This window comes from Pseudoliparis swirei, chromosome 6 (assembly GCF_029220125.1).
Source record: "Pseudoliparis swirei isolate HS2019 ecotype Mariana Trench chromosome 6, NWPU_hadal_v1, whole genome shotgun sequence".
NCBI lineage: Eukaryota > Metazoa > Chordata > Actinopteri > Perciformes > Liparidae > Pseudoliparis > Pseudoliparis swirei.
Window position 1 is genome coordinate 8,847,838 of NC_079393.1, and position 72,089 is coordinate 8,919,926.

At 43.9% G+C, this 72,089-nt stretch overlaps 1 protein-coding gene across 1 annotated transcript; it reads right to left on the reverse strand.

Annotated features, from left to right (window-relative positions):
* Positions 1 to 3,150: 3,150 nt before the first annotated feature.
* Positions 3,151 to 51,975, reverse strand: LOC130195337 (PDZ domain-containing RING finger protein 4-like). Its single transcript, XM_056416815.1, has 8 exons — positions 51,907 to 51,975; positions 22,894 to 23,147; positions 19,787 to 19,889; positions 13,445 to 13,543; positions 11,278 to 11,340; positions 9,474 to 9,575; positions 8,525 to 8,653; positions 3,151 to 6,502 (listed from the first exon to the last, which is right to left on the reverse strand). Exons 1-8 carry the CDS (start codon positions 51,973 to 51,975, stop codon positions 5,024 to 5,026), a joined length of 2,298 nt encoding a protein of 765 aa, XP_056272790.1. The 3' UTR covers positions 3,151 to 5,023.
* Positions 51,976 to 72,089: the final 20,114 nt, after the last annotated feature.

The window sequence follows — 72,089 nt, forward strand, 5'->3', positions numbered from 1 at the left end:
CTCATGAATAAGGAAAATAGAAACTTTATGAGAATGTTAATAGAATTCATAGACAATGAATGTGAAAAGGGCCAAGTGTTACATTTGTATCCAACATTTCTGCACGGTGGACTACACCTGTCAATCATTTCTACCTGGGAGGTTAGTAAAAACACCAGGGTGAGAGTTGGGTTACCAATTTAGATCGGAGAGGCGTAATTACCGAAGAATCTTTACAACATTTTGCTAGATTTTAACTAAATAATACTATCGGAGAACTGTTTCGGTGATACGTGTTTATTGAGTGGGAAGGGATGTTGTCTCAGACCTGAGGACTTGGACGAATCCCAAGTTAAAGCCTCGCAGTATTTAAATGACTGAATATGAGATAGGGAAGTAGGAGTAGTTTGAAGCCGTAAGGTTTAGTTGTTTGAATATATTGCAGTACATCTGTTGTATTACTTGTATAGTCTGAGCTGAAGGATAGGCAGCTCTTAAAACTGCTAAATCTAAAATATAATACTAACCTATCTCTGTTAATGGCTAACAGTAATACAATATGATTTTGGAAATATCATATATATTCTAACTGTGATCCAAATGCTTGAAACACATTTTGTAAATAATGTATTGTAATTAGACCTCGAATTATGCTGTGAAAATATTCACAGCTTGTTGCTGAATAGGTCCCCGAATGCATTTGGTTGAGGTGAAAATGAAACAACAAATGACACATAAAGCAGGGTGTGAACAAAAGAAAAAAGGTCCAAATGGTTCACGGACGCTCTGCCAATAATGACACACAAACATATCCAGCAGAGAGTTTGTACACAGAGTTTTGATGAAGCAAATAGTGAGACAACAGAAGATTAGACTTTCAAACTATCGCCTTGTATAACTTTTGTATTATATTCACAGTCGGCTGCAAACTTGGCTATGAACCAGGTTTTTCTGCCAAGTTTTTTAAGCACTGCAATATGAGGAGTCTGAAGTGATCAACACACGCCATCGCTTGCCACTTCTCTGGAGCCTAGAATCTCCAAAGTTCACAATACATGTAAAGAAAGAATATCTGAGCAAAAATGTCACCACTGTGCATTTGTAATGTGTCTAACATTTAAATCCAAAGGTCTCTCTGTGTACTTCTTTCGTCAGCCATGGAAGTAGCATTGGCTGTGTGAAGTGTCGTCGTTCTGTTGGTGAGCTGGTTGGTCTATAACTTTTGTCCACACTGAAATATCTCACCTAGATGGATAGCCGTGGAATTCTGTACGTTGACATCCTTCCATTCCCTGAAGGATAGTGACTTTGGGAGGAGGTGTTAAGTGACTCCATGCCCCATAATTCTCTATCAACGGACTCGTTATTGTCGTCTGCTTGATTAAGGCATATATATTCCAAACAGCTGGCTCAGTCGTAGCAGTCTGTCCATATCACCCGCGTACACACCTGCCGCGATCGGGCCAATTATCACAACCCAGCAGTTACGATATCAAAGATCAAGAAGGCCATCGATTTGATCGAGAGACTCATGATCCGAGGCAATTACCAGTTTGTTACAAGCCTCTGAGATTAGGAGGCAGAGGAGGCACCATGGAGTAGATTGCGCCGCCAAGTGGATCCGTGTGTCAACAAATATGGGCCTCGATGGGTGAATAATGGGAGAGAATTTGTATTCGTTGCTGTTCAGGGTGATCCTAAAGGTTATCAGCAGGAATGTATAACCGAGGCAACGGCTGTTGCTTGTGTTTGTGCGGAGCGCTGAAGAGGAGATGAGCCACTGCTATGTTTGACATTTCTGGTATTTGAACTGCTGGGTAGCTCTGACAAATGCCATGGCTGTCACAGGCTTGGTTTTAATTACACCTGACTGGGTCTTTCAGGGGCTCAGGGATGAACTTAATTAGGGAGAGAGTACTCTGGCTAGTTCTGGCGCGAGTTGGTAGCACTCACGCTCTTTCTTCTGAGGCGCTTCATTGGCATTTAAATGGTCTCGGTCTGTACAGACGGAGAGAATAAATAAACGAGGGGACAGCGAACGGGCTCGGGGACGGCAGGTGTCTACTTTTCAATACTTGCATGTTAATGTTTGGTTGCGGCATAATTGGAGATGCTTTCAAGTGCCACAGACTTGAATGGAAGTGGAAGGCATTGACCTCAGAATCACACGAGATGTGATTCCTCGGCATTATAAAACGGTATTGTATGTAAATGAAGAAGAGTGTGTTGGTAGAAAGTGCTTTTATAGTTACACACAGTCTGAACAATGGCCTTTTAAAAAAACATATTTGTGAGGAGTTTGATGGAGTCTCTCAAAGGCCAGTTTTAAAATACGAAAATATTACACACAGAACAGTGAAAATAAATGCTTGGCGACGAAAACTCTGAACCTAATGCTTATGGGTATATCCAGGAGCAATTTATTCTCAAAAGAAAATGTGTAGAAGGAAGACTTGTTCCATTTTAAGAAGCTGGTCAAATATAAAGGAACCACGTTGTCAGTGAAATGGAAACAGAAGTACAGAAGAGTCTTCAGGCAGTGGCGTATCCGTGGCACGACAATTTCAGCTTGAGCACACTGACAATTTCCGATAATACTGAAGCTCTCCCCCGCATATGACAAGGCCATAGCAAGGATTTAGTGGTTGGTACATTTTAATGAACACAAAGCCATCCAAGTGGAAGGCGATTTTAATTGAAATCTCCTTTTGTTTAATCACTTAAAGTGTCAAAAGGGAGAAAGAAAGTCACTCTTCAGGAGATATCTGTGGTGAACATGTGTTCAGTCCTTTTGTTCTATATTTCACCAGATTGGTCTTCGGCCCGGTGACGTGATGTAGTTTTTTTACTGGTATGTGCACGGTTAACTTTCTCCCAACAACCTCCACCTCTCTTCATTTTCCATTGTCTCTGAGAAGAACAGCAGATTGTTGCCGTTGCTCACTTTCACACCGTTCACACCGGCCACTTCACAGGTCAAATGATAAACTCATTTGAAAGATAACCAAGAAAAATAACTGAATTTCATTACAAATTGCACCTTGCCGTGTTCAGTATCATGAGGTTCATGGTCACGGGTCATCATTCACCGGTTGAATGCATTAGTACACATTTCAGCAGATTCTGGTTCTCCCTAAATGTCTGACGACAAAAAAAAGCATGATCCCGAGCGATGTTTTACCAAAAAACAATAATTTATTATCATTTCTTTTGCAAAGATCACCATTATCACACATTTCACCCGGCTACAAATGTGCCAACTACGCATTACTCGAAATTAGACCATTGACAAAACAAAACAAATACAGGGATCGGTTTAAAATTTAAAATGTACAATATTTCAGTTAAAAATGGGTCGTTTAGAATGAGTATACTGTACATGTAACGGGACTATAAAGTCTGTTAAGAAATGCAACCCATTCATTTCACCAGTTTAGTTTTTCGATGATCTTATATGTGTTTCTGAGTCCTGCTCAGTGGCAATCATCCTAACACATGTTTAATGTAACTGCAAACATAATTCAGTAATGACGACATGATATTTATGATATTTTCCAGATGCTTAAAAAACTCACTTAAATAACGTATGAATAAGGCTGAATAATAGCAGTCTGTTGCACAGAGATATCCAGAGACAGTTTGTTTGTGTATGAAATCAGTTTGCTACACAAACGTTTTTACTGTTACGGCTATGCTGAGTAAAGGTGTATGTTGATGATGTAAACATACTGGTATGTAAAAGCGATGAGCAGGTCCATTTGTTGTTGAATATGTAGAAAAAAAGTCAAGATATTAGGACAAAATAAAATATGTTTTACCCAAAGCTGCAAAACCTGCACACAAAGCGGCAGCACTCATGAGTCAGAATATTTTGGAGCGCTTATGTTCCTTTACACGAAAGAATCTTGTGTGTATATATTTATATATATATAAATATATATATATATAAATATACATAACTCCTGTGGCCACAGTTATTTTTCCATTGACCTGTCAGTGTAGCACCTTCTAAAGTATTGTTTCATTGTTTGTAACTTTGTAAGAGAAGTGGGCTCAAGCTCACAAATTACAGAAACATCGTAGAAAAGTGTAACATGAAGTATTGAACTTTTAACAGATGCTTTTATAAATTGCCAATAAAAACTTTTTATCATAACATCAACAATGTTCAGTAATCTAAAACCTCAAGTATTTCTTTCCCCCAAAGGAGACATGGCAGGTCGATGAGGCACCGGGTTTTTTACTCTTTCAGGTGATTAGATACATTTAAAACTCCTTAAATGTTCAGGATTAAACACATTCTTGCTGTATTTATGCTCAATCTTTTATCAGAAACAAGTTGTACAGTACTATGATTCGGAATGTACGATATTTGTAATTTTCTAAAGCTGGAATGTACCTTATTTTACCTTACTTATTAATTTAATTGCATTTAAGCAAAATGTAATCTATAAGAATTTTCTGTTATCTGTATGGTTATAGAATGCAATGTTACACTTTGTGAATAGTTGACTTTTAGTCCACGTCTAAGCACCAGTAGTCTGAAACATTATATCAACTGCCTCTCGACAACATTGAGAGAGTTATGGATTTCAGCTGGAAAAAGAGAAGCAATCTGCAAATGTAAGGAGCATTAAAAAGTGAGTGAAAGGCAGGAGAACTCACTGATTCATTTCGTGTTGCAATTGGCAAGTGTACATAATACATAAAAGAAAATACTTTTCTTAATATGCTCATACAACCATTTGAGTATATGGTTACAACATAAATATGAAAATAGAATTGAAAAGATAAAAATGTTTCGAGCCAAGTAATAAAATAATTATATAGTCATAATTTCATAGAAAAATGCTGTGTTTTCCGGCAGAGTGATGTGAAAAACCATACTGAAAAACATGAAGAAAATGCAATGACACCACTGATAAATTCTTTACAAAATGCTTTTTGGGTAACAAAGTGTGAAAAATATTCCTATTGTCCTCATAAAAACGCCACATTGAACGAGGCAAGTATATTATACCGCATGGGGTAGAATGTGTGTTTTTTATACAGTAGTGACTGATAGGAAGGCGTTGTGCACCTTGGCCCCCTCAGGGGCCTTAGTGCCATGAGTCATCAGCTCCTGGATGGTCATCCAGTTGTCCAGTATCTTCTTGTTGCGTTTCTTCAGCATCTTCTTCTGACTGAGCTCTATAATGCTGACTTCCTTGCGTCCCTCGTTGCTGCTCTGAGGGTTCTCCTTCAAGCTTTCCAGCCGACTCTGCTGCATGAACTCTCGCCTTCTCTTCTGTTCTTTCGCTTTGACCAGATGCTGCTTTCTTTCCTCTTTACTCCAGTACTTCCCCATCTTCATTTCACTCATTGCATCATCGTCCGTGGTCATTCCCCCACTGCGCTCCTCCTTAATCTTTAGCGCTCGCTCCCTCAGGATCTTGTCTCTCACAGGCCTCTTGGTGATGTAACGTGTGCCGTCGCTGCGGATCTTGACCTTCCACTCCATCTTGGACTCATTAATGGGCCTCTGAGGCTCTTTGCAGACACTGAGCAAGCTGAGCTGGCTCTGAGCGTACTCCACAGCCGAGCGCTGCTGGATCAGCTGCATGTAGCTCTGGTAATGGCGGGCATGTGCTGGGATGTTGACCTGCCTCTGCTGGGAACTGTGGGATGGAGAGAAGTAAGGAATATTGGAGACGAGTGGCTTTAACTCTCCCCTGCTTTCCTCCTCAGCCTGAGTTGTCTGGTTCGACTCAAACGGATTGCTGTGGTCCGGGCTGCTTCTTAACCCGAGGACTGGAGCACGGCATGCTGGGATGGGAGTGGGACTTGGGCTAAGAGAAGGGCCACTGGCAAGGCCACTGCACAGGTTCCTCTGGTTGGTAAGGCTGACCATTCTCTGGAGTGAGTGCTCCGGGGAGCGGTCCATTGCCAGAGGGGTGCTTCGTGAACTTTCCGCCGTGTTATAGGCACTGGAACTGTCCTTGTCGGATTTCTCCAGCCTCCCATTAATGTCAACCAGCTTACCCCGCGTGGGGTCACTTCGGTGGAGGCTTTGGTTTTTGGTTGAGGGTGCAGTGTCGCCCGTGGAGGGAGACTGCTGGCATTTACGGAGGTTATGGGCCTGCATGATGTTCTGACATTCTAGTTCGATGCTGCGCAGCTCGTCGTTGAGCATACGTAGCTCATGCTGGACTCCGCCCTGCTCCCCAATGCTGCACTCAATGGTGCTGCTGCGGCTGTAGAACAGGTCGTACTCGCCGCTGTTGCGTATCTGACACTTTAGCTCCAAGAGCTGCTGGAAACGATCACCCTCCGTCTTGTCGTCGTCGTCGTCCTCTTTGTCCTCCAGCCGCGTGGAGCCGGTGATACAGTGCGTGTCCCGATTGTCTCTCAGGCACTGGGACAAACGTCTCTGGATGTGTGCCAGGACATTATGCTCGGAGCTCTCCATTCCGTCTTTTATACTCAGTATGCTATCCTTATGATGGGGCAGAGTGGAGCAGGTGGGCTTGTCATCTTCTGCTCTCTGAAAATTAATCAACAAGACATTGCTTTTTTTATTGACATATGGCTTTCAACACATGCAGACTTTTTATGATTATGATTTCTATCTTTTAATGATCCACATAAGATTATTTTTTTAGCTTTTTGCCTTTTATTAGGGAGACAGGACAGATGGACTCCACTTTGTTAAAAGGGGCACCTGCGCTACCATGTAAGCTACCTGGTGAGCTACCATGTAAGCTACAATGTGAGCTACCAGGTGAGCTACCATGTCAGCTAAAATATGAGCTACCAGGTGAGCTACCATGTAAGCTACCTGGTGAGCTACCAGGTGAGCTACCATGTAAGCTACCTGGTGATATACCTGGTGGGCTACCATGTGAACTACCATGTAAGCTACAATGTCAGCTACCAGGTGAGCTACCATGTCAGCTACAATGTGAGCTACCAGGTGAGCTACCATGTCAGCTAAAATATGAGCTACCAGGTGAGCTACCATGTAAGCTACCTGGTGAGCTACCATGTCAGCTAAAATATGAGCTACCATGTCAGCTAAAATATGAGCTACCAGGTGAGCTACCATGTCAGCTAAAATATGAGCTACCAGGTGAGCTACCATGTCAGCTACAATGTGAGCTACCAGGTGAGCTACCATGTCAGCTAAAATATGAGCTACCAGGTGAGCTACCATGTCAGCTACAATGTGAGCTACCAGGTGAGCTACCATGTCAGCTAAAATATGAGCTACCAGGTGAGCTACCATGTAAGCTACCTGGTGAGCTACCCGTTGAGCTACCATGTAAGCTACCTGGTGATATACCTGGTGGGCTACCATGTGAACTACCATGTAAGCTACAATGTCAGCTACCAGGTGAGCTACCATGTAAGCTACAATGTGAGCTACCAGGTGAGCTACCATGTCAGCTAAAATATGAGCTACCAGGTGAGCTACCATTTAAGCTACCTGGTGAGCTACCCGTTGGGCTACCATGTGAGCTACCATGTATACCTGGTGATATACCTGGTGGGCTACCATGTGAACTACCATGTAAGCTACCTGGTGAGCTAACTGGTGGGCTACCACGTGGGCTACCTAGTGCGCTACCTGGTGAACTACCATGTGAGCTACCTAGGTGCCTCAAGGATACTTTTCTCATCATATTGACCTTTGGCACATACTTGAAACTTGTTATCTGTACGCAAGCCTGTTTTGATTATTTCAACTCATTAGCAACTATGCTTGCAAATCTGTTTGATGGGATTAAAACACATAGGCCCTAGGCCTACTAATAAAATACTAGTGTTGTATTAATTACCCTAAATGATACTCTGGTGTGTTTTCTCACACATTTTTCTGTTTTGGCATCCTTTTTATGGAATGAGGACAGAACACAACAAAAGGTCCCCAGAACGACACCATTTAAGAATCCAGGAAGTGCAACTCTATTCTGCATTCTCCTGAAGGATTATTTAATGCTGATGTGCATAACTCTGTTTTACAGCGCTTTTACTTTGGGGATGGTTTCTTCTGCTCCAAGTCTTTGAAGTTCCATGCATATGAATTTTTGGAGCATGACATTCTAAAAAACACAATTTAAAGTTTTGAATGCAAATGTTTGGAATGGTTCAAAAGTCCCACTTCGATAAATATTCATAATCATTATTTTTAGGGCTGTCCCGAATACAATTGTTGGGGCCCTGGAGCTTCTGTAGTAATCAATTCAAAAGGGCGAAGCTTGTTTTCACTTACAAGAAAGTAAATGAAGAATTTTACTCCATCAATGCCACCAGCTAGATATGTATTCTCGTTATGGTTAATATTGACTGTGAATAATACAGTCAAAGCGAATGTTGGTCAGTCTCATGGCATGGTACTCATAACATCTATTGCTTTCTGACTCATTCATTTATCGGGGCTCTATTCTTATTTTCAGAAAAAATCCAAACTAAAAAGGCTCTTCTTAGTTTCTTGAAGCCAGATAACAAATCTTTGCTATTGACGCACTAATCCAGTTACGCAAAACATGTGTTGCTGCTGACTGACCTGCTCATTCTCCTCCTTCTCCTGTAGGGCAGCCAATTCCATCTCCTCTCTCTGTTGTTCCTCTAACATTTCCATCTTCAGCTGCTCCAGGAACTCGCTGTGCTCATCATCCAGCCAGGCTTCCTCCAGCTAATGGTTGAATGAAGAAGGGAAGCATATCGAGAGAGAGAGAGAGAGAGAGAGAGAGAGAGAGAGAGGTGTTATTTGTCAAATCCTAAAGCTTGTGGCTTTGCGACGTCTCAAAAGAAATACTTCAATTTGGTTTTCCAAATAAAATAAAACAAATAACAGAAGGCAAGGTATTAAAAATAAGGCACATTAAACATCAATGTGATGTGATGGTGTTTGACTAATATGCTGCTCCCTATTTCTTAACCAACAAAGCGCCACCGCTCATCTTTAAAACATACATTCTGGTCTTAAAATGAAGCCAATAGAATTTAATGGACATAAGACTGCCACCTTTGACCCATTTGCTCCAAACCATCCATCATCTGTTTGTCTGCTCGATGTGAGCCAAATGGGATCCATATCTGAAGACATCAGATTTACTAGCGAGGGAGACATTTAATTACAAAGAGTCTACTCCTGCTCCGAGCGCATCTGCACTGCGGCAGAGTCCCTTCACTTATTCGCCATCGGCCTTGGGCCTGAACTCACTCCACATTAGCATGCCATTAGCTTTTATGGCTTACCGTTGGAAGTCAATTACAGTGGCGCTACATAAAAATAAAACATGATGAGGTGCCTCAGTGGTGGCTTCCACTTGGAGTGGTTGTGGTGAAGGCGAGGGTTGACTCCCCCATATTGCTATGGTTTACTTTCAGTAAATATAATGTAAATGACAAACCTTCAGGGCTGTATTCTGTGAATGCCGTTCTTTCTTACTAGGTGAACAACGTTAGTCAGTGGCTGAAAGATAAAGTACGTCAGCGTAGTCATTTCTAACCTGCATCTCAGGTCTGGCAACCAGCAGTACGATGTTCCTGCTATTGTCATTGGAGAGGGCAGCCATTGCCTCCTCTCTGTCTTGTACATCTTGGCCATTAATCTGAGGATGACATACAAACACAATTAGCACACTCACGATTAAGTCGGACACAAGCAAGCAAACATGTATTATACCCAAATTAAAATAATTGAATACAGGCACATACATATCCGCACACACACTGAGGCAGAATTAATTACAAGAAAAATAAAAAAATTATAAGAAAAATAAAGTACAACAATAAAAGCAGCACTGCACAATAATGCCTTTCTTTCCCGGGGAAATTGCAGTAAACACTCTGTGATGCTCTCTAATACGAAGCAGGATCCAGCAGTGATTATGAATGGGCCGGTGGCCGAGGGCCGACGGAGCTGTTGTTTTCACCAAAGTATCCGGCAGCGCACATGCATCTCGCCGTACAATTAACTGCCCACGGACAGAGGGCGTCCATCTTTTTGCAGGCAGATTAATGGCCCTGTCACTGGTGGATAATAGTACCAGTGCACTGGTCTGCCTCACAAACACACACACACACACACACACCCTCCTCTGCCTCAAATCAGTCACACAACACATAGTAGACACCTGTAGACATTAAGAATGAAACAGTGCGTATGCATCTGCCCCACGCATCAAATAAAATAGTCATTGCACATCCAGTTTCCCCTTTTCCAATGTTCTAATGCATTGATTAAACAACATTCTCTCTGGAGCACGCTACTGTGTTTCCCAATGTACAGATCTTCGCTTATTGCCTATTTGTGTTTATAAAATGATCCATCCCAGAGCACCACTTTCAATTGCTAATCTGCAGCTAAAGCAACAATAATCGACAGTCTTCATCTTAGCGATAGATCAAATAATGTGTCATCAGAAGGATGTTGTCTCCACACACAGTCATCCACCAACTCTGCTGTCCCCCTCAGCGCTGCTGAGCCTCTTTCAGCTAATTTTGTGGTTTTCTGGACCTGCACACTCCACTCTCTCTCATCACTCATTTCCAGCAGCAGCAGCAGGCCACTGTGTTTGGTCAGAATGCTCTGATGAACCTGGGGAGGTAGGCAAGAGTGCTGTGCTAGGTCTCAAACACAGTTTGCATATAGGGAGCTGAATAGCCTTATATTTCCCTCAAGAGATGACCAAAACATAGCTTAAAATACATCATATTAGACTTATATTCTTCAGGTGGCTAAACCCACTGCTCCAAGTAAATGCCAATGTTGCTCTGTCTGCAGAATGGTAAAATGGGCAATTGTTTGTCATAACAATGTAATAAGGGTATAATTGCCATTAAAATTAGAGGCCATTACTTATCTAAACAAAAACAATAATTACCAACCTTACACAGAGAGGCAACACTATACGGCCGTTAGCCCTGACAAACCACTGCTCCGCGTTGGTAGCAGAATTCCTCTGAATCTCATGCCTGTAGATGAAGCTGGGGGCTAATAACAGTCATATAGCCTCTCAGCGATCCCACAGGAGGCAGCGAGCTGCAGCGCCATCCTGACCCACAACTCTTAAAAACAAACCCCCGTCGGTGCTGAGTCTGTAACTAAAACCGCCAGGGGGGCAGTTCTGCCCCTCTAACAGTCACAGCGGGGGAGAGTTCCCCCTTTAATGCGCTGCCATTAAAAATGAATGGGCACTCGTGCTGGGAGACAGTGTTTGAGTGTGACAAAATAAAAGCACCTTTTTTTATATTGAATTTAATGAGAGCTGGACGTGGAGGGGGCCAGTGAGGGAAAGTGCCGGGCTGTACCTGTAAAATGCGATCCCCCTCTCGGATGCGTCCATCTCTGGCAGCGATGCTGTTTGGACAGATCTGTCATGGGAGAGGGAACAAAATATGCCTCTGAAACACTTTCAACCTTCACAAAAGAGACTCAAGAGGTGCCTGAAAAGACAACGTTTCAACTCATTATGTAGACATCACCCAGCTAGACATGTCTAGACTCTTAATAATAATGTGAGCAGCAAACAATGAGTATGCCAACATGGGAAGATCTTAGATGTCAAATGGCTTTCCTGCAGCTGCCTGGTCCGCTGTCAAAGCCATTAACTGAGCATCACCGTTACTTAAAACATCAATTGTACCCGCCCGAGTTGTAATATTCTGTAAGATTTATATCGCACAAGCCTCCGCATACAGCGTTCACAGCCTGTAACTCCGCCTTGATACATGATGCACATGCTTCTCCTGTGACTAATGCCTGTGGACAAGAGGGCAGGACACTCTTTCATTGGCCAATCAATTGGTGTCTGGGGCCATTCGTTTCACTCAATCCTAGCGGGCGGGATTTCTGGAGATGGTTGAGGTGCTGTGGTACTCCATCTTCAAGATCGTCCACCACAGAGGGACACTCATTAAAGTGGGAGGAAAGTCAGATGAAATGAAATGTAATATTTCTGCAGTCATGGGGAGAGAGCCACGACAAACTGGGAACTGGAACGCAGATCCATTAAGGAGTCGATCTATTGTTGAAGATATCATTGCGAGTGAGGAAACGGCTGTGGTTACAGTTTTAAAAAGATGGTCTTGGGTTTGACTCTCAGCGTTGGTCCGTTCTGTTTAGTTATGGAAGAAAACATAAAAGAGGGTGCGGATTAACCGAAAACTGCAAATGTTCCTGTCAGTGGGAATGATTTGTGTGTCTGTTGGCCCCGCAGTAACTGGTGACTTGTCCAGGATAGACTCTGCCTTTTTGCCTTTTTGCTGGGATAGACTGCAGCCCCCTGTGGCCCCGAATAGAATTAAACCGGTATGGAAAATGGATGAACCTAAAGGAAATGTACCTTTCAGCTCTTGCTCTTCTGAATTATTTAACCACCGTGCTGTGAGGCTCATGGGAAGCAAAGGGAGATAAACTTTACGAAGAACAGAAAGTGAAAGACAATGTGGCCATTTATCAAGCTCTACAAAGATGGGAAATTAAGCTGGTTATAAAAATGACCTTGCATTGTTTTTTAACTCCATGTTGATCTGTTGTCCTTAAGCAAGATCGGAGTCGTACCTTCCCCAACACATCGTGTGCACATTGACATTCAGCCACCTCATCTAAATGCAGCAGACACCCCACTAACGGCTTTACTTTTTTGCCGAACGAACGCTTAAGGATGCTGCCAGCAGCCACGGAGCACAGGGATTTATATTCTGCTCAGCTCTCGAAGCGAACACCTCGCAGTGTCCGACTCAACTTCAAACGAATCGGGGAAAAAGTTGAGCAGGAAGGAATACGATATTTGTTATGCTCTCAACAAGTGGATGCAAGAGTGCATTTTACGATAACAACAACAACAACAAGACCTGCAAGTTGTTCTTCACAGCCGTCATTTCATACGGTGTCGTCCTGCAGTCAGAACGTTGCCAAACTGGCCAATAATGTAATTTGTGCTTGATGAAAGGATCCCATTTTAATTGCGATACCCAATTAAAAGAGAAATCTGCCTTTTGCTCGCATGAGAACTTCACTAAATCATACATGAATGATGGATGAATATTAAATGTCACAGATGATTTCGTCTTGGAAATGCATCTTTCTCATTTGTTTAGGCTCTAATCTCGCCGTGATAACTGTCGGTGTATGATATGTAAATGTGAGACTTCAAAAAAACGGAAATCTGAAGAAGTGTGTAGAATATGCATAGCGCTTCCGCCCCTAGAGTATTCTTATTTCATTCCATGCAGCTGGCAGTCCTAACTGTGGTGGTTGGCAAAAACAATAGCTTGCACGAGATGGATACATTTGTGTTTTTTCCATGTTGTTTCCAGCAGCAGAGCGTAGCAGGGAAAGATAAAACAGAGAGGATGCCGTGTTGAGAGAGTTCTCAAATGGAAAGCCTGAGTATGAAAAGTACATTTATCCTCATGCCAAACCAAGGTGGAAACACAAGTAACTCCAGTCTCGAAGGGGACGCCATCGACTCACCTCACTGACGTAAATAGCTACATCCTCCTCTTCATCGGTTCTGTAGCACAGAGTTAGCCCTAACTTCTCCTGGCTGTTGAGGCGACACAATTCCACTTCCTGTGTAGATGAGAGGGGAAAACACAGAACATGTAAGAACAAGAATAAGAGCATGCGCGCCAGGCATTAAACTAAATGATATTGTCTGATGCACAATTATGGTGATGCGAACATGCTGATGTTCTTGTTTTACCACGCCAGTATGCTGACATTTACGAGTTGGCAGTGGCACTAAACAAAGTATAGCTGAAGCTGAAGGGGACTTCATTGGTTGAAGTGCCAAATTTCATGGCAATCCATCCAATAGTTGTGGAGACATTTCAGTCTGAACAAGAGGAGCACCGACTGACCCTGAAGGCAACTCCAAGGTCCATTTAGCAGCTGTTCGGGAGTGTTGGATCACATCACGCCATCTTTCTACGCAGATGGAGTTTGTCCAGTTGTTATAAAATTGTTGATGAGCAAATTTTCATTTTTGTGAATATTTCAAGCCAATGCGGAAGAGCAAGCCTTGACGTGCTCACAGGATAAATATAATACAATTCCGTGACTACTGTTTAATATCCATCTGCCGGGGAAGAGTGAGTGACATGACTGAACAGCCACTGAACCAACATTGTGGGGACACGCATGACCTCTGTGACCTCTAGTGAAGGAACAGAAACTGATCTGAATGTATTCTATAGTCCTGATTGCGCAACAATGGCGACAAAAAGGCCACATTTCGGAAGAAAATAACAAAACTCTTCAAGTTTCAACATAAAATCTGACTTGTGTTTGAGACACTTATTGACTCTGGATTGCCAACTCCTGTCTTGATGTTTTTGAGTCTGAAAGTGTTTGATCATGAAAGACATTCTCAGCTCACAGAGTTTGATCGGTGGGGGCTTTGATAAATGCAAGAGGACCTCAAGTGTTTTTTTCTTACAAGCCTTTGCCAAGTTATCAACATATTAGACTATAAATAAACTATAATTATGCTAATCCTACGGAATATACATGTTTGCTGCAGCACTAAAGTATTCCTCATCTTCCCCCGGGTGGAAATCAACAAACTATTGACTTACAAATCAGTGGTCGTAAAATTTCCCACGAGCCTCTTGAACCGCAGCAAAGCACCCTGGCGTCGCCACGAATTCTTCATTTAAGTTCATCACAGAAAGTGAGATTGCTGGAACTTGAGTGAGTTGCACAGCTCCCACTCATCTAATATCACCACAATACACACTATGTTGTGAAGATGAAACCAAACACAACTTCTAATTCCCCACCCAAGCTTGCGAGACAGTTTAATGTACACAAACCACTTTTGTTTCCCACAACAGAGGTGCAGCCAAACACCAAACAGCAGAAGCTTCGGCCCCATTTCTAAATGCGGGTACATATCAAGGCTGTTGGAGGGAATCAAGTGTGAAATGGCCTCGCCTCCCAAAGTCTTCATTAGAGCAGAAACACACTAACGCTCGGCAGCGGGAGCGTGGTGGTGGAGCGGAGAGGAGGAGGAGGAGGAGGATGGAGGCGGCGGCGAGGGTTCTGCTGGTGCTCCGAGGGGCCTCGCACAGAAACAGAGAGATTAATTTCCTCTTCGACAAGTGTGGGTTGGCTGGTTACAAGTGTCAGATGTGGCAGGGCTTTGGGAATGGTCCAACAGGAGTGAGGGGAGGGAGGGGGGGGGGGAGTCTGACCACGGGGATAGATGAGGGGGTAGATGGAGAAAAGGCCAATACCGCTGCCAGAGAGTCGCCACCTGCTGCCTCTGGCTACCCCTCCAAAGCTGCTTATAACCCCCCACTTCCTCTTTCTCTCAGACACACACACACAAACATCTTTAGGCTCAATTCCCAGTTCCTCCTTCTCCCCTGTCACTACTTTTCATTCTCCACTTCTCTGCCTCGGCTTTTCTCACACATTGACGGATCATTGATGTGTGTTCGTACCAGGAAGCTGCTGGGCTACACACACGCTTCCATACACACTCCTACACAACACAGTAATGTCTCCATCCCTGTGCAATCCCTCTGCTTACACACACATTGTTCAGCAGAGCACATATTCACACCGACACAGTGAGAAGGAGCTGAAGTAAAAACGACGTCATCTGAGCTTCGTCGCTTTATCTTCCCCGACAGCCTCCGCCTGACGGGGAGCTCAGATCTTTAATTGACTGTCTCAAAAGCGACGACTTCAAATCCCGGGCTGATATCCAAGGCCACAACGGGAAAATGGTGAGACTACCTTGGTGCCGACTACCTGAACAGAGTGAGCTGCCGAAAAAATATCACTCATTAGCTCCCTAAAAAAATATTACTAATGAGCTCCCACCATTTTTTTGTTGGTGGAGATATTATTAAAGCGGCACATCTGATGCAACGAAGCAGTCATGGAGGTAATTGGAGCTACGGAGACGGTGCACACCTCACATGCTAATATAATGTGAGAACTTGTGGGATAACCGTGAGAGGCATTGAAATCCCTAGCAATGTCTTGGAGACATCTGTCCAAAAATAAACCCCACAAATTAATTGTTGAGACTGAGGCACAGCAGAGGTGTGTGCAGGTAGTACATCATCTCTATGTGGCTCTGTGGAACGAGCTGAAAGCTACTTCTGACTAATTAATGACTGGATATAGTGCAGTGGACCTGTGGCTAAATTATCAGAGAAGATAGATTGCTACAATTACTGCATGTTGGATGAAACACCAACCCGGCGTGCTTGTTTAACTATGTGCAGCACACATATTTGACCCTTTTTCTTTCCCAGATGTTCCTTCGCTTTCTCGTTTTAAAGACAACGTTGTGTCGAGAAAACACCCACTCACACCGGAAAGCCCCGCTAGAAGGGGGTTGTCTCCGGATCCATCCAAAAGTGCATTCACCGATCTCCATCTCTCCTCTTGCCTCTTGATTCTCTTCCCCCTCCATTTTCCAGGCGAGCTCTCCGCCTCTCAGGCAGGAGATTGCAGCGTGGCACGGGAACGGCGGCTGGCAGTAAATTAAGGACCGCGATGGCGTGATTAGGAGAAGATTGCCGCCCACCATCAAAGCACATTGGATGCTGTCATAATAATACCGCCTTTGATTTCCAGTAATTGAAAAAGCAGTCACAAATGCATGGATGGCTACCACCGGCAGGAGGAGAGGTGGAGACTGTCTCTGAGCTTGGAGTACTTTGCTTCTTCAGAACTCACCGAAACTCATCAAAGCAATGGTTATTAACGCGGTGTTGTGGTCGCATACACATCAAGGGCTCGTAGGAAATGTATGATGTTGCTGTGTGAAATTCTAGCTATCAGGTATGGTCCGTGTTTTTTAAATTTTGTATTCATCCAAATAAGCCAGCCATCAGAAAGGACAGAGTTTATGTTTTCTTCAGTTTTTGGGGCGGCAGAGAAATCCTCCATCGCCTTTTCCCACAGAGTGAAAAATTTAATTAATGCGATATATAATACGCTTTAAATCCCCACTCAAATCCTCATTGCATGGCTTGTTAAGTGAAGTAGGACGAATTTCATTTTTTTTAGATAGAGACACACAGTGAAGGAGGGAGATGCTGGAATCGGACAGTCAGTCCCTATTGAATATACACAGTACAGAATTGAAGGCTGCTGGGGGGGAGAAGAAAACAATCAGCATATGGAAGGAAATTGGAGAATGATTTACATGAACAGAGGTGACTCGTCAATGTAAAACCAGTCACTGATGAGATTTCTCGACCCACTACCCCTGAACATATTTTAAATCAATGCAGCCTTATTGTCCTTATAAGTGTCTTCAGCCTGAGGCTTAAACCGAACATCTCTGACTTTCAGAGGTAGTCAAATGTTCAACTGTGGACATTTATCTTTACAGATGTGTCTGTTGTCGTTTCAGTTAAACTGACTTCGACAAGATTCGGATGGATTTAATTACTTTGGATTTAAATGCGGAGCCTCCTTTCATCCAGCACCACAGGAAGGACACGCCGCGCTGCCTGTCTGCAGTCTGTCATGAACATGTGCGCTGGTTAAAAACCCAGTTAACTCATTTATGTTACGGTGTGAGGACACCAGTCTCGCAGCGGTAACCGGGTTTCCTTAATCTTGTGTTCCATTTACATGTTAATCACTTGCCGTAGAACAACATCAGTAACTCGGCTCCACGAACCTCATTTTGTGAAGCAGGGACAGCACATGTCTAATAAATCCTCCTCTGATCACCAGCTAGTCGCTGCCTTTATCTGACTCGTCTCGGTGCTCTGCAGGTTGCGTGCGGAGGGTCTATCAAAGCTGTTTATCTGAAAACAGCTGCCTGCAGTCTGATGCCTGAATAAAGTCACAGGATTGGATCAAAACTAGCAGAATGTGGTGTATCCTGTGGCGGCTAATCAACCAAGTGCAGGAAAATTAAAAATAAGATTTATCCCGAAAAAACCCCCCAGTATATGAATGTGTATCTGGCATATTTCCACCTCCTCAACTCACCGTACTCCACGACTCTCACGTGTTGATTAACAGAAACAGAAACATCGGTGTCCTGGTGTTTTTTTTTCTAAAAAAGGTGAACTAGATTGAGGCGGTTTCTCTGTGATGTCAAACTGTTCTCACCCCGCTGTGCGTTTTCATCTCAACAAAAGGTAATTTAAAGACACGTCTTTCCTTTATTCTCTCTCGTCTCCGTCGGCGGGGGAGTGAGGGATCAGGTCGACTCTGAAAGTGGCTTTTCAGCTTCCGCCTACAGCCCCCTCGCAGCGTTTACGGTTGACATACAGTAAGTCAGGTCCCGCGTTAGCTTGAGATCGAAACTCGCGGAGCATGAAATAAAAAGAACGGTGCGGGCCACAACGCATATGCACAATAATAGGATTTGTTAATAGCAATGAGGCATAAAGAGAGGCTTTAATATATTATATTTGTTCCGATTTGACACTGGGGTGCACAAATCTCTTTCGGATGTGAAGGAACAGCTTAAGATCAGTGGGTGGAAGCATTCAGAACTTAAATTTAAATGAAGCAAATAGGACGAGGGAGGGGTGAGCGATCATCATCAATCCATCAGACCAGTTGGAGCCAGATATGCTCGCACCTCAGTGACTCGGAAATAAAGCATATCGGACCAAAGTGGAGAGCGGAGGCAAAGCCTGTTTATCTCTTCCCGTCACACTGGGATCTGAACATCAGTGTGTATCCACGTGTGTGTGTCAGAGATCAACAGCCTGAGAAACATCACCTACCCAACAGCTCCTGTTACTTCCACTGCGGTAAAGATACAGAAGCAAAGGGATGTGTTTCTCTCTTTTATATTTCCTTTCTTACTCGCACCTACAATACACACACACACACATTTCACTTTAATTGGATGTGATCAAGCTCTCAGTCACAGCTCCTAGTTTCTTCTCCCAGAGTTGTGAAAACAATTAGTGAGTCTCAGGTAACGGCGTCTGTTTGAAGGTTTTCAATGTTCTCTTTTTTGCCTCGTCGACAGAAAGTATATAACACGGAGGCGTCTCATCATTTCCAATGTGAGCGAAAGGCTTTTTCAAGCTGCCTGCGATGGGGCTCATCATCTGCCACGACTGTCCCCCTGGGATCTGCCTGTGGAGTCAATTAGTGTTTGGGACCTTCCACCAATTGCCAAGCATCATTAAATGTGGATTGTTAAGGGAGTGTGTGTCTGTGTGGTCAGATGTGTGTTTGCCTTTGTACACATGGGGGCAACAAATTTCAACAATGTATCAGTGAACTTGTTTGTTAGCAGTTAAGCTCTCCTGATACTGGACTTTTGAGTCCAATATCCATAACAATAACAATATACATGGGCAGCTACTCAATTTGTCACCTTAAATCAGATTCCTTAACCCTCCTGTTACCTTCGGGTCAATTTGACCCCATTCAATGTTTAACCCTCCTGTTACCTTTATATTTACTGACATATTTTAACCTTGGGCTCAATTTGACCCCAGCAATTAAAACCTCCAGAAAATTATTAGAATTAATATTGTTTCCCAAGTTTAAGTGTGAGGTACTTTATGTTTGTTTGTTGACTACCTAAATAGCCCTTTAAATATATAAAAAAGTTGATATTTCTTATATGTTTGACACAGTGAAAAACAGCCTGGGGTCAAATTGACCCTAAAGGTAACAGGAGGGTTAAGACACCAGGAGGTGTTTTCATCTATGATGTATTCGTGATTCCTGGTGGACAAACACTATTTCTATTTCTATCTTATCTGCCAACGTATAGATAGCAGTGGCACGCGTAAATGAACTGACGCAATGAGCGCCGCCGTTGAATCTGTAATTAATGATGTCAAGTGTGATTCCTACCTCGTACTCAAACTCCTCCGTCCTCTCGCCGTCAGCCGGAGCCGGGGAAAGGTAGCCCGTCCCTTTGTAGTAATCCTGGTCCATTGTATGAAGAGAGTGACAGCTGTCGTGGGGTGGGGGGGTCAGACAGGCAGAGGAAGGAGGAGAGAAAAAAAAGAGGGAAAGACAGACAGGGAGTGAGGCGGAAAAGAGGAGGTGAGTCGGGCGTTACTTTCAAAAGCATTCAATAGCTCTAAGTGACAGGATTCCCTCGCCTTTGTCTTTGCGGCAATCGGAAGAATAAAGGATTCGTCGAGGGCTTTCAGTGCCGCTGGAGTGTGTGCGATAAAAATACAGCCCCCTTGTTAATAACAGCATATGCACATCATTTGCTTCCTGCTCTCGGCAGACAACACCCCCCACATTGTACGGCGTAATTCCATTATGCTTCCCTGAGTCACTGAACAAAACGGCATTGTGAGGGCCTAACATGATGAGCAGCTTCGGCGCCACACAGGATAACACAGTGGAGGAAAACTTCAGAGAGACACTCTGTTGAACATGTTGAGTGATGTGTTCAGGGGCTGTCTGTCTCTCAGATTACCCAGGCACCGTAAAACCGTCTCAAACAATCTTCCGGTCGCAAAACCAGACCGGTAAATGTCAGATTGCTTTATCCTCGGATGCTTTCGATATTACACGTAGAGGCAACGTTTGGCAGAAGGCGCACAGAACGCACTGACACGTTTACAATCTCGCCTGAATAAAAGGAGCGACAAACATTTGTTACATCGATAAAATCTGCCGTATATTGGATTGTGCACCTGATCTCAGATGAGGAGAAGAAAATGTGAGTTTTATAGGACACATTGATTACATTTGGGCTGGCCCCGGGGCCGGCGGTGGCCTGCCAGCACACGATGCACGTGTTGCCGCGCTTTTTATTAGCCAATTTGCTTTAATCACCGTGTAAACCCTCAATGAGTCCAAAATGGAGATGGCAAGCAGCTCCAATTACGGCAAGAAGGCCCCGTGGGGGATATTGTCTGAGATGTATCGGTGTGGCGATGATTTTGATCAGGTCATGTGTACAGCACTTCAAATCTAGCGCGTAATACTGATAATAACACATTCTTTTATGATGTTTTTGATTGTCTAGGCAAACAATAATCAAAGCAAGTCCACGATAACAAATGGCAACGGATACTTGAAGAATTCAATATATTTACGATTGCCGAGATCATCTCGACTTCCCTGTTCTGTGCCGTGAAGCTCCCGATTGCCATGTTTTCATTCCCTAGAGGCGGAACACAGATATTTCTTTATGCTAAACTTTTCTTCTTCTCAGTTTACTCCTCCTTTGAGATGAACAGAAAATAAACTAAAATGCCAGAAGAGGAAATAATGAATCCTGTTCTTTTTGTTGTTCTCCAGGAAAACCTCCAGTCGGTACTTACAACTCTCAAGATCATTTTTGTGCATATTTGTATGCCTTACTCCCCCATAAACAATTAAAAAAACATGTCTTTGAGGTATCGTACTTCCCAGCATCCAGATGAGATGTGATTAGACTTCTTGTGATTCCACACGATGTTGTTTTGAGTCACTTTGTACACAAAGTAACCAAAGTATGTCCTTTCATCTCTTCTATATTTATCGACATATACGCTCAACACACATAATTAATAGTCCAGCGGAGTTATCTTTCTGTGCACGGTCATCCTCTTAAACAATAGCACAGTATCATAAGGAGGGTGAACGTTGTAGGACAGTTAAACGGTTAAATGTGCGGAAACCAGATGTTAAAAGTCAAACTAAATATTAAAGTCACTTCATGCATAAATGACGCCATCTCTAGTGGACTTGCTTATGATATTATGAACATCATCACACTTAGTGATACATTTAAAATGCATGCTAAACTAAACACTGAAACGCCGAGGACACCGCACACACACATTCACAGTAATAATGGTAAATTGGGAACAATGTGCCCCCTCCTTTAATTCTCTTCTCCTAAATGTAGTGTTACCCGTTGGCGAGAAGACGTGAAGGACATCGAGACGCTCGTTCATCAAACAAATCTATATTTGTCAGACTATATACAGATGGTTAGACAATTCATTTATATTTTACAAACGTCTCGCATTCTTGTAATGATAATCCTGCAAACACGGATATGTCTGCTCCATGAGATCAACCCCACCTCCTCCTCCCCCCCCCCCACCATCTTAATTACCTCGAGTCCCAGCCAAAGTCACACCAAGGACACAACAACAAACTCTTGAGGCACTGAACTGAAATCATTTTTAATTATATTGGATTAAATAATAATACGTTCAAACTTTATCAAATCACTGGTCTCTCCTTCAAACTATAAATCCTGTTTTGAATCACAATCATGAGTCACGTGTATTTCACCACCAATGGGTGTTTTTGTATCTAAATGTGTGTCATGTATTTTTCTTTATTTTATATTCATTTTCAGATTTATTTGATTATAATAATTTAGGATAGGAATATATAAGCATTTTTTGCTTCTACTTATACCTTTTCAGTCTTTCTGTTTTGTATATTATATAGATTAATATTGTATTGTATTGCAATGATTGACTGAATAAAATACACAACAACAATAACACACATAGATTAAATGTGTTAAAGTGCACTTCATAATTTCAATGACAAGTTACATTTGGATATTATATACATATATAACAGTAAATTGTTTCCACTGTTGGCTCGCTAGCGTTCACTTGGGTGCAATGGATCAGTTTTAAAGAAGTGACACCAGAGAAAACACTGCGGCTGTAAAAGCTCCAAAGCCCTTAGTGAGGAAATATGACCCTGAATATATTAACTATGGATTCTTAATGGAAGGCAGTGATGGGTGAGGGTAATTTATGTTGGTCATTACAGCTGACAGTGGCATGACAGAAATTAACAGTCCAGTTTATTTTGTCTTCTTCTTTTTTTTGTGGTCATGGCTTTGTTTGTTTCCCCCTTATTTACTCGGGAAGGTGGATCTCAGAACCTTTGGGATACCTTCAGTTACAAAAGTTGAAATGCCATGGTTGACACAGACGTCGAATGAAATGACAACAAAATGCCTGAACTATTGTACGCACCTGTCAGAGAGCAGGAAGGGACAGACGTCCGGCACGGGAGGGGTCGAAGGCCGCAGCTTTGCCAGCGCCATGATGTGTTCAAAGGTGATGTCGGTCTGAGTGCACACGTCCACCACATGGATTTCCTGAGGGGAGCCATGGGGGCGACCACCGGGGGTCCGCCTGATGACCTGCACCACGACGGGGTCCTTGGCAACGTGAAAGGCCTCCACAGACTCCTCATGGCTGGACTTGGACAACTCCTTCCCATTCACCTTTAGGAGAACAAGGAAATATGATATTATATATACACACATATAAATATATTGTGTTTATGTGTGATATAAAAACGCTGTGTGCTTTATTTCTGTTGTCTGTTGCAATAGAAACATTTTATTGAAGCACTGGCGTTGTTGTGATGGACTTTATCTTCCTGGGTTCAACTAATCTCAGTGTGCAGTGTGCTGGCTGAGGGACATTCATTAAAGATCCAATGAAAAATACAAGGAGGAGGAGGAGTAGACACAGTTATTATTACTTGTATTCAATAAGTTGATGTTCATTTAATGTTGTGCGTCTGAGCCTCTGCAGGGACAGTCCGGCTCAACCTTCAGTGGATCACTTCTGTTCCAGATCCAAAGACAACACCTCCATGGTCTCTGAATGAAGAACCAACCAACTGTATAAAGACAACATTGTGCACTCAAGGTTTGTGTTCAGGGTGGATAGGAATTCATGTTTGGTCCTGAATGTCTTCTCAAAAGATTATCAAAAGGAGTCTGTATGAACAGAACGTTGGAAAACATAGACTTAAAAAGCACAGTTGGATGCAACATCATCTGAAGGTTGCTTTAAAGCCCAAATGGCTCCTGGTTCACTCGCCATCTTCAACCTCATCTTCACAAAATGAACTTGGATTTCCTGGAAGACTGAAACCCATTTGCACTACAGCTGGCACATATAAAGAAAATCATTGCTTCATTTAACACCAGTAATTTCTCTGGAAGGGAAGCCGTGATGGTGAAATACCGGAGAGAGTGTGCTTTGGTATAAACGCTGAAACCAGAGATTAAAATATAGATAACAGCAGAAAAAAAGAAGGAGCTGGGTGGCATAATTACACGCTATTGTATTTAAATACAGTTTTGAAGTGGAGCATTTTGCTCACACTGCAAACTGAAATCACTCGATAAGTAGAAAAGTAAAATAAAGTGTCAGCCGGGCAAAAATACAGCACGGTTGGGAAACTGAGCAGTGGTGCAGAACTTGAATCACAAACTGTCTTTTAAACACCTCGTTCAGACTCTGACCAGATGACCTGAATGCAGGATTATGTATTTGATGCCTTGAACTGAAACGATACAGAAGTCCTGCGGGAACAGAGAGCGTTCATTTCCAACCCCCAGATGTTCCACCGCTTTCACATCTCACTGCATTTGACACAGTTCATTTAAAAGAAATTACTCCACAGGTTTCAAGTGGCATTAAAGTCTTGATAGAAGCTGAACGCATACACGTTGGCATAGGGCCAGGCTCAGCATGGTGTATGTATTTCATCATAAATATGTCCGTTTTTTTGTTTCTCGTGTCTTTTCACAGATTTCCTTTGACTTACAGTCATGACGTGTTATGCGACGCACTACGTCTGTTTCCCAAATGTTTTAGCTTATGACTAGAGCTGCATCTTATGGATTTCGAAGTATTTTTAGACTTGATTTCTGATCAATCAATCATTTGGTCTTTGTCGATTCCTAATAACAGACTCCAAAGACTAAATATATTCAGCTTACTTTACAGTATATGACAAAGAGAAACAACCAATAATCCAATTTTAGAAGCTGGAACCTGAAAATAAGAAGTCTTCTTTCACTATTTTATGCTTGAAAAATTACTTAATTTTCTGTTGGTCAATTTCAAACAGCTTTTTACTTCAGCGTCTAAACCAATTTGGTATCCCTCGTCATCGGATGCATATCTCCGTCTGCATTTATAACACCAAGAACACTAATTCTAGCCAACATTGATCATCTCCCTCCGATTGATCATGCCCAACCCCCCAGGTGAGGAACCGCTCAGTTATGCGAACAAAAGGAAAAGCAACGACAATATATCCCAAAAATATGTCTCTATTGTGTGAACGACATGCAGATTCGATACATGGTCGACTCTGAATCACCTGTGGGTGTGAATGTGAGTGTGAGGTATTGTCTGTCTCAGTGTGTCAGCCCTAGATAAGGCTGGTGGTAAGGCACACACACACTCTCACACTCACACTCACACTCACACACACACGCACACACGTCAACTGGATCTTAGCGTTTTACAGCTGGTGTCCTAACTTAAAGTTGTACTGTAGCAATTTGACATTCTACCTCTGTGAAGTTGAAGAAAAAGAAAGAATGTTAAAAATGGACCGATCTGGACTTTTTGTCTTCGAGCGTTCGAAAGCTTCCTACAGAAAATCCACAGAAGACATTATACAACTCGAAAGTACACTGATCCTCGAGTGTACAATCAGTGGAGAGAAAGGAATAATTAGTTTTTATTGAACAGACTTCCACATAACTAACATCATTACCTGCTAACTGAGAGCGAGAGAAGAGAGAGATAGAGTGTGTGTGTGTTTTATTGTATTTTTGTACTTTCCCTTCTCAATGTGTGTCTTCAGAGACAGAGTTATGTCCTACAAAATAACAAACAACTTGTTCTTCTCAGTAGCCAAAAACAAATCCCTCGGCCTGTGTTGTGCTCTGACCCCCCCCCCCCCCCCATGCATCCTGATGTGACCTTTGCTTGTAGCGATATTGCATTAATCACCTGAGTGGGAGATAAAGTCGGTCAACACCACTCCGATGGAACTGCGGGGCAATTTAGTGTAAAAGTGCTGCAGTTGTGCAGCCCTCCTCATCCCTTGTTCCCTCATATAGTCCAAACCTGCTTTCATTCAGGTTTTTTTGCCCAGTCGGCAAGTATTATCAAGCACAGCAGCATGTACATTAGAGTTAAGTATAGAGTATTAAAGAAACATGGAGCACTATAGGAATACATTAGAATGTAATAATGAGCTTATATAGTTCTTTTCGCCGTGCCTCTCTCTCTCTCTCCGTCTTATTCTCCTGCTCTGGTCTCGCACCGCGGGCTAATCCTGCAACAAGGAGCCTGGTGGAAACAAAGGAGTCGCAGCAGACAAATGAGGCGGCCGATGGCGTATGACAGCCCCGAAGAAAAATGATCACATTTCCCAGCTCTCCCTCTGGTACACCCTGACCGGTCCAGGCCCCTCCTACCAAAACTCCGCGCTTGCTATCCGTACTCCACGACCGTAATGAAACAAGAGGAAACAAGTCAGGGAGAAGAAGAGGGAGTGTTATTTTTCATATTCTCTTGAATGGTTTTCACGAGTGCCAGATGGAACAATTAATCCCCAATCAACAGAAGAATATAAAGTAGCCTTAACTCCAAGCATGAGGGACTTTTCCATCCTTCTGGTGTCCCCTCGGCTGATGTCTTTCCAGCTAAACACGCCGCCTCCGTTTGCTGTGGAGGATCTGCAGAGCAATCTGACAGATGGGGAAGGGTTTCTAGAGGCCTGGCTGCGGCTTTTCCGAGATACTCTCAGATATTATCACGGGGAAGATCTGTCTTCATCGCGGTATTTCGGAGATGTCTTGCGACAGCTCTGCAAAGTGCATCATCAGTTAGCGCGCCCCAAAGATACCAAAAGGTGACGACGCAGCAGAATCCCAATGAGAATCATCTTTGCAAAAACGGCTTATTTCACACGTAGCCTTCAGCTTGTCAAGTTTAAACACCATCTCTTCCCACATTCACCCCCCAACAGTCGTTACAAGCTGTAGCATCTTAAAAGTTTCATCACACATATTTTGATGTGGTCACACGAGCATAAACCGTCCTCTTCAAGTGTGCAAAGTATGCAAATGCGTCCACATTCATAAACACTTGCCGGGAAACAAAATCTGTTTGCGAGAAATTATTTAGCAGCTGTCATCAAGTCCAACGCAGCTCCGCGAGTGCTCGGAGGCCAACGCCGCTCCATATGCACAGTCGACATGAATCATCGTGTCCGTATTCACATTTGCTGCACAAGTGGGCCAGGTGATGATCGGGGGAAGGAGTTGGATAGAACCGTTGGGATGGAGCGGCCGGACCGAGACGCATCTGCTGTCGGTTTGCACATGGATACGCAAGCAGCTGGAGCCAGAAGAGAAATGTGCTTCCACTCCGCGCCCCCCGAGACAACCAGCAGCCTTCCCCCAACAAATGCGGTAAACCAGCTTAGAGGAGTGTAACGCAAGCATGGAACCTCTCCTCTCTTCTCTCAGAGTCCCGTGTTGACAAAGACATTATGCACTTGTGACGCAGCCGAGAGCACTAAGTCTGCGCTTCAGCAAATATCGCACACGTCGACTCGCTCTGCTCTTCTGAGCGCAACAAACACTCGGGGAAAGTTCACCGGAAAGTCACCGTCGGTACAACGATGAGCGTGTGGTCTCGCCTGCAGCGGAGCACCATCCCGAAGGTTCCCTCGTCTGCGTCCCATCTTATCGAGCATCCTCCAGGTTACGAGGAGGACAAGCGAGAAAGAAGTAACGCGGAGCAGCTTAGCCGGACTCCTCGGGCGTCTCCTTTGTCTCGTCGACTGCTGCCTCCCATCGATATCTCCGAAGACCCGAGGGCAGAATGTCGTGACAGTGGGAGCAAAGTGGGGCCAGTTTATCTGTTAAGATGTCAACTTCAGCCACATCTGATGTTGCTTCTGCCGAGGGACCATTTTCTATGGCAGGGAGGCAAAGCCACCGCCGGCAGCTTGCAGGGGATTACTGATAGAAGTGATTGATGTACTTCCTCTCGCAGGAGAAAAGGCAGCCCCAGGCAGTAGACTCTAATAGTCCATTAGCTTTTTTTTTTATGCCTTCAAATTAACTGCATACGTTGCTTTATGGCTTGCATGTAGCACTTTGAATCTTAATGAAATGTTTTTGTTTTTAATTTGCTAGAGTTTAGGAGAACGTGTCCGTCTTCGCTCGCAGGCCGAAGTGGAAATGCGCTGACTGGGGATGAAGGTCACCCCTTTTCCACTTCGGCTACGCAGACAAGTAAACAAGGCTTTCAGAAAGTGCATCCGAGGCCATTTAACCAGCGTGTGTAACCTTGGCTGTTGTGCTTAACATCTGTACACGCAGCGAGCCTCCGTTACACGCAGCCTATATCTCCGGTGTGCCGTCACCTGCTGGTTTGAGTGGCAGCCTGTGGGGTGTTAAGTGCATGCAGGCAGATGGAGGAAAGCGTAACATGTAGGTCATCCAGCCCCGGGAGTGTCGCGCTTACAGCCGGCGATTACACGGCCGTTCTCTCTCCTCGTCTTCGGGTGGGAAGAGCAACCTGTCGGCATCGGAGAGCTCGGCCACTGGGCTCTGGAGATAGAAGAGGCGCGACTGAAGGCCGACGGAATTATGGCAGGACTAGTAAAACGTGTATAGGTCAACCCACTCTGGGTGACACATGGCAGCACATATTGTGGATGCGCCTGAGTTGGGAAGTTGGAGGGGGAAGTTTGTGACTCCGGGAATGAGCCATTTCAAAGTTTCACCCTCAATTACATCATTAACTAGAATGGGCACTCGGTAGAGCGCATACCTTCGCATATCACAAGATTGGGCATTGAATTATGAACATTTTGTCATTAGTTGCCAATTGGATAGAAATTGACCGTGCTATGGTAAAAAGAAGATTTTGACCTTTCCATGACCTTGACCTTTGACCCGATTGATCCCAAAATCTAATCAAATGGCACCCGGATAATAATCAATCATCCCACCAAATTGCATGCGATTCAAGAAGATGGTGACCTTTTCATGACCTTGACCTTGACCTTTGACCTGATCGATCCCAAAATATAATCAAATGGTCCCCGGATAATAACCAATCATCCCACCAAATTTCATGTGATTCGGTTTAAAACAATTTTGTTACGCGAATAACACGCATACAAATAAATAAATAAATAAATGAATAAATAAATAAATACACGGCGATCAAAACATAACCTTCCGCATTTTCAATGCGAAGGTAATAACTCTCAACAGAGAACCACACAAGTGAAAACCCCAAACATTTGCAGATTCTGTTACTTTTGGACAGGCTATCTGCTTCTATCCGGTTCCAGTCTGTTTAACAAGCTAATTGGCTGTTGGCTATATCTTTATAATTAGCGTAGAGACTTCAGAGTGTTATCCATATCATCCAAACAAAAGAGCATCTTTCCCTAAAAAAGTAGCTGGAGTTAACATTTTGCATCCCTTTTAAAACTCCTCATTTGAAGTCGTATTTGTTGGGGAGCATTTTATGCCTCAATTCGTGACACGGGGACGAGAGACATGGGGAACTCTGCTTTCTCCCCGGAGTCCTTTTGACTTCACGTCTCATGGGGTCATCGGACCCCCTGAGAGGCGACATATCTCTATCTGCTGGATCATCGAGGTCTGGGTCTGGGTGGGAATTCCTGCTCCACACACTGCCACTGTGTGTTGGACTCTACTGCTGAGACTCTCTCCACCCTCTCTCCCACCCCAATCTGCCTCTGCCTGATGGATCGTGGAGGTCTCCATCCATATGCTATGCCTGAACTATTCATACATTCTGTTGTCATCATTTTTTGTATTTGTTTAACTCTTCTGTCCTCTTTCTGTGATTACATCTAGCCCATCTCATCTCCCTGTCCCTCTCCTCCTCCTCAGGTCCCTTCCTTTTCCCTTTTTCTTTTTTTTTTCCCTTTTTTTGTTTTTTTCCTTTTCCGTGGGGGCAGGGATGGTTGGGGCAAGATGTGTACATTGTACAAATGTAAAGAACAATTTTTGAATTTTGTATTTGTATTGATAAATAAATAAAATTTTGAACACTGTGCAACAAAGGTCTCCGGCCGGACTTGAAGTGGAAATTTCGCAAGTCACGCTTCATGCCCTAAACCCCTCGGCCACCAGAGAGCGTCTTTGAAGGCATAGCTGACTTCTCTCCTGAAGTGTTTATGTAAACAAGCCTGCCGCTTTGACTTTTCATCAAAGAACCGTAGATTTCCGTATGCAGAGGCTCATCTTTTGTACCGATAGTTTATGTCCACACAAGCCTCATAAATCCTTTTACTGCCGCTAATGTAACATTGTCTATGCAGAAAACTAACTTTTTTAAGTTCCGAGACTCTGAGTGGCAAAATAAATAAATCCCTCCTCTAACTTTGCGACTCTATTGTTTGTTTATTTTCTCAACTGAGTCCCGACAACACCAGAGCCGAGACGCGCCTGCGGCTCTACGCACCTGAGCAGCAGCCGCCACGCTGCAGCTCGACAACCCCGCGTTGCAATCCCATCTCCGAACCTGTGAAACTCAATTTGCATTTTGGAAAAAGATAAAGAAACTGTACACTGGTGAGAATGTGAGCGTTCAGTAGAGACGTGGAATTAAATACTCCCTGATGTAATTCCAAATGCTGTAAGGCTGAGGTTTCATACGAGCGTGACTGCCTCTCTGTGAGAAAACGGCATGGGTCTCTCTTTACACCCAAACGTCTCATTTCTATAATAAGTGTCAGAATAAAATACGGCCTTGGGTTCACCACAGCACAGCCATTATGAAGGCATAAATCACTCCCAGACAGCCAGCGCTACCACTGTCTGAGCGACTCAAGCAACGCTCCAATGACACGAGAGAGTGACAGAGAGAGAGAGAGAGAGAGAGAGAGAGAGAGAGAGAGAGAGAGAGAGAGAGAGAGAGCACTGGGGAAATCTGACAATCCCCTCAGCATCTTTACATGAACCAATGTACAGGCCTCCTTTAACCCCTCCAGCCACATAAAAAACACTCCACACGGCCCCCTGGGTTATTTTTCACATTAAAGGCTCTACACGCTGCTGCTGCTGCTGCTGCTGCTGAGGTTTTATGCCCACAGAACATTTGATGAATTCTGCCAATCTTCTTCTCGCGTGTGTGTGGAGGACTCCCTTTATTGCGCAACCCGTTCTAAATGCAACGGCCCATTCCATCCGCTCTAAAATTCACGGGCCGTCTTTTTCTTTTACATGCTTTTATTATCCAATCTCGTGCCTTAACTGGACAAAGGGAGACGAGGTCTTAATGGGAACTGTCCCAACGCCCAATGTCAAGAGTGTGGCGTCGCAGTGTTGGTGATGAAAGCTCTCAGCTCAGGAATACAGTGTCGTCATCTACTTCCACTGGCAATTCCTACACTTCCTGCTTTGCACTCGGCCTCGTCTGCAGTGCCGTGAGCAGTAACACATTACCTAATAGTGTAATGTGTCAACATTTTCAAGCAGCTTGCCAAACACGGATTGTAGGTCACTGTTACTGCATTCATTAAAAGCTGCTGTTGAAAGCTGCAACGCACACACACACACACACACACAGGACAAGCAGAAAGGCAAAGACTCACAAGCATCCCGTGGTGCTCCCAATGCTGCACATGAAAAACTGTCGGGTAAACATTTCATCATATTTCATACTGCGCTTGGCCCCTTATATCAGATGCTCAGTGCAATGATTTCCACAATATCCTCCTGTTCTGCTTAGAATAACTTCCCCCTGTAATTCGATCAATACGACGCTCCATCTTCATCATTAACAGATTACAGTTGATGAGATGATTGTTCTGTCTTATTTTGACTGGATTATGGAATTCTGCGAAATATGATTTGGGACTGGTGAGGGAAACTGAGTGCTAAATTAATCTGCTTGTTCAAGGTTAATGGCAAAGGCAGAGTCTATTTGTTGAAGAGATTTAGAGATGTGCAGTTACTCTCTGTGCTTAACTTCTTAAGATCTTGCCTTCTTGGAGTGAGTTCTAATGTAAAATGGAGGGAGAAAATCGAATTAGAGTAAAAGCGGCACTTGGGTGGATGAATAACTAATGGGTGAACAGCCTCCTCCTTGGTGATAACTGGTAATTGGTTTGGGGGGGTTTGGACAGGAGCGGGAGATGGGGGGTGGGTGGGTGGGGGGCGGAGTCTGATGATGCCATGTACTGTGCAGATCAGCAAAATGGTCTTGCTGGCGTGAAAATATGTTGTAAGGAGTAATGGTGCCATCCATATGCTGACTGAAGAAAATCAAGTGGGTTCTGCCACGGAAAAAAACTCTAACCGTGCCGGAGTGAGTCAGAAAGGAGGGAGGATAAATGAAGGGGTATTTTCTGCCCTAAAAAGGCCCAAAGTGCACACAAAGTGCACAGCAATCATACAAAAGTACAGCGACCGCTCTTTCCTCACTTTGTCTCTACTTCTGCCCACTTCTGTTGTCTTCCTCGGAACAATACTTGAAGACCTGCCTACATTCCTGGCAAACTCAACACTTTACTCAGCACTTTACTTTACTCAGCACTTTACTTTGTTTTCCCCTTGTCTATTTAGTTTCCTCTGTATATTTAGTATTTTAGTTTTAGTATTTAGTATTTAGTATTGTTATTGTGTTTTATTTTTATTAATGCTCTAACGTGCTGTGATCCTGAAATTTCCCGACTGTGGGACTAATAAAGGATTATCTTATCTTATCTTATTTTAAAGGAATGTTCCGGTTTACTACAATTTTTTTTAGTTTTACTTTTCATCATCAACGATAACATTGGCACCAAAGTAATTTCTCATATCTAGGGATGCAGCACAGGTTGGGAATAAGCCATTTTGGAAGATAGGATTGTTTGTTATCTGGCTGCGAGTTTGACACCACTCTCATATCTTTCTTTTAAATATGAAGCGACAAGCCAGTCGCTCCCAGTTGCCTGGCAACCTCGTGGTGACAACAAAACTCAAGGAAGTCACTGCAACCGGCCAAGGAATATTTGCATTTTGGATTTTTTACAGATTACACAAACTTATAACGTGTCAATTAGTAGAGCTTTAGAGAAGCTGGGAGGCAGATTTCTCTCATCCTGGGACGGAGCCAGTCGAGCTAAGCTAACAGCTGCTGACGTGAGCTTCATATTTAGCGAGCGTGGTATCAATCATATTGTCTGACCCTCAGTAAGACAGCAAAAAGGTGCATTTCCCATTCTGTCTTCGTCAAAATGTAGCTTGCTTTGATCCTATTATTTCCTTCCGATGTGAAACAGAAGGTGGTATCATGTGACACGTCAGTTATAACCCACAGGGAAATGTTGTGTACAATAGATGTTTACTATGGACACTTAGTAATGTTGCTGTTCTCCTTGGTTGTTCACCGCATTCCCAGATCTCAGCAATCAACTTGATGTACAACGTTCATATTATAGAGACGGATAACGGTAAAAACCATGAAAATAAAAGTTGTAATGAACCAGATTTATCCTTTAATTATCAGCTACAACCCATTAAGCTTTAGAGTGCCGATGAGATGACACAGGTAGCAGATGGCACTGGTAATGCCTACAAATGCCGGGCCGGTCTTATTCACGGTGGCCTGGGGAGACTTTGAAAGCGGTAAATTGTTTCCTTCACGTTTAATATGCTCATCCTAGCAGCAGAGGCAATTAACACCGGATAAGCACTATTTACATATTGCCAGACACACTCGTGATCATAACAAAGGCATCTCGTCTGACTTCCTCGCCTCGGCCCCCCTCCCCTACCGGCTCTTTGTCTGGGAGGCTGTCACACGGTCGCTGGTTTGAGAGCTGAGGTCAGACGGCGGCACGCGGAGCTTTGACAGTGCAAATAATAGGCTGGGAGGGTTTGAAAGGTCATTAAGGACCCCTGGGGCTGGCCACTGATCTGCCTGTTACCCATTAGCTGGGGGCCGGTTCAGGTGGGCTGTCAAAAAAATGAAAAGAAAGAGAGAAGGAAAGGTGAGAGGATGGAGGATGGAAGAAACCAAAAGGACAAGGATTCTCCTAGTTGAGCCTCGCCGCTAAAGAAAACAAGATGCCACTCCCCAAAACAATTCCCTTTTGCACATAATGTGTGTGATTCCGAGTATATCGAGCCCGAGGCTGCTGTTTTTAACACTTTCCCCTGAGGCAAACGGAGTCATTAGTGTCCCATCACAAATGTCAACCACCTCGATAGAGCGGACCAGTAAATTCAAGAGTGCCTCACGGACCGACAGCGAGCAGGTTCGGTCAATGCTGCCAATGTCAAAGAGAACAAAAGGACAGGATTACTGATGATAGCTTAAGGCTGCGAGCGCTGAACTCTCATTCAAGCTTTCTTTGCACCAAACTCATCCTCAAGTCCCGATTCAAACACTGGAAACGTTTCTGTGAAAGCAAAGCTGGAGGGGAAGTCTGGCTGCTGTGTGTTTTGATGAAATGACTGAGTGGTTTATGGATTCGCAGGAATATACTGTAAAGCCTGTGTGGTGCCCAATGAGTAAACACAAGATTATGGACTTCAGAGCACCGAGATCCAGCTCACATACAAGAGTGCAAACTTTTGAATGTTGTAGTTGTAGTCCTTTGAAAGTTGTAAGTCCTTTGGAGTAATTACATTCACTTGATAACTAACAATCTACAGACCACGGTAACAATTCTAAAAAGGTAGTTCTTAGGAAGCAAATTACGTTTGACTTCTGTGTGATGTAGAAGGACAGCGCGTTGACCAGAAGACGGCACATCGTAGGCACACCGAAAGTGATCCCGTTTGGGCTGAAGCACGAACAGCGGTAAATAAGATCAAAACTTCCAATGGAAAGCGGAGCCGTCCAATTAGGACGGCGCTTTACAATGAGACAGTGATGAAGTTGCTGATGACAATCTTATCCTTGTAAAGAGCAGCGGCACAAAGCATGATTAAAAGGAAGGACATTATCTTCGAAGAGTGATCACGAGTGTAATCAATCTACTTCAAGGCTCCCCGCCGTGTTGTTCGCGGCGCGGGGGAAAGTGCCAACGAGAGGTTAGGGAGAAGTCGATGTCTGCGATTTCCTCTCGACCCACTCGAGTCTCACTCCTCGTCAGGTCCCCGAGTCAATACACAAAGGGAAGTGAGAGGAAATTGGATGCAATTCAGTGCTTCCTACTGTGTCCTGATTAGACAGAGGGAGCAGTGGAGAAGAAATGATGCTCAGAAGAGCAACTGTACACGTGATCAATAATCCTGTACCCGTCTACATCAGACCATGAAGGACGTGACATGCGTATCACTCACAGTGGCCTCATTTGATCACGGATGGCTCAACGAATGCCATCATCGGGCCGCAGCCACTTGAACATAAAAGGACATTCACGGCAGCCTCCTAGTGGTAAATACAAGGTCTGCAAGATAAGGATCTTCGTTTTAGGGCCCTCGCTAATATGAATCAATTTAATTATGAATTTGAGATATTCTAAACAACGCACACATCTGACAGTTTCGATGACTTTTCAAGTAATTATTGTTGTTGCTATCTGGAAACACACACGCACACACACACACACACACACACACGGACAGAAAACATTTGACAGTTTGCAATGTGTCAAGATCTGGATGTTGTTGTATCATTTTGCCCCGAGCTGTCTGGCAAAGATTTGTTGAGCGTCTGCTGTTTGTCATCGTGTGTCTCATAGATTTCCCCCCCGCCGGCTGTGTGTGAACGGGTATGAATGGTTAGTCCTGATGGGCAGGTGGCACCTTGCATGGCATTCCCAATGTAACATGATGGTTGATGGTTAATTATTATCTTCGGGGCAGCATTTGTGTACATTTTAAATGTATGGCATTGCATTGGCCCTGGGTCGGACACATTTGGATTCCTTTTAGTAAACTGTATTTTAAAACACTGCAAGAAAGTTTAATTGGAAGTGACAAGTAAAGACATACATGACCAAATAAAGCTTTGTCATGAAGTATGATGATGGATTAAATAGCATTAGAAGCACTGCAGGCCAACTGCGATACTTACGATTTCATGACACGGTCCATTGCCCTCCATCAATGTCTAACAGCCGAGATCAAGTTACCGCTAATAGAAAAATGCAACAAACATTGTCAGCCAGTCAATTCTGAATATAATGTAACACCTGTCAAAACATGTTCATATGACCTGAAGCTTTGCGCAGTAAATGAGCTGTAACATCACCGCGCTCTTGACGGAGAATACATTAATGGAAAAGTAGTCCACCTGGCAATTTTAATGCATTCAACAACATAAAAAACAAGCAAACAAACCAATCTTGATTATCAACACCTGGCGCTGCTGTTGTTTGAAGAGTGCATCCAGGAATGAGTGGAATATGATTTACAGGCAACACACAGCAAACTTCCTGATTAATGATTCTGCCGTCGGTTGAAGTTACTCCAAAAGAAGAAGAAGGGAGAGGAAGAAAAAAAATTTGTTGATGAACATATTGAGCTGGGGGAGGCACTCCAGAGCTGCGCTTATCAGCCGGCACTTTGGAAATATTCTCACACTTTGACAAGGAGTCTGCAGACGGCTGCACTGCGTCCACCGATTGTGGAAAACGGATGAGAGATTGTGTGTGTGTGTGTGTGGGGGGTAACGTGGTAATAGTATGCATGTGCGGTGGTGGTGGGGGTAGTGGGTGTGTTCACACTGCCATGGGAACCATAAGTAGGGCACGTATGTGACGACTGGGCCGCGCGTGCTTGGTGTCCCCAGTTTCATAAGGCTCGGGCTCCTCCGCTTAATGAGCGTAATAAAGGATTGTTCACGGCGGCGTCCGCTCATTTATTCTCATTCCTGAGAGTGAGAGGGGACCGCTACAGCAATCAGCCGCTGCTCACCGGTTAATTCCGAGGCAGATTTATAGCCGGGCTGTGTAATGGATGCCCGGTGTGCACACGCATGTGATTGTTTCTGCGTGCGTGTGCGTATACAGACTCATCCTACCTGTGCGCAAAGTCTAATGTTTTACACCGTGACGCCAAAAGTACATATTAATCAGCTGTTAAGTGCAATCGCAGCCACGGTTTGGTTCCCAATGAAGCGTATACCCGGAGCCCACACCGGGGCCATACACGCTGTCATCTGTCCTGGCTCGGGGACAGGAACAGGTCACTTGTGGCGGAGAGCAGAGACACTCCTGCCACATATAAATGACAGCTGCTCTGCCTCTCCACAACCGGGTGTTCGCTATGAGGGGTAATGAGGCCAGGTGAAAGATGTGAACACTGCCAGGGGACGAAGCAGCATCATAAACTTTTCCCTAACTTAAGGAATGTAACATGGAGCCATCTTCATGGGCTCATATTACCATGGTGCACGCTTTGGCACGACTTTCCTGGAACTAAATTATGGCACTACTTTGGAAGTTAGCACTCGATCTAGACCCCAGTTACAATTCGGCAATGCCAGCGAAGCTTTTCATTATAACTGATCAATCAAAATGTCCAATTAAGGTGAGCATCTGGAACAGCGAGGGTTATTTCATCAGTTGAATATGGACTAATAATGACAATCAAGCGACACCAATCATGTGGGAAGTGACGGGAGCTGCAATCAGATCTGGTTCCTCTCTGCCCCCCCGTCTTACTTCCCTGATTTGTCTTCCACCACTAATCGTTTGCCTGATTGTGGCACGTCCCGGCCAAACGGAAGCAGACTAAAGCTACCAGTCATTAGACGATCGTGCAGCATCCTCTGACACCGTCACACTCTCGGGTCTCGGCTCCTAAACTCAACAGAACGAGCGTCAGAAGTGAGGCACGGCGGCACCACTTTCGCTGAAGGGGAAGTTTCTTCTTTTGTTCTTATCTCCCCGACGGTGTGTGGAGCTGGCGAGCGATTTTGGTTCATTTATACAATGGCAGCCACTTGGCAATGATCCCCCCCAATCCACGTGGAGCCAATGTAACACTAGAAAGAGACCAAATGTCTCTCTCAATTGGAAAGCTGGGGGTGTGTGTTGGTGGAGGGCATCTGCTCCACATTTACCTCGTGTTTTATAATTAGATGAGCGCAACTGCTCGGGAGCAAAGCGTCTGTTCCGCTGTGATTTTTCTGATAACAATTCTACGACTTGGAAACAACAGGCTGTAGGAGGTCTGTAGACCGAGACAATTAGTGAAGCTAATAAAATATGAACCATATTGCAAGTGGAAAGAAAATCTGTGTTCAAAACATACCGACTGGTGCTTGGCTGGAAGTTGGTCATGACAAATGCTAATTGTTCCCAAGCAGCAGTACGGCAACCTGTTAGAAGCCCACTCACATCTGGCACTTTTGCTTCCCCATCTCTCTCTCTCTCTCTCTCTCTCTCCCTCAGTCTCTCTCTCTCTCTCTCTCTCTCTCTCTCTGTCTCTGTCTCTGTCTCTGTTTTGCACATGTAATGCTCTGCCAAACAGCAACATTTAGAACAGGAGGATAACAGCTCAGTGAGTCCATGTGAAGACAGCGTGATGCTCAGCAAAGAGCCTCCCCACCGGTTCACGGAAAGACTTATGTCGCACAAAATGTATATTTAGGATAATCAGACCTTGCCGTCGGCAGCTTATTGCAGTAAAAGCACAGGTGGAGCCGTAACATTAATTAATAATAGCTCCGACCAATTTAGGTGAGGCAGTAAATCATTCTGGAGATTCAGCACACACACCGCCAGGGCCCTGCAACTGGAGCGCCTGAACGGAGTGCGACCATTATTCATGTTTTCAATTACACCTGTGTTCAATGTATCAACATGTCTGTTGTTTATGAGGTCAGCTGCGCTGTGTAGCACAAGCTGTGTCGGTTTTCACTAGAAATGTGCATTTTGGCGACAAAGATGCAAATACGTCTTAAAGCAACGCCGCAACCCACCTGGGTTTTTAGGACCTTGTGGTCATGGTTTGTTTGTGGAAAGATTGCTGTGATGATTAAAATAAATGCCGGCTGTTGGTAGAAGAGGAAAGTCGTAGCCGCATATTGTGTAATTATATCCACCGCACAAGCCTCCCCATCCTGACTTTTTCTGCGGTTTAAGAATTTCACACTCGTCTCCACTTCAGAGGTCAGAGGTCATCTCATAGAGTACGTGTGCATCGAGTATGAAGCTGGAGCCAGCAGACGAGTAGTTTAGCATAAAGCAAAGTTATGAGGAGTTATGTGCTGGAACAATTTATTGGCAAAATGATTTTCAGGAGTCTGCCCTGGTTGCCGGGCAATATCAATAAATAGTACAGCACAACTTTTGGTTTTCCAGTTTTTGTTTGTGAATGGATTAAAACAAAGAGGATTTGATGTGTCGACTAGTGAGGGCAGATTTATTATTTTCACTTTGGGTAAACCGTGCTTCCTGTTTTCCCCGGCTTCAAATCTGCATGCTAAGCTAAGCTAAGCTAAATGTCTATGGCTTTTGCTTTATTGCTTACATGCAGAGTGGTATCATAACTAACTTACTCAACAAAATGCATTGCAGCTGATTTGCTGAACAGGATAATCTACATGTTGTGTGTAGTACAACTAAGAACTATAAAACAGTCGGCTACCTTCTCTTGTATTCTGTCTCTCAGCTAATGTTTTTTGAGCACGAAGGAGAACTGTTTGTGGTTGACTTTTAAATCAATAAATATGCTTCTTTTTGCAATTTTGCCAACACATGCTACAGCCAGGATGTGTCACTTCACAGATGAGAGAGCTCTTCCTCTCTCACCCAACATCAGCATTTAAAGTCACCTTAGAGTTACTTGTTTTAACCATGCAGATGGATGGATTTTTCATTTCACAAATAATTTAACTTCGGATTGCTAAAAGGAAATGCCTGAATTTGTATGCCAGTCCTTCTCGTGGCTTGTATTTACAAGCCAAGCTCCATTCTAAGTGTAAACATCAACTTTATCCTGGAGGCCACTGTGTATTAATGTTACAAACAAATACACGTATGTGTGTTGCTTTGTTATATGACATCTGTATTTATATAATGTTTCATATTGAGAGGGAGGACCTCTGTTGTGAGCTTTCCGCATTGAGTGGCCTTTTCCGGCAAAAGAAGACCTATATATCTTAGATCCACCTGGGGCCCTGTGGGCTGAGGTCGTGGAGACTTGTCAGACAAAGACGGGGAGGAACACGGGATTCATTCATTCCTGAATAAAGAACACGCGCGTGCGATAGCTTTCCCCCAAGCATCAAGGATACCTCCAGATTGTGTGTTTCTTAAAATGCAACTCTGTCCCCAGGGCAGGGAAATTTAGTGAAAAGCTGAAAGAGCATTATGCAATGTTTTTGTGACACACACACACATAATGTCAAGTGGGAGCCAGATATCAGTCGACTCACAAATCTTTTTTCTCTTTTTTATCTAGTGTTCCCTCAGTTCCCTGAGGAATCACAGTCTTCAGGTAGAGGGAGCAGCCCATCCTGATCCCACCTCCTTCTCTCTCCATCTCAAAACATAGTGTGCTATTGATTAATTCAAAAAACAGTCTAAAATGCACTCAGTGTCTAAAAACAGACATTCCTGTATTGATTAACTTTGAGCTATTCCCTCAGGCTGCCTCAGTTCCATACACGGTTTCCAAATCAAATTCCCTTAAACTGCACTTATTCAAAAAAATGATGGTGCTGTCAGACCTATTATGCAGCCATACACAGTGTATGTAACTTGCATAAATCACAGACCTTGTTTACGGGTAAATAAAGCATCATTTGCTGCCGAGTATGTTTGGCTGAAGCCAGCTCCGGAGCATCGCTGTGGTCCTTTGCCACGGATCAGTCACTGTCTGTTGTTTTTTTAGGGCACTTTCAGCGTGTCGGTGAGATGACAGCAGCCACTCCTTCTTCACATTTGACAAGTGATGGAGAGCAACTGACATGGAAGGATGACGCTCAGAGTTGGTGATACGCCAATGACACTAATAGACTACGACTCGGCGCTCCCCTGACATTATCCAGCCTCTGGCTCTCGTCTTTCTTGATCTGTGTCTCTCTCTCGCTCACATCTCACCCCAGAGGACAGTCGGATTGAGGGAAAGGAGGGAGAGTGCATTATCCACTTAGACTGATTCACAAACAGTTTGTCCACAGTTAGTTTGGCTTTTGCCTCTCCTACTCATCCAGGCCGAGGTGGCTAGACGTCCGCCCAGACCTGGAGTTCTTTCTGGGCTAACGTGAAGTGTTCCCAAGCCAGATAGGATAAGTGCAGTAATCGCTCCAGCATGTTCTGGGTCAACCGGCTGTCTCCACCCAGATGGAGGTGCCAGACCAGTGCAAAAAAAATCACAACAGATGTTATACTAAACAACCTCAACCAAAACTTCTTCCCTTGGGAAAGATGGGAATCGTGAATCTAAATTTTATTTTTTCCATGGTGGAGGACCTCTTGGTCCCAGTGGACCAGGATAGAAAAGAGTAGCTTCCCCCAGAAGGAAAGAAAGGCAGGCTATTGATTGGAGCTCCCAGGTTCAGCAGAGACACATTATAAAAACAATGCATACTGGTATAAAGTTTGTTTATACATTATTCTGGCAGGCAATTCTTGGCAGGCAATTACTGAAGAATGGAGACAAAATTGTAACACTTGGATGAAACCAACACATTTTAAGATGTGATGAAATGACAATGCCTTCATAAGGCTTAATTTTGTCAATTTTTCCCAACTGAATCTCTGAACGCAACTTCACGGAGCGAGGAGCCGAATGCGGCAGGTGGCCCCCTCCTCAGTGTGTTAGTCTGCCTGCAAGTGTTGAGGCCGTGAGGAAGGAGGTCTGACTGTGAGAGGATCTGGGTTGTGTGGGAGGTGCTGGGTTGACTGCAGTGCTGCGAGGGAGAAAACACAACCTCACAAAGATCACATCTTCTTTTCGCGGTGAACTTCTGATAGCTGCTGTTTCACAACAACGTGTCGGACAAATAGTTTATTCCCTTTTGCTCATATAAAGACGTATAAAATGAAGCGTGCCTCAATTTGGGACTTTTATTTTTCATCCGTCTGCAACCAACATGGTTTATCATACGGAGATTATCATTTTAGCCAAACTAACCATATGAAACATTTCTTGGAAATCAATTCAGCTCACGGATCTGCTTACTTCAAATTATAATGCAAGTGGACTTTTAAATTGATTTCGTAATCCAATTAAATTACATTTACTCCGAAGACGTCAACGGGACCTCAGCCTACATTGATGCGCCATTGATTCCATTTGAGAGGGGCAGGAGTTAAAAAAAAAGGAAAAGAGCCATTGTGATGCCCTCATTGCAAATGCAGCTCATTAAAAGCGAGGCCTTTGGAACTGTGTCAGTGTGTCAGAGAGACGGCGGCGGCGCCATTAAAGGCATGGCTCAGCACGCCACTGTGGACTTAAACACTTCGCCAAATGGCAAACTGAAAACATAAAAACCCTCAAGCCTTATTTCCACCAGCTTGTTGTCTGGATTTGTATTCTGGTTAAAAAATACCTGATACGGCTCTCCTGGTGTTTTCTTAGGATTTGTCCCCGCAGCAGCTGCGTTCATGGAGCTTCTTATCGCTTTCCCTCCCCAGAGCCGGGCTCCATGAGCCGAGGGAGCACGGAGGTGCGAGTGTGTGTCACCCTTCCCATCAAACCGTCGTCAGGCCGGGCTTATCATGGGAGCCGCAGGGGGTGCCCGCTGACCTGTGGAGTGACACCCAGCATGGCCGCCTCGCCCGGCGGGGCTTTGTGTCACCCTGACACCCCCCAAACACACACACACACACACTCCTGACCTGCTACAGAATCAGTCGCCCTCTCACACACAGACCTGTCACAGACAATCCACACCTTGTGAGCCGGCGAGCAGAGGTTATATAGCAGAGAAATAAGAACAATGTAAAAAAAAGAAAACACACATGGCGGTTGTGTAAAAGACAGACAAAAGAGTGAAAAGGGGCCGTCACCGAGGGTAGCCACCACAAGAACTCAAGGCTTTGTCACCTCTTTTTATCGACTATAGATCACACAGGCGGCCTCGGCCCCGACACCATCCTATTTCTCTAAATGTCAGCGGTGATATTGGAGCTGATATCTTGGCAGCTGGGGGGTCGGAGTGTGTGTGTGTGTGTGTGTATGGGGGGTGGGGGGGCCCGGACGCTGAACACATTGAATCCAACAGATAAGAGCAGGCCTGTGTATTCTGTCAGGTCCTCCTTCATTTCACAGCCAAAAGAGGATCTTGTTTTTGTATCGCCATGCAGAAGCACCGGCAAAAAATGCACATCTCTGACTCACGCGTAAATGAAGACATGGTTTATTTTTTGATGAGGCCTTTTACACCTCAGCAATTACTTATTCTGAAACAATTTAAAATGAAAATGAGCATTTTGCGAAATGATTCGATTGAATGATTCCAAGCTATTTCTTTTGTCTCTGCCAACACGTCAAGTTGCAGTTTACATCTATACATGTCCTGACTGTCATCACTTCATCTTATTGTCCTATTAGACATTTGTGTGACATTGTCATGATTAGCATATGAATTATTGAGTTATGGCCAATAACTTCACGGTGTCTTTGACCTTTACCCATTAAAGTCTAATCGGTTCATCCTTGAAATAAATTGACTAATATCTAATATGAGCCTGTCAGAGAAAGCTGAGGGAGAAAGGATGAATGACTTCCAAGAAAGTAGGCCTGCTGCGTAGTCGTGGGAAACACTTCCAATAGTATCTGTGCTGTGATACAATAAAAACACAACTAATAGGGTTCCAGTTAGTTAATCGCTTAATTCTGAAAATAGTGGACGGAAGTTTTTCTAATGAGACCCTTCTGACATATCCAGTGATGAGTGCACGGAAAAAGCACAAGTGCATCCATCTCTCCTGTGACACTGAGTGTTGTGTTGGACCCCGTCACTCGTGATAAAATAAAATTTAAAAAAAGAAGGTTTGCATGTATGTTTATACATCCAATCACCACTAATTGGAAGAAGTCAAGATGTGTTCTTGTGAATTGTAATAAATTAATGAGGGCCCTTCTGTCTGTTTAAACTCAGATAATCAGCTCAGAGGCCCCCTGGATGCAGACCACCCGTCTGCATCCCATAGCCCTTTGTTTTTACCAATGTTTGTAGTGGAAAAGCACAAGCTGTCAGCTCTGCTCTCACTCTACACACGAGAAACACACACACACACACACACCACACACACACACACACACACACACACCCTCTCTCAAACGCACACAGACAGAAGTTGAGAGCAGAGTCTCCCATAAAAGCGACCACATACACACACACACACAGACACACTTAGCAATCACACTCAGATACAAACCAATTTAGGCAGGGACACAGATAGTTATGAGTGTACACACATATCTATTCAGACATGCATACTCATATGTCCAATTAACAAGCACACACCAGTGATGGGCGTGTGTATTGGGAATAAACTAGCTGCTCTGAAATACATTATGTCACGGCTCAGTCACGGCTAATAACAATGGGAGCAGAAACATGTGGCAACTTCTTCCTTTGTTCAGCGGGAGAGGTACAGTAAGAAACAAAAAGAAAAGGACGGAAAATACAGCCCACCCCTCCCAGTCACAGTAACATGCCGTTTCCCAGACACACACACACACACACACACACAGACACACACTCCTAAGTCCTCTTACACCGGGTTCCATTCATTAAATAGGCGCTCTAGTTCATGGAGATACTCAGGCATGTAGTTTATTTTCTCCGCGGCTCCTCCGGTCTGATTGAAGTCGACGGCCTTTGATCTTGATTAGCTTGTGAAAGCTCAAACATGCACTAAGACAAGGCTCGGTGTTACTCATGGATGACGCCACGCTGATGTCATCCTCATCGGCTAAAGTGAGATGTCCCCACAGCGAGATCCCTTTTATCCCAATGAGGTGATGAGGAACGTGCATGAGTATCTGCGATGACCTCCAGGACTCTGTTTGCTTCTGTAATTGGTTTCTTGTTTCTGTGCGCGTATATTAGATAGATAGATAGATATGTACTTTATTAATCCCCAAGGGGAAATTTGTTGTAACAGTAGCAGCACCAATAAACTAAACACACAAGAATAAAAAATAAAATATAAAAAACAGGGATGAATGATAAAGATGTATACAAAGTAAAATATAAAATAAAATATTTATGTATCTATACAACATATATGCATACACAATACACAATACAATACTAATGACAAATTAAATTAAATATAAAAATATTAAATATAGACAGTGTGCAAAATGCAAAGTGTGTGTATGTGTGTAGTGTAAATGAAAATGAAGTGTGTGAAGTGCAGATCAACATTAGACGATAACCTCGCATCACAAACAAGCCCTTCTCCATCCGACTCCCAGCGGCGACATGTAGAGAAATGTGTTCTCAGCTTTAGTTCCCTCTGGAAAAATGACGTGTCGCGGTTTGTTTGAGCAGCTGTTGTTCGCTGCGAGTGAAACGAAAATCAGCGCGGACAGGAAGCGCAGGAGATAAAATCAAATCCTGAAGAGCGATGTCCGTGTTGGGTTGAAGAGGCAGAAGCAAACACTGGGCGGGGGGTGGGGGGCCGGAGACTTGATTTGAGGCTGAAAAGGTCAGCCGGGTTCTTACTTGAGATAAGACGAGAAGGAAAAAGGTCAATTCATCACCTCCCTCCTAAATCCCTCCTGCTCCTCCACGGTGAGATTTAGTGGACTGACTGATAAAACTCATTGACTCATTGGCCAACGTGGCACCATCGGTATCCGAGAAGTACGGCGCACGCATCCAAGATGTGTGACCTGGATTATTGTACATCCTGTTAATGTTCTCTTGTCTAAGAGGACATTGTGTTTAAAGAAATATATATATATATATATATATTTGCGATTCGTTACACAGAAGCAGCCGAGCGACGGAATGTGTGATTCTCACCGCATTAGAATGTGAATTCTCCAGTCGCACAGCGAGTGTGAGGTTATGCAATGCTCTCTGCAGCGTCTTCAACCTGCTAAGTATTGGAATAGCATTCGACACCGAGACGGGAGCCAGAGAGCGAGGACGTAAATACTAACAGCCTGAGTGGAAAAAGATCATCTCAGCATATTTATATCTCAATTTCAGATGCTGGGAACCCCGAGAGCGACAGCGGTGGAGCAAGCAGGCATCCGCACATGGGTGGCTGTGATTGGAGACTTCAGGGTGGAGTAAAGAAAGGGCACTGGAACTGATGGTGGGTAATGGGGCTGACTCAGAAATATGGTTCTTTATATTAGCAAGGCATGAAATTGATTTCTAGGTGTATGCATCTGTCCATGCTATATGCACCTAGAGAGAGTTTCAGAAATATGGACCTTTGTATTGTATGGGAATTGCAAAAGCATCCCTGAAAGCCCAGATTATATTTGGGGCTAATCTATCTCAGGTGGACACGAGATCAATCAAGCAGCACGTTCTGTCTCTCCTCCCCCTCTTTCTTCACTCCTATCAGTTTTAATGGTTAAGGGACATCCTTCAAAAGAACATAATGGAAAAATAAGATGGATGAGAGCGTTTGTAGCCAACTGTCTGGAGATAGTGCTGAAGACATGGCGGGGGATGAGAGCAAGGTTCGACAGCATTAATGTCCCATCAAAGTCCTGACAGGCACACGTCTCTGCCCAGAGAGGTGAAGCGGGAGGGCTTCTGGTTACAGAAGGATTATCTCCAGTGTAGGCTCCTATGTCAGAATAGGCAACTAACAATTTTTCATTATTAATTGAGCTGACAGATTTTCAGAAAATAGTGAATAAAGCATCCCACACTATTTTCCAGATGCTCAGAAATGTCTCAAATGAGCGACAGACAGTCGTGATTGGCTTGATGATTTGATTGTTTGTTATAAAAAAAAATGCTCCTTGGGAGTTGGAGTTGACTTTCTTATCTTATTATCTTTGAAAAAAAACCTTTTAAATGTGAAGGATAGAAAGTCGAAATTATTTATATTATTATTTTATTATTCGACTTCACTATCTCATAATTTCGACTTTCTATCCCATATATATATATATATATTTTTGTGGCGGAAATGGGCTTCCATACAGCTCAAAGTTTTTCTTAAAACAGGTGTGAAACATGTTTCGCAGAAGGCAAAAAGAGGGAGCACGTTTATAGAAAAGAGGATGGGGTCCAGAATGCTTGCTTGAGGACCACCATAATTACCATTCCATAAAATCCCTTGACTCTCTTGATGCGTTCAACCGGGAGAGTTCCTCGACCGTTCAAGCTTTGCCGAAAGTCAACTTGCATCGTCCGAGCAGAATATATTATTTTCGGAGCCCGAGACGTTCGAGATTACTCCTCTCACCACTTTACAACTCTTTAGACTCAATGCAAAAGTAATGGCCTTGCTTACACAGATAACACACGTATACACTCGGCTGGCTTCGGTGTGTGATGATCCGTGCGGCCCGGTGAAGCTCGACCCCCCTCTTCCTCAGCGCGCCTGGCTCTCGTGATAGCTGCTCAACCTTTCATTTAATGCATATTCATTACGGGCATGGCCGGTGCTGTCGCAGAAGCAGCGGCAAGTCAGATGTGTCCTCCTTAGACCTTCTCCGGTCCACAGGCTTCACATGTGGTGCCCCCACACAGAGAAGAGCACATCCGCCCCCCCCCCACCCCCACCCCACCCCCCGCTGCAGGACCAAACTCCTGGGAATCGTGACTCCACCCGGTGAAAAAAATAAAATAATTCCAGATTTGCTTCGCTTCACGTCCCGTCTGTCTGTCCCGTCCCGTCAACCCGGTGACACCGCTCGACGTGACGCCGCTAAACTCGGAGATTCCATTTCAGTGCCCTAATGGTCGCTGTCACGCTCAAAAATGTATAAACACAGCTTTCTGGTTTTATAGTTAGAATATTCACTCAGTGTTTTTGTTTCCTGTAGAGAGAGGTGTGTTCCTGTGTGTGTGTGTGTGTGTGTGTGTGTGTGTGTGTGCGCGCATATCTCATTCATATGCATCGGCAAGTTATCGGGGACTGTTGTGCCTCATTGAGCTGGAAAGCAGCTTTCCATTTATTTCTCAGATGCAGCGGAGAGCGATTCTGTTTAATACAACTTTAAAAAACTGGTGATGGTGTCTTTAAAACTTAAGAGGAAAAGGAAAAGCCAGGCTCATTAGAAAATGACTTCACAGGATAAGGAGATGGCGAGGGTCTGCGCTCAACATATGAAACAGCAGCGATAAGAGTAGCTGGCTGCTGCTGTTACCTCGTGGCGGCTCATCAGCGCCAACCATTCATCAGCTCGTCCTCATTCCCAGGGCGATGTCCCGCCCCTCGACCCCTTTGAAGGTACCTCAGTTATGGATCTCCTTAATATTAGACGGTCAGAAGAAAATGCTCCTGGATTGTGACACAAATGTTCACATATGTGTTCATTGGGTACGTGCAAGTTGACACGACACTGCTGGAGGCCCAGCTCGTATTGCTGGAGGCGAGTGGGGCCCGCAGAACCTGAACCAGGACTGATTGGGGAAGAGTCTCAGTGAAATTATTTGGTTTTCTAAAGGGTGCTCAGAAGCAGCATGTACGTCTATAATCATGGAAAGGGAGTTAATAAAAACCACCCACTGTGATCTTTAGTTGTTACATTATCAAATATCCTGATTATTATTGATGCAGACATATGTAAGATGCAATGTAATGTTGCAGCAGGCATTATCTTAATCATGTATATACTGTTGGGTGTCTTCATCGACTGTTGCAATGCATTAAAAGTACAATACTTCTCTCTGAAATGAAGTTAAGTAGAAAATAGGATAAAAATTGTACTTGAGTAACATTTTTATTCAACATTCTACTCAACTTATACAAGTTGATTAATACCAAAAAGGATTCATGACCAAATCATGTGTTGGTGCGTCAAATTGAGAAAGGGAAAGTATAGTCCGCTGCCCTGAGAAGACGACACACCAGGGGCGTCTGTCTCTCTGTCTGTCTGACTGTCTGACTGTCTGTCTGTCTCTCTCTCTGTCTGCCTGTCTGTCTCTCTGTCTGTCTGTCTGACTGTCTGTCTCTCTGTCTGCCTGTCTGTCTCTCTGTCTGTCTGACTGTCTGTCTGTCTGTCTGTCTCTCTGTCTGTCTGTCTGACTGTCTGTCTGTCTCTCTGTCTGACTGTCTGTCTGTCTGTCTGTCTCTCTGTCTGTCTGACTGTCCGTCTGACTGTCCGTCTGACTGACTGTCTGACTGTCTGTCTGTCTCTTTTTAACTCCTTTTTGTTGTTGATCGCAGCCCTATTTGCAAAAAAAAGGCTTCTGTCAAAAGACAATGCAGTCAGTCCACTGATGCATAAACACACTGCACAAACCTCATACGACACACACAACTCTGAGCTACGCCGCGCCGCACCGCTCATCAACATCTGCCATTCTGCTAATTAGCCCCCCAAAAAAGCCACACATCACTGGGTTTCAGCGGTGCACAGACAATGCGTGCCACTCACGTTGGGGAGCTCACGGACACAATGGGAATAACAAAGCTGTGCCAGATCACAGAGCGGATCTACTACAGTATGCCATTGTCTTCAAAGAGGGCCCGGGCAGCAGCCGGGTGGAGAATGCGGGCTGCAATGAGGCTGGCCGGGCGAAGCGGGAGAGTCTCTCAATCACGGGTCAAAAGGCTCAACAAGGTTTCATCCTTGTTGAACCAAAAAAATGAGAAAAAAACTTCCCGCTTCTTCTCTTCCGCACGGAGGACAATCATCTGGAAGGTTAAGTGGTGTGGAATCCAGCAGAGAGCCGACTGGAGCCAAGGTTGGAACAAAAGAGAGATCAGATATGTGTGTTTAAAAAAGAAAGAATCAAGCACAAGTCATGACGGGTAGTAGGAATAACAATAAGAAAGTGGTAGTTGGAGTGGGAAAAAAAGATTCCTGTGTCCTCTTGTCCAGGCAAGAGAGCCGACACAATAAATAAGAAATGTCAGCGGCTGAGAGGAAGCTTCTCAGGCCAGCTGAGGAAGGCGAGCACATTTCCATGCAGAACACTCGCAGCCGTGAGAACAGAGAGAGAGCGGGAATGGAGAGAGTGTGAAGGGAGCCGGGCGAGTCATAAATCTCCCACAGCGAAGTGGGGTCAGGCAGACGGAGAGAGAGAGTGTCAGAATTGTTCCTGAGTGTGAAAGGAAGGAGGAAGGTGGCTGACCAACCAGCGGCTCCTCGAATCAACCTGCCGCAAGGCCGGTCAGTCACGCTGTGGCAACGGGAAAACCACTTCTACCTCATCTGCATGCACACATTCAGCAACTCTGCATAATCAAGTGTGTGCGTATCTATGTCTAGGTGTGTGTGTGTGTGAACAGCAAAAGGACAGCAGAGAAGAAAAAAAAAGATTGAGCGAGGATGGTAAAAAAAAAATTTTTAAAAAGAAGAAGAAAAACACATGAAGCTGAGGGTGAGAGCTGAGCGAGCCGGACAGATGAGACAATGTGTAAGAAAGGGGATTAGGATGCCGGCGGTGTGAGCGCGGCTTCCTGCTGTCACGACACACTTCTCCTGACCACGAAAGACATGGCGGCACACTTCTAGAGCTGCAGGGAGAGCTCTGCTCCCCGGAGAAGAGTCGCTCTCCCATCCCTGTTTCTTTCTGCCGGTCGTGTTGCTGTTCTTATGCCTTGGCTGAGTCGCTGCTGCTGAGGCTGCGCTGCCGGGTTTTTGCTGAGCGTGTGCACGGATGCGAGAGCGAGAAGAGACGCTTTTCTGTGATCGACGCGCCGTTACAAAAAGTCCACTTAATTAATTCCCTCCCACCCTCTTTCTTCCTCTTTCGTCTTCGCCCCGCATTAGCGGGATTTCACTCCTCCTCCATTTCCTTAATTTCCCTTTTTTCCCCGAGCACTTTCTCCAACCACTGTATCTTTAACGGCTTACTCTCTATTCCCGTCGCCGGTCTTTATCGTCCATGCTCGACACACTTCCTGCCTTACCTCCCACGGCGGTGATCAGAGAGTATAGGTGCTGATATCGCAGCTCCCGCCTCAGTATATAGCAGAGACTCCTGTCAACAGTGAGTCTGCCCCGGACACTGAGCCCCCCCCCCTTCACCCCCCTTGCTAAACCACGAGGAAAAAGGAGTCTGGGCTATTTCTTAACAACTGGTGCGGAGAGAGCCACAAAAGCCGAGATAAGCACCAAGACAGCACTATTTTTATGGTCCTCCAGAGGAGAGGCAGGCACTTTGGTGGCTACCTATTCATCTTTCACGGTCCCTGGACAATGCTGTCTGTCTGCTCATATTAAACAGGCCATTACTGCTGATCCAGAAGCTCGCGGCGCGGCTTCCTCCGACCACTCGTGAAGCTCCGCGTCTGACGGACATCGTCCGCCGCCAGAGTTTGGCAGAGTCTCAAGTTGCACACGAGGTTGAAAGCTTCGGGCAGTGGTTAAACCGAGCTAGTTCACCCCCCCCCCCCACCTCTCTCTCTCTCCCCAACACACACTTCACCTCATCCCGTCTTTTCACAAGGGTAAAGAGACACATTTCACGTCTAATTAATGCACAGGATGGTTGTATAAAACGGCTAATGAGGCTGTGATCACAGTGGCGTGAAGGCAGACGCTAGTGGAAGGGGTGGGGGGGGGGATGAGCGCCCACCTCACTTCCAGGCGCTTCACAGTTATTAGCCTCTCACAGGATGGGGGGGCTGGAGGAAGAGAGTGTAGGTGCTTGTTTATCTGTGCTGCTTACCCACAACCTGAGAGGTTGCCCCTCTGCCTATTCATCTGGCTCTCAGTAAAAATGCTAAATTATTCAGCAGTTGTATCAGAACAACAAACAAATCATGAATGATTCTGAAGCCGTAAAGAGTTGCACGAACACGTCACGCGTTCAAGACCGCGAAGAACAAGCGTTCTCGGAGAAGTTCAAACAAACCTGCCGCCACAGCACCGACTCACCGGAAGTGCCGAAAGAAAACTTTGGATGGAATGACATTAAAAAATCATCCAGAGGGATCAAATGTGCTGAACACCAACTACTCTCACGAAGCAAGTGCTAATTACTCAAAACAGCATCTCTCTCTTCACTTATATTTTGAGGATTCATCCCTGAAACACGAGGCACCTCTTTCTAAAAACAAGCGAGAACTGCTCTCAGCACAGCTCGCATAACGAATCACATACAACACACACACACACACACACACTCATTGATGCCACAGTCGGCCGTGCCTCTGCTCACCTGTGCAATCTCATACAGCAGCTTGTAGTGTTCCTCTCGCTTCTGTAAAGTGCACAGATTGCAGCCCATTATAGTTGTCGTGGAAACGCCAGGCGTCCAATTCTCCCCGCGTGGTGGTGGTGGTGGTGGTGGTACGGACACAGGGGGGTCACCCTCCACACCGGAGCGCTGGTTCTCATCAGTCACTCCTTAAGCAAGCATCTCTTTCAGGCATCCCATTCACACACAGGCGGACAGAAACAAACACCCGGCTAAAAAAAAAAGAAGGGGGACAGAGAGCTCCAGCTGAGTCTGACAGATGACGGTTCAGAGGAGAGCGGTGTGGCGGCAGCATCGGCGGTGGTGCAAGTAGCGGCATCGGCCGGCGTGTCTCCGCTCTGCCTCTATTTCACAAACGCACACATGCACACACTCGCACGCCTGGAGTTGTGACTCTCGCTTCGTGGAGACACTCCCCCCTCCTCCCACCCCCCCCCCCACCCCTTTTTGCACTCCCCGCTGTGGGCTCGCATGACGACGCTCATACCATCACGAGGGAGGCGGGAGCAAAGGGGGAGGGCACGGGCTGGAGTGGGAGGAGTGAGCGAGAGCGAGGAGCGCCGGTTCATTAAAACTGAGGCAGTTATACAACATGCTCCTTTGTGTGAGTAGCTCCTGTGAGGAGCGTAGACGGGGCTGACACACACACACACACACACACACACATGCATGCATACACACACACACACACTGTGAGATGAGGAGGTTTTCTAGTGCTAATGGGTAATCTGCCTGAATCTGAGGCTATTCAGAGTATATGTATCTGCTTCATGAGTAGAGGATGTGTTGTGTTTATTTCTGAAGGAAATAAGGAATCACATTGTTGAGGGGAAGTGGTAAATACAATCACAGCTCGGGCTGCACGATAAGAGGAGAATATGTGGTCACTGATGAATATCGGGATGTTGTAAAAAGATGTTGAAGTGTAGCCTTTTCTGCCTTTCTGCTTACTGCCAAAATTATGTCTTTTATTGAACATTGATCTGAACACAAAAGGCACCAAAAAAAAAAGTTGTTTCCTCCTCTCACACGTTCAACTCACTCAAAAGAGTGCAAAATCCCACCCTGAATGCACTGCCGTGATAATATACAGTGCAGCCCCGATCACAGCTCACAATGGAAATGATTTTTACTGAAGTTATTTTAGTTAGTCAATTAGTTCATAAAAAATAATAAACAAGAATATTGATACGCAATTAACTGCTTGAGGTATTTGACAAGCAAAGCAGAGTTGGCAGTCGCTGCTTTCCAGCTTCCCAAATTTGAGGATGTTCTGCTTTATATCACTTTGCACTGAATAATAAACAGAGAACGAGTTAATTAATCATTAGTTTGGGACTTTTGTGGGTTACATATAGAAAGAAAAGTAAAATAATCGCTGATTAGTTCCACATAAAATAAAATAATAATAATAAAAAAACATCAACAACTACTTGTTTAATTGTTTAGATATTTTCTTCAGTAAAATTGTGTATTTTTTCATGCATTTTACTACTTTTCATGTGATTACAGGATGATAAACTAATATCTTTATTCTTGAAATGTTGGTTGGATAAGCAATCTAATTACATAATCTTCGGGGTTTTATTCTTTCTACTATTTTTAGATATTTTATAGACCACATGACCCAACCAATCGCCTAATTGTGGAAACAATCTGCAGATTAATTGTATAATCTTACAATGAAGCGATGTGAGCTTCAGCATTATAAACCATCTCAATACGATGCAAAGAACTTCAACGTTGCAGTGCCAAACTATCTTAGAAGACAAATATGAATTGACACAGACCGGCATGTTATAAGAGGAAACACAATCTATTGCATATTTATAATTGAGTAGGCACTACAGGTGTCACTGATAACGCGAGTCATCACGGCAAATTGGCAATCAACAGAGCCAGAGACGAAACGACAACCGCCGTCTCCCCTCCAACTGAGCTAATTGTCGGACGATAGACCTCGACTATTGTCTCCACCACGGAAACCTTCTTCGTTCGCAGGAAGTTTCACTAACGAGCAATAATTATGAACAAATCGCCCTCCGAGCCAACCGTGGGGCTCGCCGTGCAGCTAAGACTAGATGAGCGCTCATCAGCTGGCGACTGGGCATCCCGCCCCAGGGGACTCTGTAATCCGATTTTCTGGGGTTTAATTTTGCTCCACTGCCTGGAGGCAAGCCAAACACACACACACACACATACATCATACGCAGCACCATTACGGTTATTACCATCCACCATCCTCCCTCTTCGTCTGCGCCACCCAAACCGTCCTCGCTACCGTCCGCAGCCTCATCCTGAAGAAGCCCCAACGAGTGAGTTTTCTGCAGTTGCCAGGCAATATCCAATCCATGAAGTGCTGTTCACTAAAGTGTCAATTTGACATCAAAGGGTCTTGTTGGGAGACTAGGGAGCGGGGGGGACAGAATATTGCATTTGATGAACAGGGGTGCTGTGTTTGCTCGCGGTACAATGGACTGTGGAGGAAACGGGTCTTCGGAAATTTTATATCGAGGACCGAAACCTATGAAGTGCTCGCTAATTGTCTCTAGTCAGCGCGGATGGAAAATGTGAAACCATCAGGGGTCGCATGCAATGTCCTCTCTTCTTGAAGGACTAATATTACACCCAGAATGTGCTGACGGTATCCAACATTAGTGAACCATTAGTGAAGAAGTGAACTCAGCGTTCAGGTCTGGATGACCATCACTCTGGGATGTTGCTCTCACTGACCCCTTAAGGTTAAGATGTTCAATCGGTCAGCCAAATTGTCTTTCTCGTCATCCGCGCGGCGAGACCGATACAGCGGCTTCTGCCCGCGGTCAAGCAGCACCTCTTGATGGGACATGCAGAGTGAATGATGCTCTTTGAAGAGCGCATTAAGACTGAGAAAAGCTCTCCCGAGGTGCTTAATGGCCGGGAGTTTTACATCGTGACGGGGGAGGAATTTACCTGAGACTGCATTTACAATGCGACCTCAGGGCGAGATTGGCACATTAAAAGATACATTTAGTGAAACCATTTACTTTCAGACAAGATGAAGCAGTACACCGTGTATAATTTGTCTTTTTTCCTGTCCCTGGTAGACTTTCTACGTGGCGGTTGTGATCGATGTAAGAAACTCGCACACTACATTTCATTTGGGTGAAACATTTATATGGAAAGTGAAAGCTAGCTATCGCGTGTCAAATCTGTATTTCATAAGATGACCACCCATTCTGTCTCCTTCTCGTGTCCTTTCCACTTCCTCGCTGTCCTTTCCTACCGTCCAGCGGTCGTTTATCATCCGGTCTGCCCTTTGCCTGCTCGGGTAGAAACAGGCCCTCCATCGTGTTCATTCTCTCAGTTAATGGGCCTCACATCGCTGGGCATGGAGAAGCTATTTGTCCTCAGCGTGATGGGTGTATTTTGAGGTTTCTTCAATTGCATTTCTGACAAACACATATTTGAGCTCACCTTAAAGCTGGAGGTATAACCTTCAGCCGAGTGTGTAATGCAGGTATATGGGCGAGCTGTAAACCCCCGCGCCCTCAGACATCCCGCATGAAGCTCACACAGCCACAGAGTTCTTTTCTGCGACTCGTCACACATATCCAACAACAACAAAAACTCAGCTGACCATGACGCTGCTAGTGTGGAACATGAGGTCACATTCGGTACCCTAGAACTCTTCTCCTGGGTTAAATACCGCCGTCCGTCCCTCCGCAGAGAACTGAATATGGATCCATTGAATATTGCATTGCATTTGGTTCCACAGCCTGGCCTGCATCCCATCTGAATGCATATTAAAAAAGGTCAAATGCAGCGCGTATCTCTATTTTCCAACTTCCCAAGACGACTGTGGCTGCTAATCACTGCTGTTGTCAGGGAAGCTCTTGGCGGCAGCTTAGGGCGAAGAAGACGCCCGTCATCTGACAAGCTGATATTTCACATATCGCAAATATGAGTGTATTATTAAATCTAACAGACGTAAAGCTTAGGTTCGGGGGGGATCAGTCGAAGCAATGTCTATATTCCAACACTTGTGTAAGCTTATGGTAACCCTGACAACAAAACACGAGAGCATCTCAACACGGCCGGAGATTTAATAAGAGGCTGTTATTTCTGCGATTACTTGACTATGGCAATGTCTGTCCGGAATATTAAGAGTCCCCACAGTGTTTAATACATAAACAGGTTTATGAGGCCAGCGCTGACACACCAGGTGGGAGTAAATCTCTTTAGGTGTGAGCACTAAAGATTGAAGTCCTGTTCACGTGAAAGGAGGGCCGGGGGGATCCGAAAGTGGTTTGTGATGTGACGCGTGGCTCAGATCCGATCGCCCACCGCTGCTGTAAAGCAGCCGCCCCTCCCGGGTATCCATGTGACCTGATTTGGGAGTAATTAAATGGGGCACTTTTGTGAATGAATCATCGTAGCGGCCCGCTCCTCTGATGACGGGAGTTGGTCCATCGTGCACGCGTGAATGCACAGGTGGGTGCTTCAAAGCCAGCGTGGCCCGACCGTGGGAAGCCAACCAAAAACATCTCCCTCAATGACGATAAATTATTGAAAAGGTTAGAATTTTTTATTCATGTGGGAACATGACCATTGATATAAAAAAATACAAAAAAATAGCACACTGTACGCTGCTCTGCATTATAACAAGTGCAATGTTGCTTTTCAGGCAATCAACATAATGGCCGTTTAATTCATGTCCTGAAAAGCAATTTAAACGGATATTTCTGCCCACTCAAAGTGTCTATGGAAATACTTTCAAATCATGCAAATGACGCTGATTAATTATGAATAACTGGGTTATTTGATGCTCTGATTAGCACATTTAGCAAGCAAAGTGACTGACTTTACACTTGTACTTCGCTCATAACCTGCTGACAGATATCAGTATGGCATTGTTTTTGAGGAGCAAAGACCAAAAGCCCTTTCCTCGTTTCCCATAACACGGTAATAGCAAAAGGTAAATTATAGAATAGAATATACACTTTTATTTATCCCCAAGGGGAAATTAGTTCTCTGCATTTAACCCCATTATAGTTATTATTAAGGTGGCGGCTGCGCTGCGAAGCAATCAGTTCAGGGGTTCAGTGCCAGCTCAAGGACACTTGACTTAAAACTAATGGGGAGGGAGATCGGAGACCAACCACCCGGTTGCAGGACGGCCCTCTTACCCCACTGAGCTAAAGCCAGACACTTATGACGACACTTAGCTTGCTTAATATTCTTTTGAAACCCACAGTTGTTCCGCCGCTAATGAGCCGATTCACCGAGACATCACACCACGAAATGTTCCCCACTCAAAGCAGCAGCCGACACACTCGGCACACACCACGCAACGCAGACATCCTCCGTGAGAGCCGGTTAACCCTGATGCCTTCGTCTGCATGAAGATGAAACTAAGTGCACATCAGACAAGAAGCTCCTGCTCGACACTGTCTGACTAGGAAATTGCTGACGAAGGTTTAGTCTAGAGAAGATTTAAAAAATGGAAATGGTGGGATCAACATGAGATACAAGTCAGCGATGAGGGTTACCTACACCGACAGTATCAGGCCTTTGTGTCTGGGTGAAACATGCATGATCCGGATTAGTTATCGACAATTTACCTCGATGCAATGTGAGACGATCGGTGTCAACAGGACACTTTTAAACAACGTTGAACAATATCGTCACAATTATTTTTTATCTCTGGTTGTTTTTGGGACCATTTCAGGAAATGCTGTGAATCATTGAAGAGGGTTGATTAATGTCAACAATGGATTTCAATGCGATTCAATGTAATTCAGTTCATTTTATACAGCCCAATATCACAAATTTGCCTCAGAGGGATTTATAGTCTTTACACATACGACATCCCTGTCCCAGGACCTCACATCGGATCAGGAAAAACTCCCAGAAAAATAGAAAAAAACTTTTCACAGGGAAGAACCCTGCAGGAGAGCAACAGAGGAGGACCCCTCTCCAGGATGGACAGAAGCAATACATGTCATGTGACCAGAATGAATAACGCTACAGAGTTACAACACATTCAATGAATATGACAGAATTTGCAGGATGTTTAGATTAATGTGACAAAGGACGATACAGACATATTGATGTGTTTCTTAAATGTATAACACTTTCCTAAAGTTGGGTGGTTCACAACAAACTGTTTAAAAACTAGAATCAAAGCATTACAGTCCAAGGTATCCTGACATATGGTTCACCTGCATTCTGAATAGATGCTCCAAAAAAAGACAATTTACACATACAATAACATCTTCTTCAAGAAGCTCCATATCGGGACCTGATTTAACCCAGCTGTCAGTCAACGATTACGTACAATATGAAACTAAGATGTCAATTCTATATCATATCACTGTGATGCAATCAAATGTTCAACTCCCAGAGAGATCGTCTGGTTATGTGATGTAACTATTAGTATGATAAATAAAGTCTTAAAGGTTTGGGATAGAAGAGACAAAGAGAGAGCCCATCCCTGACCGGTGGTGCACACACATTTTCTTTTGTTTTTCCCTTTTTCTTGCTAATAATGCAACAATAACCTCTTTTCATTAGACCCTCCCTGCCTGGTAAATGCCCTGTGAGTGTTAACCGCCTCTAATCCAATTCTCCACTAGATGCATCAATATACCAATATAAAATTACATTTAGCATCATAAAAGATGTTATCCACATCGCTCACCCTTGATTGAAATACAATTTGGATCACTTTTATCACATTTGGCTGTGCACTTTTCCCGGCGGCCATAGAAATCCTCCCGGCATGTCAGAAGTGCCCATCACGTGTGAACCGGGCGTGTTCTTGGCCAATGAGCAAGAAACAGTACATCGGTTTAAACATGTTAGAGAAGTGACCTTTTCAGGAAAGGAAACAGTTTGACGCATTAAGCTGCAGGAGAAGAAGGGAATAAGTGGAGCGCTGAGTGAAAGACAAGACGGCTACTTTCTCTGCCGGACGATTTCTGTCTGCTTTCATATTCATGCAACCCTCAGGCTAGAGAGTGTGTAGCGCAACTGCTGCCGTGAAAACACTCACAACCCCGTGACACGGTGACCCCCCCCCCCTAGCAGGACACCCTCAGGACTGCACTACTGCTGCTCCAGCCCCCTGCTGTTCTGGGGAAACAAAGGTGGAAATGTTGACTCCTCTTATATTTAGCCTGGATGGTTCTAAAACTCCCCCCCCTCCGCCACCCTGTGATGAATAATAATCGTTTTAGACGCATAAAGCACTCGAGCGTAGCTGGGAAGCATGCGTAGTATATCTGTTGATCTAACAGAGACACATTAGAGGTCCGTAGGTCTGCCTGCTCTTGTTGCCTGAGGTGTTAAATGATATTTGTGGCCAGTTACAGTCCCTATGGGTGCTGGGCTCCACCCTTTTTAATCATATTATCTGACATACAGTAACAAGACCAGAGAGATCCCCCTGCTGTATAAACCTCCACTGGCCATTTAAAGGGTTAAATAGTCAACACCGGATATGAAAAGAGAGAAAAACTACAATAAATACGTACGGTGATGAATTCAGCGTTGTAGTTTACGATGGCTCCGTGTCGATAGGAAGTCCGATCTTGTGTTTCCATGTTGAAGGAGGACAGGATGGAGCAGACGGCGGTGCAGGTGTTTCACATTCAACGTATGTATTAGCGGTTTTAATACAATTTAAACAACGGACGGATCCAGAAATTAAAACTGTCAATATTCAATGTTTCACGTTCTAGTATTTAAAACATGTATGTGTAATAGTAAGAGTCAATCAATGTGTGTATTGTCATGGAAGCTCAAGGTGGCGATTGTCCCCAACGACAAGACGCAAACACGTACAACAGGCACGTCATTGATTTCGGACGGTGCCCATCGCCGGCTGAGCACTCGTCAATACCGAGTCAATACACCTTTGATTGTGGATATGAGAGCTGTGTGGTCCTGAAGAGAGAAAGCAGATCTATAGAGACAATCAGCTCAGAGGGCAAACGGGTTGGACTCCATGCCAACCGGTTCTGCTCCCTCTATTCAACTCTTATGCTGATTCTAGCATAAACTGAACACCTGCAATCTCGCCATGTGCCCTACGCGAGGCCTTTCGAGGCAATGTCACCGACAGGTCATCTCATCTCACGGACACAATGCCAGTGTCTTCACGCGCTTCCAATGTCACGCAGAGCGCACACAGCAGAGAATGGGTCAAACATGGTCAAGCATGCATTTGAGCAATCATACAGCCGCACTATTAAATATTATTATGTCAACAATGGATCAAATGACATTTGAGGTGTGAAAGAAAACCATTGTCTGGCTCTGCAGCTCTCTGAGGTTCTATTCTTCTTCTACTTTACGTTCTTTTGGTTTCGCAGATTGCAAACTCCCATGAAGCCATTTATCTTTCTCAGGAGTCAGTGGGAATCTGAAGTGAATATTGGACTTACATTTGTCAGGGGTCAACGAACACAACGCCAAATGTATGCGTATGCTACTCAGTGTCTGCTGAATGAGTGAATGCTTGTTAAAAGCTTCGCCGTATGAACATTGTATTGTAATAAATGTCATCACATGTTGATCTTTCACTGCTCCAAAGTTGCCAAGAAACAACGATTAATGCAGCTTTAATATATATACAGTCAAGTCTTTTCAGATATGGTCTACGGCTTGCTTTCAGTCACATTTTGAGGGTGACGAGTAAAGTGGTTTCTCTGGCAGGAAGATTGAATCCTAAATATCACGTGTTGATGGAAAAGATTTTATTACGAAATGTGGCGCTGACATTTTTCCTCTTTACTGTCATTTTATTTTCAATCTGTAGCTTGAAAGTAATTGTGCAATCACTCCGCAGTGCGGATGGGTAATACGACCGTGTGTATTGAGGTTTGCTCAAATCAACTGATGCAATCTTCGCAGTTGCACCGAAGCATCGAGGCAAAAATAATGTGATTTAGAAAAGTTGAAAAAACAAACAAAGCGCATCTCAATCTTGTCAGATTTAGCAGCGGCACAGTAATTTCTGTTTGCTCTACATCAGTGCAGCAGCGGGTGCACAAACACACCTCCATTTCATTTACGCTGTTTTTTGTTGTTGGGGACTTCCATTCCTAGTCGTGCCGGGTGGGAGGAAGTCATCTGTGCGCCTGAGGATCAGCTTAAAACCTTCACCCGGACTGCAACGCTGCAGGATGAGAGCGCCGACGGATCCGGTGGTAATAACAGACCTGCAGATGGGTCGCATGCTTGTTTTTCAGCACACAGATCAGTCTGGAATTATGATGATACCCAGAGGGCAGAAATCTTATTTTCTCTCCTCCTGATAAGAAAACAAGAGCGGAAGAAAAAGCAGAAGGAAAGAGAGGGAGAGGGAGATGTGTGATTTAACATGCTGTGCCACATGCTGGTGTGTTGGCACTCCAATTTACAGGAGGAGACGGGAGCAGATAGAGTCTGACAGGTATGGTTTCAATGTGAGCTAATACAGCTTCATGTCCTGTGGCACACTGGAGTCTGGTGTGTTTGCATCCATTACAGCATGTTTAAATATGTGATGTTGTATCAAAACATACATAAACACATCTGGATAAGTGATTATATTATTAAAATGGCAATGAAAGTGTGATTTTTGTTAGTTCTGTGTCTCATCCTCCACATGATGAGATGTTATAACTGTTGTCTTTTCGATTGTAAGTTAAACATTAAGTTAATACAAAAATAAAAATTGTTTAAAATATATATATAATGTCTAACCTATGTGTAGTAATAAGGGTGGAACAATTTTGGTGTAAATATTTTTTTTTAGCTGCCTGGTGTTGGATCATTGTGTGTTCCAAATAAAGACAGTTTAAAAAAGCATAGGTCAGCATTTCCTCTAAAGAAAGTAACTTGTTAATTGATGGACAGAAAGATAAATAGCCATTTAACGACCAAAAACATTCGGTTTTCAGCTTCCAGTGTGACTTGCTGCATTTTGCATATTGTATATTGAATATTATTTGGGTTTTGGACTGTTGGATTGATGAAACACGCCATTTAAAGATAACACTTGGGCCTCTGGAAAGTACAGTTGTCATTTTTCATTATTTTGTTTGCAATGTTTGAAGAACACACATACAAGCACTTCCATTCTTTTTTCCTTTGAACTCTGTTTGAGGAGGGAGACAATTTGATCAAAAATGATTCTATAAATTATTTTTAAAGGAGGTTGTCCATAAAAGACGAGGCCAAAATAATTGAAATTGATTGTTTCTGTCATCTCCGACAGAACAAATAGTCTATCAGGACTTTTATCTTGATCTAAGAAGGTATTCTTATGTAGAAAATAATCCAAACGGTAATATCATTCACAATCACAATATCAAATACCTACTTCTCACACTCAAAGACCAGCAAAACACTGAATTATATAGTGTCAATTAAAACTTCTGCCGTTTAATTACAGCTGATCATGGATGTTTTCAATTAGAATATAAATGTCTCCGTTGATTTGCACTCATGGATGCAGAAATAAATAAACAGGTTGACTGTCACTCTGTCACTCTCTCTTTTTTCTTATATACCCCAAAGGATAGCCATTGATTTTCCAGTTATAATCAACACCAAAATTATTGAACGTTGGATGACAAAGTGTTGGGGTCCACAGGCACTTCTCCACGATGAGTTTTCTGATCCTGGTCGTATCACCATGGAAACCCCCGCCTGTTTGACAGAGCTTATGACGAATAATTCGCCTGCACAGATTCATCTTAAAAACCTCTCTCTGCTGGAGGCAGAGCCAGGTTCACCCCCCCCTCCCCTCCCCATCCTTTCCTACCACACACACACACACACACACACACACTCACACAAGCCTTCCAGAGAGGATCTCAGTATTTGAGTCTCTGAATGGAAGGATCTCTAATCACTGGGTCCCACTAAGAAGGTTTCATATCAACAGCAGTTGAGATCCTTGGAAAAGATTTCCAATTCCACGTTTGGACCCACCAGCTGATGCATGAAAACATTTCACGCTAAAACAGCATCAATAAGGACGGACAAACCAGGGTCAACAAGCAATAAAAATATGGGCTGTGGGCTCAAGGACTACTACATAATCAAATGAGGCCATATTTCTTTGGAGTGGCCATCTAATGAGATTATACATCTTGGACGTGGTGTTCTATTGATTCGTCCGTTGTTATGCTTGATGGACCTCGATTTGCTGCAGGGCATCCTCACCACTCACGTGGGGCAACACATCTGCTGTGGCCCTGAACTGAAGCGTCACAGGACTTTCCGTCCTCATACAAATGTGTCTTCTGATTCTGTCTTGTGGAGAAATCAACGCAGCGTGTTGTTGGTCAGCTATCGCAGTATTAGGAGTGTCAGGAGTGACCCCATCAGGTCTACAGCGACACACAAGGGGGTAACTGGCTGCGGCGAACCCCTGATAAATATCTGTCGGGGCGGGGGGAACGTGGGAGGGGGGAATCATGAATGAAAAACAAAAAAATTGACCTCAGAACGGCCATCTCGCCGTTTTAAAAGAGTCCGTGTCAAGGTTTCGGGTCAACGCGGCACGTTTACTTTGGTGAAGAGACGGTCGAGGTGCACTCTCTCACCAAAGACACTGTTAATACACAGGGGATAAATTAACAACCCCCTCCGGCGGCCTACAGGGAATCGTTTCCGCCTCACAGCACACGGCAGATTAAACCAAAGGGGAACAATATTCACAAACCAGCCAATGGCTACGAGGAAGGCAGCCACACTATCTGTCAGGGGGCTCTCCGTCCTCTCTAACCCCCTCCTCCATGAGCTCTCTGCACTCTCTCTGATTCTCAGAAAACCACCACCATCTGTATTCTGCCCACTGGATGAGCCCCAATTGTTCTTTCAGGGGACATTATGCATGTGGCCAAGCAGGCGCGAAGGATCCCTAAGCTACCAAATCACACTAATAACATGGAAGTGTTGCTCGGAAAATATATTGCTTCTACACGTGCCCATTAAATTCATGTAATGTGTATATGCAGCATATTGATCACTGCAGCATCATTTGAATTCCAGACCATCGTTTCTTCATATTGGTCCCAAATATATATATGTTTTATTTCTCGTTGACTACATTTCAAAGCATCGGGGTGTATTTTATTTACATATTAACATATTCCAAAGGGCAGATGTGTGTTATATTTTTCAATGAAGTGAGTATAGAGTGTTGTGTTACCGTACGGGTTGCTCAGACATCTTCCACTCCAACTTTTCTTACTCTGCTATAGTTAGTCAGCCCCAATTTAATCTTCAGGATTATTTCCGATGGCTCATAATTTGTCACGTTTCTAAGTGTGAAGGGGTGACGACATCTTTCGGCAGACGGAGACGAGCAGAGAAGAGGACAAAGAGACGGATATTTAGCTGTCAAGCTGCCGAGAAATATGGTGTCACTGAATGCCAAATTAGCCGGTGATGAGATCGAGAAGACAGTTGGAAACAGTCAGAGAAAACCTTTCTGAAAAGCTCCAAGCCTCTAAAGTGACAGAAAAAAATATAAATTTAGTATAAAAAAGTTTTTATTATAAATCAGGCTTAACGACATATGTATACAGAACTGTCTCAGAAAATTAGAATATTGTGATGAAGTTCTTTATTTTCTGTAATGCAATTAAAAAAACAAAAATGTCATGCATTCTGGATTCATTACAAATCAACTGAAATATTGCAAGCCTTTTATTCTGATTTATTGCTGATTATGGCTTACAGCTTAAGAAAACTCAAATATCCTATCTCTAAATATTAGAATATCATGAAAAAGTATACTAGTAGGGTATTAAACAAATCACTTGAATTGTCTAATTAACTCGAAACACCTGCAAGGGTTTCCTGAGCCTTGACAAACACTCAGCTGTTATAAATCTTTTTTTTTACTTGGTCTGAGGAAATATTAAAATTTTATGAGATAGGATTTTAGAGTTTTCTTAAGCTGTAAGCCATAATCAGCAATATTAAAAGAATAAAAGGCTTGCAATATTTCAGTTGATTTGTAATGAATCCAGAATGCATGACATTTTTGTTTTTTTAATTGCATTACAGAAAATAAAGAACTTTATCACAATATTCTAATTTTCTGAGACAGTCCTGTATATGGTACATTTCCCCACATGAAACAACGAGCAGGACAAAGTCGCTCACCGAAATGCTGCCGCATCGAGCAGTCATGGCCGAGCTCCTTACCAGAGTTCACTTTGAGGTCGTGAATAACTAAATAGATTAAGTTGTGTTCCCACTGCAGGTTATTTGGTGTATATGTGGCGAGCTGAAACAATTAGTAGATTAAACGATGCCTCGATTATCAAAAAGTTGAATACATTTTCGGTTAATTGATGAATGGATTACCGTAAATTGTTAAGCAAAAGTGCCAAAATCGCTCAGGTTCCTGCTTCTTAAAATGTGAGAATATCTGCTTTTCTCTATCAAGGATATTACTAAATTTAATATTGTTTGTCTTTGGACTGTTAGTCGGACCAAAGAAGCACTCGAAAGACATTAACCAGGACCCTGGGTACTTACGGCCGGCATTTTTCACTATTTTCTTTGACTTTTAATAAGCCAGACGAAGCCAGTGGTAGAAAAGGAACTCAGGCTACTCAACAAGGCACTCAACCAATGGCGCACTAGAAATAAGTGAACAAGGACATCCATTGGAAATGTTAAAGTGCTCTCTCGCCTGCATGGCAAATTATCCCGTTCACAGGCATTGGCTGTGGCAAGGCCTGTGATTGAGGGCAGTTTGATTCACCTCTGCCCTTAAACATTGAATCGGGTCAAATTGACCCGAAGGCATCAGGAGGGTTAAATTGCAGATCCGTTGGCCATTAAAAATGTTGGCGTCGTAATAAAATGTAACGTTAACCTCAATGTTTATATGGTACATTGATTAACAAGATAATGTAAAAATGCCGGCGCATATAAAAAAAAGGTTGCCGATCCCCGGACTAAATGATTAATAACTGAATCGGCAAAAAATATTAATGTATCACAAAAAAACTATTGTTGGTTGCAGCCTTATATGAGTTCCTACATGTGTTGAGAAACAAAAGCACAAGTACAACAGAATGTGAAAAGCTGAATGATGATGAATCCTATCCAGTTCTGTGTTCATCCTTTGATAATCAACTTCATTATACGGTACGATTCCCGTCCACACAGCCCTCTCGGTACGAGTACGCAGCGAAGCATCCTTGCCCAGTTCTCTCACCCTGCTCTGCTCCTCACATCATAAAACTGCTGTTGGCTAATACTGTGTGTTTAATTCCTCGTTGTGCAGCTCACCTCAGGGTGCTCCTGCCAAACCCTTCCTGCAGGAGATTTACAGTGTGCCATTTTGTGGACTAATTGCCCAGTCCTAGATCAGCGAGGTCAGCCACAGCCAACACGGGGAGCCGGCTCACACACCTGCTACCGACCGAGGGGCAAACTCCTCAAACAACAGGACACGCCCCACCAGGAGTCTCTCGCGTTGCCTGGAATAAGGTCTGTCGGATGCAATCTCTCGCACTGTGCTCCACTGTTTGGAGATAAACAACTGCCAAATCATTCTTTTCCCACCGACTGTATGTTGCCGGATCATAAATCAAAGTCAGATAAGAGGCGGATGTGCGATAGCGGAGATCCGCTGCATGCTCTCCTTGATACGGAGCTAATCTTCTCACTTTGGATCAAATTTGCTATTCATCTTCTCATTCTCCTCCACCCATATCATCATCAGCCCGATGGCCTCGTACATAACCTCCTACCAATCTCCCTTTTGATTGTATGGAATAGTTTGATGCTCCGACCATGGAGACATGCACACGCCTCTCGCTCCTCCTCTCACATTAACATTTCAAGCAGATCACGCAGGTATTATCACATCTAGTTGTTCACCTCATTGACTCCTCTTATTGATGCTAAAGAGTTAACAGATCAGTCCACTCACCATTCACCACACGGACTGGAGTGGTTCTACGGATTAACTGACAGCTAAGCACAGTTTTGCCTTTGTCTGATCATTTTTAATAGCACTTAATGACTATCAATTAAAGGCTACAACCACCGCCATGCTATTCTGAGCACTTTCCCTTTATTAGCATCAGCTGACAGCCCCATCATTCAGTGGTTCCCTTGACTTTATCACTACCGGTGACCCTTCATCTATCTAATTAACCATAATTTACTAATCACATAGGCCACTTTCCCAGAGCCATGCGCCCTCCATCAGTGAGCAGGGACAAAGGCTCGTTAACAGGGCCTCCCCCATCGCCCCTGAGAGGTAGAAAATAGGGATTCCTCAGGTCAATTTAGAATCAAGAGCCATAAGATATGCAGAGGCAGAGCCAATGTGCAAACCAGATACGCATAATGGCACAACACCAAAGACCCCACAACATAAAACAAGACTGTGGGGTGAAAGAAGACCTCCCAAAGAAACGCATTATATAAACTAGAATGGGCACTCGGTAGAGCGCATAACTTCGCATATCACAAGATTGGGCATTGAATTATGAACATTTTGGCATTAGTTGCATGCCAATTGGACAAAAATGTATCGTGCTATGGTAAAAAAAAGATGTTGACCTTTCCATGACCTTGACCTTGACCTTTGACCCGATTGATCCCAAAATCTAATCAAATGGTCCCCGGATAATAAGCAATCATCCCACCAAATTTCATGCGATTCAAGAAGATTTTGACCTGTTCATGACCTTTGACCTTGAACTTTGACCCGATCGATCCCAAAATCTAATCAACTGGTCCCCGGATAATAACCAATCATCCCACCAAATTTCATGCGATTCGGTTCAATACTTTTTGAGTTTTGTGAATAACACGCATACAAACAAATAAATAAATAAATACACGGCGATCAAAACATAACCTTCCGCATTTTCAATGCTAAGGTAATCAGAGGCAGAAAAGTTTGTCGAGAGCTGCAACCTGCAAAGTGAGAGAGGAAAGGGAGAGGGAAAATTTCAAGTTTCATTTTACAAGAGGAGGTGGAGAAAATCGATAGGCTGAATGCTGGCTTATTGCCAACTTGGTGAAGGAAAAATAAGAGGAAAACACACAGCAGCAGCCAGGTTGTTTTCTTTCCCCTTACACCACACTCGCATCCCAGGATATTACATCACAAGCACAACAACAATGTCCAGTTGAGCTGCGCTCCAACACACACACACACACACACACACACACACACACACACACATTTATAGCTAGTGGAGGGGCACATATCAGAGACGCTAGATCCAAGAAATAGCTTCTTCTTGTCTTTTTTTTCATATCGCATGTGTCTTTCCAAATATGGTGCAACATCCACCTTTCTTACGGTTTACAGCGGTCCAATTTCCAAATGCACCACTGAGTTTTTTATACAGCACATTAAAAGTCAAGAAGTTATTAAGACAAAGGAATGATTTTATTGTATGTTTAGGACAATTTATTGTTATCTTTATTCAAAAGGGACCATGTACAGTTAAAACATAAATGTCACCATTCGATGCACTGTACCAGAGTGTAGCTTCAACTAATTTGCATCTATTTTGATCCCTCAAATAATTGATATCATAGTTGTCCTACACAATCAAGTAAATGTCAGTCTTTATATTTGAAACATTTTCTGCCATATAAGAATATATCAATATTCTTTTTTCCCAAATCCTTTTAGGAACATATTCCAAATCAAAGTGTCACACAGAATGTGTCCTCTTTTAATTTTGAATATGTGTTCTCATAGTTCAGTGAGTCTGACAGAGTGCGGCTCGCATTAGTGATTGAGACCACAACCCCGTGCAGCTGCTCATGTTAGTGATGGGCATCAATAACTGGCGCCAGGCCTGTGGTTCGTAATTGTGTTGGAGGGGTCAGTGTGGGGTCAACAGGGCATTCCCTCGGCTTGTCTAATGAAGGAAACACAACTCTCCCTCACACCAATACTCTGCACAGCCATCTCCAATCCCAGGCCCCATTGCCTGTGTCAATCACACCATCAGTAATAAATGGTGGTTCAGCATAACACTGCCAGGAGGCCTACAAGCCATCACAATATACTGGACTCTGAACAGTGAAATCATGCATCAGATAATGCACTGTGTCATGTTTGTTTACTTTGCTATCAGTCTGCAGATGTAAGTCTTGATAGCACAAACTGTGTGGGACGACTATAAGCTGTTATTACCGATTTAGTGAATGTCCAATTTAAATCGACTCTTATCACTTGTAATAATAATCTGAATCTTGTGTAATTAAATTAATTTAAAAAACTACAAGAACCAATTAAATCTAATCAGATGTTAAACCAATCGTTCAGCCCAAAGTTTGGTCTGAATTCAAGCTAATGGCGTCAAAGTGATGGTCAGACAGGCAATGAAAAGATACGCAGAAAGCCACACGTCAACAAACAAATATAGCTCTAGACTAAGGTTGTTAATAATGAACCATTTCACTGTTAACAATAAGAATGTTGACGGAGTAATGCTATCAGATAAACAGTTATAGTATATAAATATAATAAGTGACAAAATAAAAGCTGAGAAAACCACCTCTGGGACCCGCTACACTTTTAGCAGCTTGTAGCATGCAAGACACGAGAGCAAGGCTTGGTTCTTGAGGATTTGTAGCATTTATTTACCAACAAATAAACTGTAGGTATACTTCAATGTCCACAGCTGCTAACTTCATACTTGTTTTGGTTATGCTTTATTGGGTGTGCATGTCTTGTACTTTGTTTTACCGTGATACGTTAATGAGCTAGCTAACTTGTGCGCGAGTGAGTAGAGTAGCTAGGCAGTTAGCTTCGGTCGTGTCGTCTTTACAGATTCTTCCGTTGCCCGTAAGAATCAAGCTACATCAATAAACTTATTGGTATATTGTATTGACAATTTATTGTGATATCAATTTAAGATAACTTTGCTCTGCCCTTTTCTTCATAATAAATATATTGCATAATATTCGTTCACTTACAGAAACAAAGCAATATGAAGTAGCCTCACCTCACAGTTGATGCATCCAGGATGAGCTAATTTTTGTAATACTCGAATTACTTATGGAGGGGCTGATACCCACCACCCACCCAGCTTCAGATCAGTGATGTATTTCAGGTCATCCATCACCATTGGATGGCAAGCGCCAGGGGAGGGCCCGATACACCCATGTGTCAGACACACGCCGGGCCTCGACGTGGTTCTTCTTTGAACTCTTAACAGGGCTCATTTTGCAATGATTAAATTAGTCTTCAAATGCCTTCAGGAATTGCACATGGGAAATTAAGTCAAAAAGCTTATTTTGTTAAAAAGCAAAGCCGTATCAACCTGAGAGATAATGGAAATGACTATGTAAATGTTGTTGTGCTGAGATATTCACAGTAATGGGTTTGTTTGAGGATACAATTGTTGCGAGGCAAGTAAACAAGTAACCTACTTTTTTTTAAACATTATATCCACGTCCGGATTTAATTTTCTTCTGCCTCTAACTGAAACACCAATAGATTGGGGTGCGAGTCTAGCTGGAATTATATTAGTGCAAAGTGTATGGCTTTGGTGACATGAAGAACAAGCTCTGTCCAATCAGTGTCTCTTATCCAAGTAAGACACACAAAAACAAACATCAGCCAATTATGTTTCACGTTAATAGCAGGACACTGGAAAATGCTGCAGAGGGAGAACAAACAGATGAGCGTGAAATGGAAGGAAGATTGAGAGACTAAAGGTGGCAAGAGAGAGAGTAAGGATGTGTGTGAGTGTGTGGCGGCAGCAGGGGGGAGGGGGAGGGGAGTGAAAAAGAATTAGAGGGGTTATTTGAGAGAGATATGGCTACACATGTCAGCAAGCAGCCCAAGACATCAGCATTGTGTAAAAATAACCTGTCCAATTATGAAGAGAGACTGTTCAGCTTTCTATTTGGGATGCTTTACTGTACACCCCCCCCCACACACACACACACACACACACACACACACATACTCATCTGTATATCTCCTGTATACATTTAGATGCAGTCATACATTGCCTCTGATAATGTGATTCCAGAAAATAGATTGGAATTGTTCACCCTCTTTTATAAAGATGGATTGTTCTGTCAATACACGATGGCTGGCTAGCATTAGCTCGCTACACGGCAGATGACTTTCCATTCCCCAGATACAAAAATGAGTGTTTAATGCTTCCTTGAGAATGTATGGCTGCTGCTGTTTCCATTATCCATTTAACAGCCTCTAAAAGGAGAATTTATTTCTGTAAATTAGCTCATGTATAACATGATTCTATCATGGATCATAAACTTTCAGTCAATACAGCATGGGGATGTCGCGGTTCGAGGGAGAAAGTACCTAACTGACCCTCTTCCTCTCTCGACTACAGGCCCGGCAGGGGTGGTGGCAGCTGTTACCGGTAGAACTTTATCCTTCTTTTCTCCCTCTATAAGGCTCCCCAATGTCCCACTGTAGCCATTTGCTCATCAGTCTATTACTTTCAATAGGCGTCGGAGTAATTGGCTATTTCACACATGTAAGGGTTGAGCTGGCAGAGGGTAAAGGCCAGGCAACCAGGCTGTCAGTGTCCTGCACCACAATCATCCATCAATTATTATCAGGCACAAGGAAAGCCACTGCGGCCCTGAGCCGGCACTCTGTCAAACCTCATCCAGGGCTCCCTGGTTAATCCATTAACATGTGTGAGCTTTAGAATTGTGTGTGTGTGTGTGTGTGTGTTTCTGTGTATTGTGTATCTGCTTGTGAACGTGTGAGTTTGTTGCTTTGAAAAAGTCGTTTGACTCGATATTCCGAGCATTAATATACTGTAGCAGCAAACAACTAGTTGCTGTGTAAATATATAGTGGAGGAGTGTGTTTGTGAAGAATGACCTGTGTTTTGGTTTCCCAGCTTCTCTTTGCTTTGTTTATGTGACACGAGACTTTAGTGCAGGATTGTGCAGGCGGGGGCACCCCCCTGGTTAGTTTGCAGCCGTCGCTCTCAAATCCTCTGATTTTCAATGAATAAATAATTGGGCCTTTTTATTAACTTTTTTCACGATGAATGACTTATCGACTAAAGACATCTCGGTCGAATAAGATCATGATGACCAATTAGTAGACAAATCGACAGAGAGGCCGCCCGAAAAATAATCGGAAATGAGTTGTAATAACAAGTA

Coding starts and splice junctions, on each gene's coding strand:
- LOC130195337 (XM_056416815.1), bottom strand. CDS start 51,975: ATGGGCTGCAATCTGTGCACTTTACAGAAGCGAGAGGAACACTACAAG. Junction 13,544..19,786: donor CGGAGGAGTTTGAGTACGAG/GTAGGAATCACA, acceptor TCATCTACACAG/GAAGTGGAATTGTGTCGCCT. Junction 8,654..9,473: donor TTGCCAGACCTGAGATGCAG/GTTAGAAATGAC, acceptor TTCAACCATTAG/CTGGAGGAAGCCTGGCTGGA.